At 40.5% G+C, this 71,641-nt stretch overlaps 4 protein-coding genes and 1 long non-coding RNA gene across 9 annotated transcripts; 2 read left to right on the forward strand and 3 right to left on the reverse strand.

Annotated features, from left to right (window-relative positions):
• Positions 1–1,229: 1,229 nt before the first annotated feature.
• On the reverse strand, positions 1,230–5,224 carry LOC119134644. Of its 3 annotated transcripts, none has more exons than XR_005100381.1 (5): positions 4,961–5,224; positions 3,764–3,930; positions 2,000–2,151; positions 1,605–1,663; positions 1,230–1,519 (listed from the first exon to the last, which is right to left on the reverse strand). It is a non-coding gene; the product is annotated as an uncharacterized LOC119134644 (long non-coding RNA). The 3 variants fall into 3 exon arrangements; XR_005100380.1 differs by having other exon boundaries at positions 5,060–5,210; XR_005100382.1 differs by having other exon boundaries at positions 2,000–2,125; positions 5,060–5,204.
• Positions 5,225–9,414: 4,190 nt separating this feature from the next.
• Positions 9,415–16,676, reverse strand: march5 (membrane-associated ring finger (C3HC4) 5). Its single transcript, XM_037270892.1, has 7 exons — positions 16,559–16,676; positions 16,215–16,309; positions 13,288–13,490; positions 11,120–11,250; positions 10,814–10,997; positions 10,571–10,737; positions 9,415–10,497 (listed from the first exon to the last, which is right to left on the reverse strand). Exons 1-7 carry the CDS (start codon positions 16,628–16,630, stop codon positions 10,381–10,383), a joined length of 969 nt encoding a protein of 322 aa, XP_037126787.1. The 5' UTR covers positions 16,631–16,676; the 3' UTR covers positions 9,415–10,380.
• A 230-nt stretch (positions 16,677–16,906) lies between these two features.
• Positions 16,907–36,066, forward strand: cpeb3 (cytoplasmic polyadenylation element binding protein 3). 2 transcript variants are annotated; one of them, XM_037270889.1, is made up of 11 exons: positions 16,907–17,145; positions 18,324–19,177; positions 21,747–21,813; positions 24,212–24,268; positions 26,659–26,682; positions 28,075–28,242; positions 28,365–28,454; positions 30,271–30,389; positions 30,672–30,786; positions 30,890–31,071; positions 32,224–36,066. In XM_037270889.1, the coding sequence occupies exons 1-11, from the start codon at positions 17,007–17,009 to the stop codon at positions 32,449–32,451; spliced, it is 2,043 nt and encodes a 680-aa protein (XP_037126784.1). In that variant the 5' UTR covers positions 16,907–17,006; the 3' UTR covers positions 32,452–36,066. The 2 variants fall into 2 exon arrangements, with proteins under 2 accessions (XP_037126784.1, XP_037126785.1); XM_037270890.1 differs by lacking the exon at positions 26,659–26,682.
• A 312-nt stretch (positions 36,067–36,378) lies between these two features.
• On the reverse strand, positions 36,379–37,963 carry LOC119134318. The gene is made up of 4 exons (XM_037270893.1): positions 37,781–37,963; positions 37,543–37,669; positions 37,126–37,291; positions 36,379–37,052 (listed from the first exon to the last, which is right to left on the reverse strand). Exons 1-4 carry the CDS (start codon positions 37,922–37,924, stop codon positions 36,881–36,883), a joined length of 609 nt encoding a protein of 202 aa, XP_037126788.1. The 5' UTR covers positions 37,925–37,963; the 3' UTR covers positions 36,379–36,880.
• Positions 37,964–39,168: 1,205 nt separating this feature from the next.
• On the forward strand, positions 39,169–47,684 carry LOC119134316 (coiled-coil domain-containing protein 85A-like). 2 transcript variants are annotated; one of them, XR_005100301.1, is made up of 4 exons: positions 39,169–39,594; positions 40,315–41,358; positions 45,810–45,867; positions 46,291–46,311. XR_005100301.1 is itself a non-coding variant. In XM_037270891.1 (4 exons), exons 1-4 carry the CDS (start codon positions 39,361–39,363, stop codon positions 46,304–46,306), a joined length of 1,341 nt encoding a protein of 446 aa, XP_037126786.1. In that variant the 5' UTR covers positions 39,169–39,360; the 3' UTR covers positions 46,307–47,684. The 2 variants fall into 2 exon arrangements, 1 of the variants encoding a protein (XP_037126786.1); XM_037270891.1 differs by having other exon boundaries at positions 40,315–41,347; positions 46,291–47,684.
• Positions 47,685–71,641: the final 23,957 nt, after the last annotated feature.

Here is a 71,641-nt window from a genome sequence, read left to right on the forward strand (position 1 = left end):
GAGAGGGTGGTGTCACTGCTTAGCGTGCTGTCGCTGGACAGGGTGCTATCGCTAGAGAGGGTGCTAACGCTAGAGAGGGTGGTGTCACTGCTTAGCGTGCTGTCGCTGGACAGGGTGCTATCGCTAGAGAGGGTGGTGTCACTGCTTAGCGTGCTGTCGCTGGACAGGGTGCTAACGCTAGAGAGGGTGGTGTCGCTGCTTAGCGTGCTGTCGCTGGACAGGGTGCTATCGCTAGAGAGGGTGGTGTCACTGCTTAGCGTGCTGTCGCTAGAGAGGGTGCTAACGCTAGAGAGGGTGGTGTCACTACTTAGCGTGCTGTCGCTGGACAGGGTGCTATCGCTAGAGAGGGTGGTGTCACTGCTTAGCGTGCTGTCGCTGGACAGGGTGCTATCGCTAGAGAGGGTGCTATCGCTAGAGAGGGTTGTGTCACTGCTTAGCGTGCTATCACTGGACAGGGTGCTATCGCTAGAGAGGGTGCTAACGCTTGAGAGGGTGGTGTCACTGCTTAGCGTGCTGTCGCTGGACAGGGTGCTATCGCTAGAGAGGGTGCTAACGCTAGAGAGGGTGGTGTCACTGCTTAGCGTGCTGCCGCTGGACAGGGTGCTTTCGCTAGAGAGGGTGCTAACGCTAGAGAGGGTGGTGTCACTGCTTAGCGTGCTGTCGCTGGACAGGGTGCTATCGCAAGAGAGGGTGCTAACGCTAGAGAGGGTGCTGTCACTGCTTATCGTGCTATCGCTAGAGAGGGTGCTATCGCTAGAGAGGGTGGTGTCACTGCTTAGCGTGCTATCGCTGTACAGGGTGCTATCGCTCGAGAGTGTGGTGTCACTGCTTAGCGTGAGATCACTTGTTGTTTCACTTGAAGTTGTCTGCGTTGCTGGTGTTGTGAAGTTTCTCGGCGGGCAAGGGTGAAGTTCATAAAAGACAGAGTCATTGTCTTCTTTGCCGGAGTCATGGGTATGCTTGCAAGGTTTTTTTCCTTTATGGCCTGAGTCATGGGTATGCTGGCAAGGTTTTTTTCCTTTATGGCCTGAGTCATGGGTATGCTGGCAAGGTTTTTTTCCTTTATGGCCTGAGTCATGGGTATGCTGGCAAGGTTTTTTTCCTTTATGGCCTGAGTGATGGGCATGCCGGCAAGGGGGTTGTTTTTTATCAGGGTCGTCACTGGTATGCCGGCAAGGAGGTTTTTTATGAATGGAGCCATGGTTATGTCGGCAAGGCTTTTGTTTTTCATGATTGGAGTCACGGGTATGTCGACAAGACGGTTGGTTTTCATGGCTGGAGTCACCGGTATTCCGGCAAGGGATATTTTCTTCATGTGCGTTCAGTTTGTCATTTGCGACGTCATGGGAATTCCTTCTATTTGTGGTGTCATATTTGCGTGAGCTTTCTGAGGGAACATTAAGACTATGTTGGCTGGCCTCCGGTAAAAAAACTGTATTATCCTTGTGGTCGTCTTCTGGTCCTAAATTCTCCTCTATCATCCTTGACCATTTTCTCCTTGTTGGCAGACTGGTGATTCCTGTGTTAATGTGTTGACAACAATGTTTCATGATGACTTTTTTCTTACTGTTTGTTACATGTTAGTTGGGAGATTGAATACTTACTGACAAGGAGAAGGAGAACGGTGAATATTTTGAAAGTGATCATTGTGGCATATGATGTCCTGGAAACAGTAAATAAATGTGCGTCACATTAATAACTATTCATCATCCATTTAATTTCTGACAATTATTCAGGGTTGGGTCATGGAGACAGCTGCTTAAACAGGGAAGCCCAGACTTCCCTCGTTCCCTATCATCATCATCAATCAATGAAAATTAGGTGTCCATGCTAAAAGCTTTAATAAAAAGGTCCAAAATCATGTTGAATCACAGCTGCTCACTGAAAGCATGGCTGAACTACTGCATCAAATGTTTACGTTAAACCAAGCTTAGCGTGGCACCTAATGGAGGGAAGATGACGCCTTCCAAAGTCATCATGATCAGTTTCCACTACTTACTGAAATGAGATGGTGTCTTTTATACGCTGGCCCTCTCAGACTGCTTGGTGGCGGATGCGAAGAAGACAGAAGCTTTTACTAAACCTAAGCGTCTACTCTGGAGCTGCCACGATGTCAAGATAGGATCTTCGTGACGCTCCACGTCACTATGACTGGACAGGAGAGAGATGATTTGAATATGCAGCGGTAGATAGAAGTTGAAGCTCAAAGTCAAATGATTCAAGCAGTTGGGCAATGAAGACAAGAGGCTGTGAAAAACCGGTTAGCCCAAACATGTACACTTCGACGATCGAACCTTCAACCTTTGCGTTGAGGGACTACCACTGAGTCACGCCAACCTACACTTTTTATTTTTTTTTAACTGATCTGATAGCAAAGTTATCAGATCCATATGGACGCACCTCAGGGTAATGAATTCTGCACCATTTTTTTTTCTTTTTCAACGTCATGGGTTATCACGCACGTGCTGTGTACATCGTTCATCGACGTGATTAATTATTGCCTTTTCATAAGGTTGTGACAATTTACCAGCTGATCGTCTGTCACTGAGCCCTGTTTCATAATTGTCTTTGTGAATCTGAAAGAAAAGTCAACCTTTGTCTTTAGGAATTTTTATGTCACCCAATGACACAGAAGAGTGATTCATTTTAAGAGCAGATGAGAAACGTGACCATTCAAATGAGCATTCGCACGCTATCCTGCACCCCAAAATATATATGCATACATCGATAACAGACGTGACAAAACCGAGTGTCCTACAACTGATTGAAACTAAGGTGTGGAGGAATTTACATAAATGATGATACGTAGCCACCTATGGAGCTCTGCCACTTAGTATGATTTGCATGACTTGTTTCCGAGTATTGCTGCACTACTGGTACACACACCTTACACATTAACCTTTTAAACACAATATCTTAAATAGTTTTGCACATCTATGCAGTGCCATTACTAAATGTGCTTAACCTGTACCCCCCACACCCTAACCAAATTTCTCACAATCAAAGGTTATCTAACACCCAAACTGTAATTACCGTTTTTTTTCCATGTATAATGTGCAAAATTTAACTAATTTATTGTCCTAAAATCTGGGGTGTGCATTATACATGGGTACAAATTTTTATTTTTATTTTTTTTATCCGGATATCATACGGAGGCCGCCATTACAGATGCGCTTTCTTCTCTGCTGTTCACTTCAAACACGCTCCATACGAACACAATGCTCTCGTATCAGACGCTTGCTCGATCACCTGCTCGTTTGCTGTCACAATGTACCCTACACAAATCCGAAACATTTCTTCGCTATTGAGTTTGCTAGCGCATGCGCAGTGATACTGACCGGCAGAATAACATCCGGTTGTTCCCAAAGATGATCTTTTTTCTGAAATAATTTTACGTTTACGGACTTAAGTAGGAGTCAAAATTTGGGTGCGTATTATACATGGGTACAGGCTTTTTTCCAGCATCAACATGCCATTTTTAGGGTGCGTATTATACATGGGGGCGCATTATACATGGAAAAAAACGGTTACTTCTGTAATCGGCCCTGAGACGCAACATGAGGCCAAAATGAATGTTCAGTCGGTTGATAACACCGATCAACATTTGCTAATGATGTGTGAGCTACAATGAGAAATGTAGTCATAAAAAAAAAAGGCCAAATGGCTGACTTTGAAATTACAAGACAACTCTATAAGAAGTTAATATCCCCCCAAAAAATGGTATTTTGATATCTGTTGGTATGCATAATTAGGTAACACCTACCAGTGGAAAGGAGCTAGAAAAGGTTCCTTCTGGGATGTAGTGAGTCCAAGAGAATTTTGTCAGCCCAAACGTCTGGCAATCCTTAAGAGTACCAATGATCCTCTCGGCAGTCCCAAGTATCCGTTGTCAACTGACTTTGTCCTTCTTTGTTGCGACGCCAAACCAGACTGCAATGGATGGACAAGAATTGAATGATTGCGATAGAGAACAAAAATGTTTTTTTCCTATTTGAAATAGACTTCCAAATGAGGTGATTGGGAATTTGGAGAAAAACAAAACGGGAGTTAACAACCCTAAAATATATAAAAAAAAAAAAATTAAGAATACACTGTATGAGTAGTCAACAGTAAAAACCTGGGATTTCGCTTAACATTACATTTCTGGAATAATAGTTCAACATAATAAATCATCGCCTGTCTGCTTGTGTGCAGACTCAGACTTTTTAATTGGCAATATAATTTAAACCCGATATACCGGCATTGGTTAAGCGATGTTATTTCTCTTATGTCCTTGAGATATGTTAAGTCTAGAAAAAAATAATTCCTATAAGCCGGAGCCCCTGTAAAATGTTTCGGTTTTACCTTTCAATGACACATCTTAATATAAGTCACGTTTGATAGTTACAACTCATTTCCAATAAGCTCGAATCATCGAGGTTCCCGTCAAAGTTTATTGATTTATTTATTAGTTCTCGTATTTTTCTATTTCCATAATTTCTTTTTTTGTTTGCGAGCCTTTGGAGGTGAGTACATTTTTCGCTGTTTATGTCACAGGTAACAAACTCAAGGCCTGGGGGCCAGATACGGCCCGCCACATCATTTTATGTGGCCCGCGAAGACAAATTGTGGATCAAATCCGTGTGTCATAACTAGAATTGCAAATTGTCTTCACTTTAATATCTTTTTTTTTTAATATTTGACCAGCTTTTACTTGTCTGATTTGAAAATGAGTTATTTGTAAGTTTGTTTTGTAGCTTTTACTCCATATAATTTGAGGAGCTCATACATTTATTTGGGTTGACAGTCATAATGGCCCTCCGAAAGAAGCTATGACTACAATGTGGCCCGCGAAAAAAACGAGTTTGACACCCCTGGTTTATATGTTTGAAAGTTGCATGTTCTTAAAAACTGCTAAATAAAGTTAAAAAAAAAAATGGACTCGCCCTAGTCAGTCTGCAGCAAAAATTAAGGAGTTTACCCGGCTGTTGATCAAAGTTCCACGGACGGTCCTAGATGCTATAGCCACCTCAGGAACCTGAGCGTGATGTTTGCAAGTGAAGTAGGAGAAAGAACTTACCGTGCCAAATGAAGGTAAGTAAATTGCAGAATGAAACTCCTGCCTTGGTTTCAGTCCTGTACTTTGTATCACCTCCCAACTGTGTTGTGATAGTTAAGTATAATGATTGGATGTTCCTCCCTTGCAAAGGCGTAGTCATTAGGGTGTGCCATTTAATTAATTGTTCTTTCTTCCCTCCCAGCTTAGCCACTCTTGATTGTTCAAAATTGACGCTATGAATCAACAAAACACGTCATCAAGTGGCATTGTCCATGTCATGTGAACTAGAAGGGCTATGCAGAAAAATGTGGAATGGTTCTCAATGGTCATTCTGATAGTGAAAGAGTTGAACTGGCAGCCAGTTTTCCCAAGCACTTGCATACGGGAGCGCTATATTACAAAACACTTAAGGTGTGTTCTAACCTCCAAGTACACTTTGTGTGCCTAATGACAGTAAGGTGGAGTTGCATCTTTTCAGGGTCACTATTGTGTAAGCCTAAAATGCAATATTGCACTTTGGAACAAGAGTGGTAAATAAGCAATGTGGGGTTTCATTGATTTTTGGACTACAATTCATCTGTCTGATCACATAAAGCACTGCATGAACACCACCAACAAATGCATCCGGTATAACAACCAAATAAAATATCTTGGGGGATTTGCCAGGACTCTGCTTAGGAACAGAGAGATTAACATGAGGATGTGTGCCGTGGAACTTTACAGCACTGCAGTGGCTAACTTTAAGAGGGGCATCAAACTGTGGATTATAAAAGAAAAACCAATAATAACTCCAGATAGGTGTGGATGGGAGTTCAGAAAGGAATTGAATTGCTTCAGGAAATTGCTTTTAGACTGACTGACATGATGACATGTGTGTCTTGGCATGTGAAGAAATTGACAATAAAGCAGACTTTGACTTGCTGCACGTGCAGTGACACACACAGGTTTAAAAAAAAAAAAAAAAAAAAAACATGTTTCCCATACACAGAAAACCTCAGGAGTTTAGGGAGAAAAAAACGATTTGAAAAGAAAATAAAGCTAAATCTACAAGCTGGAGCGAAAATTCCTAAATTGTTCTTCAATTTTTTTATTTATTTTTTTGGTAATTAGTCATTGCTGTAAACAAACACGATGTTCAAGCTCGGATGACTCAGTTACGTGTAGCAGTACTTAAGTAATTATGTAAATTTTGGTTTTGGTTTGTAATTTTCCATTGAAAAGTACCCTAATGACCACTGTCTGATTTGGATCGGCCACCAAACAAGACAAGCACAGACTGCAACGGACAATCGGCACTGCGGAAAAGATAATCGGGACCAACCTCCCATCTATCCACTGTTCTTGCCACTTAAATGTTGTTAGTAACCTGAATGGTGTTAGTCACTTAAATGTTGGACTGAGATTGAGATCAACCGGAGTCAAATTCCTTCTTTGGCATGCACAAAGTTGGCCAATAAAGCTGAGTTGGTTTCATTGACGATAATTTAGCAAAACAGGAAACAGGGGTTTGGGATCTGGCCCAACATGCTGAGGCAAGAACACAATTATAACCTTGAATAATGACAAGCTAATTTGTCAGCTTAATTTGAGTTTTTTATGAGGTCGAAAGTGTTTTGTGGGCTGTTTTGAAATCATAGGCCTACGAGTTTGGCCGTTTTCCAACACGTCCGCTGCTCATCAAACAACTGAATTCAATCAGCTTAAGTTACTTAGCAATTTCAAAGCGACAAATCATAGATTGTGTTTTGACGAATGAACGAGTTAACAATGAGAATAAATTTGCAGCTGAGAGACGTTTGTGATTTATGAGCCAATTTGGTATTTGGGAACATTGACACAATGTGGTTGTATGCACAAAGGCTTGCCCAAGCCCAAGGCTTGCTAACCAGCTGAATAAGTTCTACTGCAGGTTTGATCGGTCCTCCCACACAACGGGACTTCCTGCAGCACAATCTACATACTCACCTCTCCCCACAACTGCTCTGTCCACACCTCTATCATCGTTGTCACCCACTCTCTCTCTTGCAGAGGCCGCGCCCGCACTCCAGGTCCGCGAGGAGGAAGTGCGCCAGATGTTCCGGAGACAAAAGACCAGGAAGGCACCGGGCCCAGACGGCGTGTCACCTTCCTGCTTGAAAGTCTGCGCTGAACAGCTGGCGCCCACCTTTGCACGGATCTTCAACCGTTCTCTGGAGCTGTGTGAGGTGCCCTCGTGCTTCAAGAGCTCCACCATCGTTCCAGTGGCCAAGAAGCCCGCCATCACAGGTTTGAATGACTATAGACCCGTCGCACTGACATCTGTGGTCATGAAATCTTTCGAGAGGTTAGTGCTGAACCACCTGAAGGAGGTCACGGGCCCCCTGCTTGACCCCCTCCAGTTTGCCTACCGGGCAAACAGGTCAGTGGATGATGCGGTCAACATGGGACTGCACTACATACTGCACCACCTGGACACCCCAGGAACGTACGCCAGGATCCTGTTCGTGGACTTCAGCTCGGCGTTCAACACCATCGCTCCTGACATCCTCCAACAGAAGCTCATCCAGCTTGCGGTGCCTGCCCCCACCTGTCAGTGGATCACCAGCTTCCTGACCAACAGGAGACAGCGTGTGAGGCTGGGGGGCATCACATCTGACACCCGGACCACCAATACTGGAGCCCCTCAGGAGTGCGTCCTCTCCCCACTGCTCTTCTCTCTCTACACCAATGATTTCTCCTCAGATGACTCTCCTGTGAAGCTCCTGAAGTATGCAGATGACACCACTCTCATCGGACTGATCCAGGACGGTGATGAGACTGCGTACAGACAGGAGGTGGAGCGGCTGGTTCACTGGTGCAACCAAAACCATCTGGAGCTGAACCCGCTCAAGACCGTGGAGATGACAGTGGATTTCAGGCGAGACCCTTCACCACTTTCACCCCTCACTATCCGCAGTAATACTATTCTCTCCACAGACACCTTCAAGTTCCTGGGAACCACAATCTCTCGGGACCTGAAATGGACCGGCCACATAGACTCTGTCCGGAAGGAGGCCCAGCAGAGGCTGTACTTCCTGAGACAGCTCAAGAAGTTCAACCTGCCGCGAGAGCTTCTGAAGACCTTCTACACTGCCATCATCCAGTCTGTCCTCTGCACCTCCATCACTGTCTGGTTTGGAGCAGCCTCCAAACAAGACAAGCACAGACTGCAACGGACAATCAGGACTGCAGAAAAGATCATTGGACTCAACCTCCCATCTATCCAAGACTTGTACCTGTCCAGGACCAGGAAACGTGCAAGGAACATCTCTACAGACCCTTCTCACCCAGGCTGCAGTCTGTTTGAACTACTCCCCTCCGGACGGCGTTATAGAGCTCGGTACGCCAAAACCAGCAGACACCGAGACAGCTTCTTCCCCCAGGCTGTTGCTCTGATGAACTCACACCACTCATAGAGTCTCAGAGGCATTACTGTGCAATAACATCCTGCTCTTCACACCTTTTGAATTTGTCTACACTGTTTTTGCCATTATTCACATGTCCTGAGTGTTGTTAGTCACCTATATGTTGAACAGAGGGTGTGTTTTACCGAAGTCAAATTCCTTGTTTGGCACGCTCAAACATGGCGAATAAAAACTCTTGAATCTTGAAATACAAATGTAGAAAGAAAAAAGAAAAAGATTGGAGGTAGAATTAAGTCCTGTGAAGTCCTTGAAAGTAATTTCAACAGTGGGAAGGCATAACTGGACAATAAGTGATGCACATAAGCAGCGCATTGGTTTGTATTAGGACAACAAAATATTTGTATATGGCACTCCAGTCACTCACCACACTTTTGTGCACTAAGAATAGGTAAACCCTTAGATTAGGGGTGTCAAACTCATTTTTATAGCGGGCCGCATTGTAGTCATAGCTTCTTTCGGAGGGCCATTATGTCTCAAGTAAAAACTGGTCAAATATTTCAAAAAAAGATATTAAAAGTGAAGACAATTTGCAATTCTAGTAATGACACACGAATTTGATGCACAATTTGTCTTCGCGGGCCACATAAAATGATATGGCGGGCCGTATCTGGTCCCCGGGCCTTGAGTTTGACACCTGTCTAAGGCTTAGACGCATAAGTGGGTAAAAAAATGACCCGGTGAAGTTTTTTTTTTTCTTTCTTTTTAAATATCTTCATAATAAAAAAAATTTCTTTTCATATTCCAGGTATTCCTCAATAAAACATGTTTTTGACATAATAGCATTTAAATTCTGAACTTACCTTTTATACATTGTAAGAAATTGTATTACTACCCCAAGCTTCCATAAGTGGGACAAAAATGACCTGCATGCATTCTCTATGCATACCCTGCCGGGTAGGTGACGACGCCTACATTAGTAAACGTTACAAAGCATTAGCATTTGTATTTGGAAAAATACATTTATTCACAGAACAGATACCAAAGGATGGAACTGAGTGAGACACAGTGAGGGTGCAGGAAAAGCTCACCAAGTTTACACGTGCAGGTTAAATATTCCCAAATAGTGTCTTTCCACAATGGAGTCACATTTCTGGCAGTCTCCTCAAAAGGGAAAACAGCAACTTACAGCTTTAGTGATCACAGCTCCAGCGTCGTGGGCACATTTGGAAAAATCAAGCAGTTGAACCTACCCGTGATAAAATTCAGATTTATAGCTGACCCGATTCACATTCTTCATTGTTGCTGTTGGGATATTTGAGTCAGTGGCATTGGTTGGAGGGAAATAAGGGAGCCATTTTAATTTTTCAGGTCCTTGAGATGACAAAATTCACAGGTGAGGGAGTGATCTGATAAAACAAAACAAAAATGTTTTCCGTCGTATCGTGTGTTCCCATGAGACCAGCATGTCCATGTTGGCCTCTGTCCAAGTAAAAAAAACCTTAATTTTATAAGATGTGACTGTTAGACAATCAAAGTGAAGGCAACCAATGCCTTAAAACACTAAACGTTTGTTCACATTGTTCTTTTGGGAGCAGTTTGAGGAAGAAAAGCAGAAAGGAAGTTATTAACATTTTATCTTTCATATAATCCAATAACTTGCAACAGAAGCAACCAAAAACTGGCAAAGCGGACTTTTCCAGGAACTGTTATAAAACAACAATTTATTTATTATTTAAAAAAAAAAAAAAAAAAATCACTGCCATATGAGTGCGCACATTCTCTGGTGTGCATGTTTGTGAATATTGTCTATTTTCAGCAGGCAGAAGCATCAGAGGTTTAAAAATAAATGTTGGCAGGATTCTGGCGGTATCTTGTCATTGAGGTGTGAAGATCATATGTTGTGGGGTGAGACGGACTAATGTCCCACAAACCTCACCCGACCTTGATCTGCCCGGGTCCTCAAGCTTCCTCCTGCTCAGGGAAATTGAGGATCTTGCGATGTGCTTGCCGCATGTACTGCTGCTGTTTGAAGTACACTTTGAACGACCCCTTGATGGCAACAAAGGCGATTCCTCCCTGTGAAGCGAATGGGTGAAGCACATGGTTATAGAAACGGTATTTTGTGTTAGATATTTGTGGCTCCACCCACCAGGATGGTCCGCTGTAGGTTGGAGTTGACGCTGCTGAACATCAGCTTGCCCACAATGGTGGCAATGGTGGGGAACACCAGCGCGCCGCACAGGATGCGGGTGGCCGAGACGTGATCGGCCAAGGGACTCGCCTCGGCCGGGATCCGAGGGACCGGGCAGCCGATTCCTGTGGAGATAAAGCGCCGTATAAGTCTTCAACAATTTTTTTGGGTAGAGGCTAGTAGATAGCTGTGCACGCTGACCGGGAAAGATGCTGTTGAGGATCTGCAGTTTGTTGGAGTATTTCCTCCATAAACGCAGGACGTAATCCTCCCAGCGGATCATCTTGCCGAGGATCAACATGACAGGGATGGTGGGCAGGCCGATGAGAAGGAAGAGAGGATCGGCCCGCTCCATGACATCCAGACCCTCCTTGTGGCCCACCACCTGCGCATAAGACAGATTCCTATATTGACTGTTAAGTCTGGATTGTTTTAAGTGACGAATAAAAGCGATAAAATTTGTGCTGGAGAGCAGTAGTAACCAGAAGGTGCCCTCAGTGGTCAAACCTGCATGACGGTGACGGCGCCATACGTGACTGCGGTCCAGTATATGGATCCCACCATGATGCCGGCTGCAGCGAAGGGACCGGCCTTGGAGATGACTCGATCGGCCAGGTCCAGTACGTAGACCACGGGCCCTGATGGGAGAAAAGAAAATTCAATCAGGAGCACAGTAGAATTGGAACAAATGCAAAACCGACTGTCACCAGGGAAATGAATAAACGTATTGGCACCAAATGGCCCGTTTGAGGTGAACGTGACCCTTTTTTTAAAAATGTTTTTAACTGCACCTGTGGTAACATTTCATTCCAGACTGATTTCGCAATGCTTGAGTAGTTATTTTACAGTTACTATGATGACGGAGTATAAACTCCTTCCGTTTATGCCTGCCTGAGGTCTACGCTACCAGAACGAGATCTAATCGAGTCTGCCTTTAATGAGCCGCCCACAGGACAGGAGATTCCAAGCATTCCATTACACGAGTTTTTTGTTTGTCATACGAGACCATTAAAAAAAGGTGTGGTAAGTGCTTCAACGGTACATGCGTGTTTGGCAGACTATTACAGAATAGTAATGACGCCACGCTCAGAGTGACTGCAAAGGAGAAGCATCCGAGGACTCGTTGTCCTCTGAGCTGTGTTGACGGGCTTGTTTTTGGCGGAGTGCTGATGGGAGTGTTGCCGCGACTACTCATCGAGCCGTTTCCATCGTTGCGCCACGTTTCTCAGACAATAAACAAAAGCTGGGTAAAGAGAAAAGCTGATATGTTGCTGTGAGGTTTCACAGCGGGGGGACTTTGTGGAAACGAGACGAGCGAACCCCGAGAGGATGATCGCCCGAGCTTTTGTTAGCTCCATTCTGTGAAATTACTCTCAATATGACTTGACAGTAAACACTGCAGGAGTAAAATGAGCTTTGAAAAATATGAACCTCTCTGGGCCCATCTTCTGCTTCTAATGTGACTCAAGAAACCACCAAGCATTTAAAGGAAACAACCAATCCAAGAGAAAAGAGAGACAAATCGTTTGTCACGCACTTGCAGGCACACCCATAACTGGCACACCCTGGCGGCCTCGTGCTTTCTGTTTCTTTCAGGAGCTTTGCGGAAACTATGGCCGAAAAAACAGCCCTCGATGAGGAGGTCAACAACTTGGCATGAGACTCGCAAACAGTTAGGCCTCATTGAAATCTTGCACGTTGTTTCAACACTGCAAACTTCCCCTTTGTAAAGTTAAGCATTCTATTAACATGTTTGAAAAAGAATAATACACTTTGAAAATGGCAACATTTCCGGACTATAAGATGCTACTTTTAGCACAAGCTTTGAACCTTGCGATTTTGTTTCGGTAATACAGATGAGAACATTTCGTTCAAAACAGCTGTGAAATGGTGTGTCGGATCTGGTGAATTTCAAAATATTTCTTTTCTTCTTTGAAATCACAAAAACATCAAATGCTGGCTGAAAGAGGTCAAGTGAGGTGCAGTAATGTCTCAAGTAATATTGTCGCGCTGTTATGATGTACAAGATTTAGGTGTGACGGCTAAGGTATATTTGATGTAAACATTTTGGATAATAATAATAATAATAATACATTAAATTTGTATAGCGCTTTTCAAAAACCCAAATGACGCTTACAGGGGCTCTTCTTAGAAGTTGATGAACTTCTTAGAAGTTATAACGTGTTCAAGAGCTCATATAATATTGTCAGTTACATACAACTGACAGTTAATCAGTCTTGGAATTTGCGGAACTTAACATCTTGGAACAACCTTGGCAGTGTTAATAGCGGCAGAGTGGTAATCATGAGCTCCTCAGAGACTGCAGCAGCAATTAATTCTGACAATTGCAGAAACACTTTCATCTTAAAGTAGCTATAGCTTTCAGGCTTACCGCAAAAAAACATTGGTTTGACGCCAGGCGTCATTCTCACGTCGTGGCGTCTTTGAAGATACAATTCAAGTGGCTTATTGACGATTAGTCACGCACGATAGATGTCTTTTTAGGGGAAAACATGATCACAAATGCACCCTTGTAAATGTGATTACTGTATATTTCGGACCGGAAAAACAATTCTGACAAGTTTAGTTCGCTTATACAGGCTAAACATTAGGCCAACATCGCAAATGTTCATCTACTGTAGCTGTAGCTCCTTTCACTCCAAAATGCAACTTACCCACTTTGGGAAACACTATCAGGTACTCTGCGTTACACTGCGGACAGGCCACGCGTGCTGTGCTATTGCCGCGCTGCTTCTCATCCACCCATCGCTGTAAGCAGGCCTGGTGGACCCACTTGGTGGAACCCCGGCAACGGCACGGACGCACCCACTCGGCTGTGCGGTCATCTTCGTCTGTTGCGAAGCATACCCAGCAACTCCTGAAACGTATACGTGACGACAGGTCTGAGGATAACAAACAAAACAATCTGGAATGTAAGACAAGAGTGAAATGTTAATGGTGCATTTATAATCTTCCAGTCAGTGTATTTACAATGCGGATTCATGATATCGCATCGGGGTATGATAGGGAGAACTAAGGGGATAATCTGTCACCATCTAGTTTGGTGATGGCCACTTTGAAAAGAAAAGTGAAGCTCGAGCTGTAACACAGCAGCTGAAAAAGTTGTCAAGACAAAACACAGCACTCTCCCACAGACTCATTAGCTCCCATTCAAGGTAATCCAGCCTCGCAGTCGGACAGGATTTAATAAACTACAGCCGAAATGCAATCCTACATGCGGAACTTGAAACTGTAGCTCGCCCTTTTGCCTCTAACGGGCTAAGAGAACGCTAAGAAGAGTAAAAAGTGCTAAATAGTGTCAGTCTCCCTGCATTAAATCTAAACTATATTTACATGAAAAAGAGCTGACAATTCTATTCTTCACAGGACAGGGTAGGCAATTGTCGGCCCTCACCCACACTGGCAGTGGCTCTTGATTCAATTTTGACATTGCTGAGCCATTGAAAGCTGAAGTACCAGTGTTAACCACAGGATGGCAGACTCACTCACCAGCATCTTCAAGCCCGAGGCTGTAATTGTGAAGAAGAGGATGTCATGGCCTCTTTCAAAACATACACTAACACCTGGGGTTACCTGCATTGACAGTTTGAAGTGCATGACGATTTACTACATTTGTGTCCTCCAAAACCAAGGATTCGAATGACATCCTGGAAAAATCATGGATGTACAATATTAAAATGTTTACAGTTTTCTTTTTTTTTTTCTTTCTGAAAACATACACAAAAAACGTAACTTTGTTTTGCTGTTTCCTTGAATGGGAATTATTATGCAAAAGATGAGCAATGGATGTTTTCTATAAGCGTCTGAAAATTCAAATACATGAAGATACTCTTCTGTACATTGGTCAAATAAAAACAGTCATTTTGTCCCCATCAAAAATTTTTTTTTTTTTTTACCGTCACATGGCTATTAACTAGTCACACATGGCAAAAATGATGCAACCATCAGCAGGGTAGAGTCATGTTGCCCTTCATCTGGCCGAGCTCAGGAGAAATGAAACTAAAGACAAGCAACAGGAAGAGGGGTGATGACGCAGAAAGACACTGTGGCGAGAATGTCACATGCTGTTAATGTCAGCTGTGTCTCTCTCTTTTTTGGCCTCTGGTGTCTTTAACACAGCTAGCTGTCTGCATGGGATCAGCTAAGGTACCCCACCGAGCAGACATATGAAGGGGACAAGTGTTTTTTGTCACATGTCCTAAACAGCCAGTCCTTGCCTAATATAGTTCCTTCAATATTGCTGATAGCCTCTTAGCACATTCCCTGACCATTTTTCTTCTGGTCTTTTCATCAATCTTGAAACGATGTCACTGTGGTGCTATATATACTTGAGGATGACTGTCTTCACTGATTGGACCAACAATGTATTCCTCACCAACCAGTTGTGAAAAACTTACTCGCAGGAATGACCTGACTGCCCGAGGCCAGCCCCGGATAAGAGCTGGCGGCCTTATATTTGCAAGTGATAGGGGAAAGTTATACAACCGTGTGAAAGAAAGGGAACAATGTACAACTTCTTGCCATCACCTTTTCAAACATGACCAGGGTCATTGCGTGTACGCCTGCTACTGGTACGTTTAATAAGAATTTCCTTTGTGTGTGTGTTTGTAATGATTCACAAACAAATGACGTAACATGATGCCTATTCATTCGCGCTTTCTAGTTAATCATAGGCATATATAGGATTACACTGCATATTACCTTTGATTGATTGAATATTTATTGATCCCCAGGGGTGGGGAAATTCAGGCCCCAGCAGTATCCATATCACAGAGTGGGTATACAAAAGACACACAGATGGCATAAGCGCAACTCAACAGGCTCTCATAAGGCTGCCACACAACGGCGCCACAAAGAAAGTCAGAAAGTGCTCAAGATAAAAGCCATCAAAGCAAATCAAAGCTAAAAGGAAAAAATTGGATGGCAATTAAATTTTCTTATAAAATATGAGTTATTTTGGTGGCCATTTTTTCAACGCGAAAGTAAAACCCCACCTCTACATGTTCTCAGTAGATTAAAGGTGCGTTTAATCGACGCATTCAATGCAGCAAACAGTGACAATGAGCACACTGCAGGGGGTGCACACTGCAAGAGGGTGCGTGGCAACATTTTAGGATTTGTTCAACACACCAAAAGCAGAATAGTCGCTCAAATTGCAGGGACAGCTGTTTGGAAAAACTGGGCGTGTGTTTAGTCTGCATGGGTGGTAAGGGATTGTTTTTCACTTTGTGACATCACAATATGAGGTTATGATCATTTTCTCAGATCAGGCAGGAGTGGTGCTTGGAAGGGAGAAAAGAGCACAATGCTCCAACATAAATGAATGGAGGAAAACACTTTGGGGAGGGGTTGTTGAGGAATTAGGATTTTAATTTTAAAAATTGGTTTAGCACGATATACAGTAGCTCTTTTAAAATCCGTCGGGCCGTAGCTCCCAAACCCAATCTCTGATTGCCCTAAAATTCAAAATGTTCAAACTCATACGAATAATTACTTGATAACTGTCTAGAGTAAACTGTTGTGATTTTCTGCAACATAACATGGTACGTAACGTCCATTAGCATGCTAGCCATACACTCACCTGTCCAGATTCTGCTGCAGGACCACCGTATCTACGTCCGCCATTATCAAGAGGAGAAGTGTGTCGTCTAGACGCCGTGTTTGAACAACCGATGACTTGATTTAAAGATAGACATAAAAACAAAAAGGCCGTTAAATCACGTACACCAAGAACTAGCGCTAGCTAAACAAGCTAGTGGCTACGAAGGCCTTTGTGTTGACGCGAGTCGCCAACTACCAAGCTATTATTGTGCAAAAATCTATTCATTCGTGGTCATTGCGCGCTATCGATCTCTTTGCTGCACTCCGCACATTACCACAAATATCAGCATTTTGGCTAAGGTCTAGTAGTCTGTCACTCTTTACCACATCGTTGTAACCGCTTGACTCCGATCCGTTGGCAGGAGGTTGTGATGCAGCGCAGGGCAGCACGGCCATGCGTGATTACGTCATGAAAACAAGGTCGTGCTCTCGGGAAATGTAGTTTAATTACGCTTCTGTCAAACTACTCTTATTGTCGTTGAGCCATTTAGGAAGAAGGCTGAATTAGTTTGTCAGCTGATTTGTCGCATTTTTATAATCATAAATCATAATCACAAAATACCCATATATAAGATATACGTATTATATAATTACACAATAATTACGTTTTTTTAAGTTGTGTTGCTTTCCATATGTTTTGAAAACACACGAGAAATGTATTTTAATGTGTCAATCTCCATATTCAACAATGTTACTCACTCAATATGGGGACTAAAATTGTCGTTCATGTTTCCATAAACTCTAACTCCCATGATCCTCTGCGGCATCATCCATGCGCCGCAGTCAATCAGCTGTTGAGGCAACTGCTGACTACCTCGGAACAAGGGTTGCTCGTTTGTCATTTCTAAACCTTGACGAGGAAAAACAGAAATATATTCACTCTCCGAGTCCCCAAAGGGTGAACAATCAAGGTAACTTGGCGATAGACTGACAAACGGCCGTGGTGCATGCTGCTTGTGTCGTTTTGTGTGACACATATGGATGAAAGGGGGATTTCAAGGCAAGGCATGTCCATGAAATGTATCGCACGTCTGTGTGCGAAGTGCTGTTTGTAAAGTCATGTGGCAATGCGTCTTAAAAGGGTGAGGAGAGCTGTTCTGTTCTGATGACCTTGGAAGCGCACCTCTTGGGTGGAAATCGCGGATTAACTCCTGGGTTGTGTGCAATGCAGGTTGTTGCGATTGTTTTCAAATCTATAGCTGTCACACATCTAAAACCAAATGGATTTGATAGTTTTCAATGTCTCTGCGGTTGGATGTTTATGCAATAAGGTTGCCAAATGTGTAATGACTACAAACACCGCATGACTTAACATTTGCTGCTGCCTATTGGCGTTTGTCGAACCACAGTTGAATGTGTTTTCATGCGTTTGGATTTGTTTTGAACCCCAAAAAATGAATGCAAATTGGGATGGTGATAATTGCTGGCCCTGCCATTTGCGTTTCACGAATAGAAATTGTTTCACTGAAATGGGAAGTGGCGTACGTACTTGTCACAGGGCTAAACCGCACTCCAATATCAGGGTTGAACACAACATTTTATCTTTATCACTGCGGACCTCCACCAGTGCGCTATAGCTGAATAAAAAGCCTTTCGACGTATTCACACCGTGTCTACATATTCAGAGCACACAACCGGATATGCGCATTAATAAAGAATTCCAGGCGCGTCACGGTGCAGCATTTAGCATGGTCGGTTCATTGATAGCTTAATAACAGACCCTATAGGATCCTTTCTCCTTACGGGAGGACAGCTGTATTTACTGACGTATGCAAATGAGCACAGGGGCGGTCCTATATCCCCACACACAATTCCGTTTCACATTGCAGTTTAGAGTTTCCTGCGTGGAAGGGGAACCGCAACGTGGCGAAATCGGAGAACTATCTCCACGTATATGCTCTGTGCAATTCGTGGCATCTATGAATACATATGCTATTGTTGGGAAGTATTCGATGAAATGGGCTTTGCACTTGCATGGTCCTACTAGAGTCAGATCCACGCTGGGGTTGCGCTACTTGGACAGACCCGACAGTTGCTGTGTGCTTGGCTGAAATATAACAATTACACGTTCAATCCATCTGTTTTGCAGCTCTTCAAAACATGCAGGATGATTTACTGATGGACAAAAACGCAGCCCAGGCTCACCATCAGCAAGATCCGACACAAATAGACCCTCCTCCTTCCTCCAGTACCCCCCCGACCTTGTCATTGGAGCCCTCGTCCTCATTATCGGGGTCTGAGAGTCCGTCGACCGGGAACAGCAGCACGGCGGACAAAGTGTCGATGGAGTCCCCAATCCTGCCAGGGCTGAACTTCCACCAGCAGCCACAGGAGACCGATCCTATTTCCTCCCCGCCCTCCTCCTTCGGGAGCACTTGGTCCACTGGGAACACCAACGTCGTGGACGAAAGCTTTTTCCAGGGAATACCCTCCGCGAACGGGACGATGCTTTTCCAGAATTTCCCCCACCACGTCAACACGGTCTTCGGTGGTAATTTCTCCCCGCAGATGGGACTCGCCCCTCAGTCTCAACAGCATCAACAACCGGCGCAGCAGCAGCCTCAGCAGAGAAGATCACCCCTCAGCCCCAACCAAGGCCCCTTCCTCCAGAGAAACGCTTATCAGACCATCATGAACGCAGCTAAAGGGTCGTCTTCTTCTTCTTCAGTATCGTCACCCGTATGGAATAACCACCAAAACGTGGGGTGGAGCACCGGCTCCAACCACCCTTGGAGTGGTTTACAGGCAGGCAGGGACCCACGCAGAGCAGGGGGCGTCGGTGTTGGAGTCCCCTCTCCCGTGAGCCCAATTTCCCCCGTGAAAAAAAATTACGGCAGCAATGTTATTGCGCCGCCAAAATTTCCAAGATCTGGTCCCCTCGCTCCCAAGGCCTGGAATGAGGACGGTGCCTTCAGGACTGACAGCAATATTCTACCTATACAGGTAAACACACTCCCTTGCAAAGGAAATGGGTTATTTAGTCTCTGATTTATTTTTCTCCGTTGAAAATTTGTATCCTGCCTCAAAATCAAAGAAATGGAGCGATTTTGGAACTACACGTAGTATTGCGATATGCGTCTTGAATATTGCCGTATCGATATGATTGCAATATGTGCCTTAAGTAATGACATATTTACTATCTAATGAAAGGTAATAGATTTGTGTAGATACTGTACACACTTTCCACAGGCTTCATCTATGTTTACTTGTATGAACAGCCTCAAGACTGTTTCAGAGGGGCACCTTCCTCTGCTCGCCATATCCAATTGCAAGTAGACTAGTTGCTAATACTGACTTGCTTTTCACACATGGCTGCTCCCCCCCCACCACCACTTAGTTTATTTATGCTGACTGCAAAATATATCTCTTTGCTTAAATCTAAAGATAAACATGGATACATTTTTGGAAGAATACGTTGGCGTTGTAATGATTAATGATTACATATTGCGTGTGGATGAAACGCAACTCACGGATGGCAGTGCGGGATTAAACAAACTCCCTAAGAGATGCTTTCACTATCATTTAATCCTTCTCAGGCCCAACAACACAATTCGAAGTGATACTGTGGACCTGTCTAATAAGACTATTGTACATGTTTTATATAACCGATGAACTTTGGCGTCAGTCTTAAGTCAAACGAATTGAAAATGAGTCACAAACACTGGAGGGAAAATGCACTGTCATCCGCCATATTTGCCCTTGGTTTTCTCAGTAACATCGTCCTAGTTACATAATCAACATGTCACAGTTAGCCCCAAGCTACGCTGATGCTTGATGCCATTTGTTTTTGCCTGTGTTTATTTGTACTTTTCATTCCCTGCTCAACTGGCTTCTTTCTAAAATCCCGTCCGATATCAAGATATGATTTGTCTTGACGCAAGGCTTTGTGGCTGTGTCCGTATTGAGTGAATTACCTTTGTGTGTGAAGCAAGTCCAAATCTTAAGATATGTGGGCCGCATTATCAGTTGCACTCACCTACTCACACTAACCAACAGTATTTTCCTAGAAAGCCTTTGGGTGCCTCACTGATGTCATCCCAGCCACAGCTCACACTTAAGTGCTTAACAATTCCAACCATAATTGGAGGGGAGTTATCACCACGATGCAAGGTCAGGGTGCCACATGTCATCTGGTTTGTTGACTGAAGTGAAACTCGGGCAAATTGCTGAGCCAAGCAGCAGGCGCAATGTCACGTGCGGAGCTCATGACACGGCAGGTGCGCCCGTTGAGGTCGAAGATCTCACGAAGGGCCATCTTTTCCAGACTGCGTCTTTTTGAAGTGTCTGAACTTGTGAGTCGTATTTATGCCGATTTCCCCGGGTACGGATTTCTGACCACTGCACGTTTAGTTTTGAATGAACGCGGCCACCCTAAAGATAAAGGGAAATCATGGAACATGGAGTTTTCCCTCAAATGTGTAAGTGAAACGTGAAAATGATTAAGCACACTTTAAATTTGAAAAGGCATTGCACCAGCGGTCCCCAACCTTTGCACAAAAAAGCTTTTTTCAGGTAGACATATTTTGAAGGATAGCTATAGAAACAAACTAAATTCAATTAAAATTAATTAATAATTATTTATTTATTTATTTAAAACGTCTTGGTATTGAGGGAAGACCCAGCCCACAGTCCATTCTGACCTCTCGGGTCCTTACGTTACATTAAAAGTAAAATCTTTGGATCTATTTAGGTCACTGGACCAGATTGACCTCGCCCCCTACAGTGCGCATCCATACTGATCACCCAGGAAGGGGAGCTTACGGAAACTAAAAGCTCAGCATTTTACGTATTTCGCGTTTGTACCCAGTGGGCAGATTTTTATCTGCGTGGTGCTGTCGGGTCCACAGTGCGGGTGAATGACGCTTTTGAATGCTCAGCCTAAAGCGTAACAATAGTGTTGGTGTGCAAACAATGCTGCTTGGTTTTGGGCTGCCAAGCCTGGAGCGAGACACTCTCAGGCCTCACCTTTGGCACACATGTCACTCCAATGCATTCGGTCACCGGCGTTTGATCAGCTGGCAGTGATTGGATTGACCTTGAGCCATTCACCATAGTATTGATTGTTGTTCTGGTTTGCAAGGGGGAGGGGTCAATGTGCCTCACATGTCCAGAAAAAAAAAAAAAAAAAAACTATTTTTTTTTTCTTTCTCATCACAAGGACAGAATATGCAGCACATGATTAGTCATCTGTGCTAACTAAAGACCAGAATAAATCCCTGTGTGACCCATGACCACTAGACCAACTTTCCACTGAGGGCAGCTTCAGAGCCTTCTCTGTTATGTAGAACAAGTCAAATATTTCGATTGGTTTCATTCCGGTCAGAACACGTTGGTATTTGAACAAAAGATGTAAGGTATAATAAATAAATAAGATATGTCATTGCTGGTACTTTGATCTGTTCTGTATTCATTTTGTGTTTTGCAAAGTACCGCCGCAGATTATGACCCCTGTTCTCTCTCTCTCTCTCTCTCTCTTTTTTGGTTGTGGTTGTTTTTTGTTTTTATGTTGTAGGACGCATTTAACTTGCACTCTTTGGGGAATGCCTTTATGGATGCGATAAGGGCTGACCATGACAAAGGTAAAACTCACCCACTCGCCATTTAGGCCCACTGATGAATATTGATATTTTGTGAAGAAATCATTTTGCAGGGATAATATTCGTATGTTCCTGCTTTTACTCTATGTAAAAAAAATAAATGTAAAAAATACAAAAAAAATGTCAAAAATGTTTTTATCGCTCTTGAGATGCCAAACATTTCTCACTGATTCAATCGTATGCTATTTTTGGCCTTTAGCTGTAAAGTATTGATTCCAGGCTTTGTTTTTGTTATTGACTGGACATTGCTCGTAGCAAGTATAAAACATCAGAAGCAGAGGGAGAACAAATAATACTGCTGCTGTTTGACTTTCAACACTGTTGACAAAAGCATCGGTCTGTAGATATAAGCTAACACACGAGGACTTTATCGGGAGCAAAACAGGCCTCGCAGGCACAACACAAGTCAAAAGAGTCGTAGCCACCAGAAGCCTGTTTACAAACTGTCAAACCGGGAATGATGCACTACTCTTATGCCTCGTTGCTTCATTTGGCTCAAGTGTGAGCAGACTGTGCCAGATTAACTTTGCCACGTGGCCACTCTGTACATAAGGTAATCCAGAATGGTCCACACATGGGGGAAAGTAAGTCGACGGGATTGGAAGAGGGCTCGTGCTAAATTAAGGTGAGGTGAAAGGTCAATATTAGCTTTGCCTGACATGCCGGACTTGACCTCATAAACTTTTAGCACGTTACACTGAGATGATGGCAACAGTAGAGGATGGCCCTGTACTTTAAACACCATTTAATGACTACATATAAGATAAGATGATGGCTGTGTTAAAGGTGAGATTGCAACTAATGTCCAATAAATCCTGTCAGGGTGATTGGACGGCAAATTCACAGCTCGTGCAGTCATGACCGGGCTAATCCCTCCAAGGCAGCAAAACAAGTTTACTTGTCTTGTTTTGATCATGAATAAAGTGTTTGTTTGTCCGAATCGAATTGAAAGCGTTATATTCAGTAAAAAAAAATTGTTCTCCCAGACTAACGCCAGCTTTGAACGACATGCCGTAATTTTATTTTGGTTACTTTTGACCCAATGGTTATTTTGAGTTTTGTTTTCCATGGAAACAAACTTTCTGTTCTCTGTTGTGTAGCTGTAATAATTTTCATGATGTTGTTGGTGCAAGTGTGCATGGGGGGGGGGGGGGGGGGGGGGGGGGGGAGTAGGTCATGCTGACAAATGTGGAAGGAAAATAACTCTGTCTTTCCAACCATGTCAGGTGCTTCTCACTGGGTATTGTTTTTCTCTTTTTTTTTTCCACAGTACAGTATTCCATTGGGAATGAATTAACCTGGTCCAGCTCAACGCAATGCGGGTTAGGGGAGCAATGTGCATTTTTTTTTTTCCTTTCCATACTTAGACCTTTGCATCACTTTGGTAGACATTAATGTTTGATCTAAAAGGAAGTTCTTTTAAAAGCCAATCAAAGAAAGCGAGGTCTTGTATCCTAAATAGTAACACTTTACTGCTGCACTAGTTGAATTCTGTCTGTGAGGAAGCCTAACCAGAGCCGCAGTTCCAACTTGGGGGCCCGTCTGGGGTTCACACTCAACTTCTTGGGGGAAGCAGATGGCAGTCAGCCAGAGCTATTTTAACGTGTTAGGAAAGCAATGCCCTCAAAATTACTCATGGAAGATGGGCAAGCACATTCAAGGCCTTAATTGTCCAACATCTACATGCGTGAATCCTAGCACAAAATTGTTCACTTGTGTTGTACAGAAATAACTTTTAACATGCTGTTTTGTTTGCACGACACCAACCTGTAACAAGCAGCTGGTCCGGCTCTCAAGAGCCATGTCACGTGAGGGTTAAATCCACAACAGCATCTTATCAGCCCTCTTTACCAGTGAGCTGGACTTGTATATTAAAAATATTCTATTAGTAATATTTATGTTGAAGCTATATTCTAACCGTGTGTTGAGTTAAAAGGGTGTATTTCATTATAGTAGTAGGCAACCTTTGAAAGGGAAGGATAGATACCGTCACTCGAAATGAGGTTCATGCCACGAGGAAACGATATTTTCTTCAGATAGGATATCTTATTTGATGTTTCTCGTGGGTTCAGAGTGTATGCTTGGAATGACTAAGATAACCAGAATGAGAATGTCTCACATTAAAGTGTTGACAGATAGATTAAGAGACAAAAGCTCTGCTGAGTTCCCAGCATTACTTTGTGTGTGTGTGTGTGTGTGTTTCTTCATTTGTGTGCAATAAATTTGTATTTTCTTACATTCACAAAATTTGTATTTGTTTTATCCAATCTTTATGTGTAGTGTTGCTTTTCAACTACGGTCAATTGTAACAGAAACGATTCAAGCAAATGGCGATCAAGCTGCTTTCGATTTTTGGTTCACGCCTATTTTTCTTTCCTAGGACGTATAGGCCTTAACTTCCATCGTCCTGGAGCCGAACACATAATGCCACTGAACAGTAAGTAACATTTCCTTGCGATGTCATTCTATTTGAGTTTTTTTTTTTTTTTTTCTCAGAGGGTTTTAAGCCTTAGCTAATGTGTGAAGTATTTTATGCCATGTTTGTACAGCACAAATACTGCATTTCTTCAGACAGGTGTGGGTTTATTTACTTAGTTGCAATGAAGACCTGCATCTCTTTCAGGGAAGGCATCTATTTGCGGTAGGAAGGTGTAATTAGTGCAAATGCTTGTGTATGGGTGGAGCAAAAACACTGATGATCATTGTTTGGTCAATAGAATTCCTCCGTTGGTGTTACAGTGGGAATGGAATGTGTAATTGGTTCACATTAGTAGAACTTTTTTATTCCTGTTTTAGGTAAATAATACGATGCGGTTACGATTGTTTCCTGATTAGGTTTCGGCATGGCGAATCATGCTTTGCTTTAAAACTCCCTATGTTGTTTATTTTATGATTACATATGTGTTATTATTAAATATCTAATATGAATAAGTACAAATAAATTAATCAAATCCAAAATGTAAGTTTTCCTTTTCAAAATAGTTCCCGTGGAGTCTCTTTCCCAGCTTTTTCTCTCATACCTTCATGAATTCCTGGAAAGATTTTTTCAGGATCCTCCACAGCCACAACTCGCCTCCTCTTCCTCTCGCAGTGAACTAACCACAGGACTTCTTTGTAGACTTGCTGGTTGGTTGTCGAGATTTTGTTGCGGTTTGCAATCTATCTGTCGTGACGCCAGTCTTGGAACATTTCTGACACACTTCGTGTGGAGTAGACCATGCCACTAAACATTTGGTGCACCTGCTTAGCCTTTATTTGGGGCTGGGTTTCTTGACACCATAAACCAAGGATGAACCTTCTAGCACAGTTGACCTGTGAATAGCATGACTATAAATAGCCCCACATGTAAGACTAGAATCTGTTGGTGCCTGGTCTACTAGCATGCTGATGACCAGCCAGGTGAAGAAATCAGCATCCATATTTTTTATCCATTCAACCCGTTACATTTTTCCACACAGGAGAAGCCTTACTATTAAGAGCATTTATTAATTTTCAAGTACTACAATGCACTACAATTCTTTTCATGATCGAGTGCGTCCTGGATTGATGTTAAACTCCTGTTTCATGGGGGTACGCTGAAGGAAGCACAGATCTGTCAGATCTTCCAAAGATGTCGCAACAAAAAGGAGCTAGCTTTCTTCTATTCTTATAGTATCACTCATTTGCTTTGAGGAGTGCGGAATAAAGTGGCAGCGTCAGACTTAATAAAGGTGTCTGTAGCCAACTTATCACTTGTGGAAATCAGGACATAACAAACACATCACGTCCAAAGAAATTTCATTTTGCCTCATGGCCCGAACTCACAAATGGAGCTTCAACCCATTATTTATCTCCGTGCTGTAGTTTCTGTCTGTTTCCCTGGTTGCTAGGTGACTTTGTTACAGCCGAGGCTCGGGGAGAAAGGGCAATACTACAGACAGCCATTCCAAGTTTGGGGGGGGATTGGAGAGTCCGAGTTTTTTTTTTTTTAATGAAAACGTTGTGAAGGAAACGAGCCTCAGAGACAACATATTCTCTGAGAATAATCCTCACGCTTGTCCACGTTTGTAATGTAAAAAGCCAACTCTGTCCTCTCCTGCTGTTAGTATTTAATGAGACATATTGAATTTTGGAGTGGAGACAAGATAAACAGAATTTTATTCATCCTATGAGGGAAATTTTAAAAGCAGGGCATTAAAGTGAGGTTCATATTCTGTAGTGAAATGAAGCACAACACTTTTGTAACAACCCTGCAAGGACCGATTAGACAGGCCAGATGTTATGCCCAGGTCTGCTCCACATGATAAAAGTAAAAGTTGGAGCTTTAACTATTGATTCAAGTGAAGGCTTGAGGCCGCCACCTGTCCCATCCACTCAATACCCCGTGGGAACTTTCCACTCATCCACAGGTTTCCATTCCTAACCAGGGAGTAAATTATAATACTTCACTGAGGTCATGATAATGACTAACCTGCGCCACCTGTTCGTAAATAAACACAAAAGATTAGCATCAACGTCAACCGTTGCTGGTTCATTAAACTTCGATGACAATGTCCACTTTTGCGTTATGCTCGGAAATATGTCAGCTATTTGCATGACTAAACCAGATTAAATGTCTGTTGTCGCTAAAGTCAATGGCGCAATTTGCAACGTGCAGTTAAAAAATTCCTCCTTTAGTTGAACAAGCTTAGGTGTGGCCGTCCGTGTTTTTCCTGTTACCTTAGCGATGATTCTGGACTGGTGTTATTTCCACAAAATGTCTCGTATCTCTCCCCTACCTGTGTTAATGTCCACCCCTCCCCACTGTGTCTCCTCTGTTTTTCTTTCCTTCACTTTCCTGACAAGCAGCTCGGAGCTTTGGCCGCAGAAGAGGTAATATGTAGATCTTACTCAAGGTTCCTGCTTGCTTTGCCCACTATTGTCTCTTGAAAGACGCCTCATCTGTGTTGTCATTGATGAAATCACCCAAATGAATGCATTTTCATGAAATCAAAATGGGGTAAGGAAAAAACAAATGTTCATCAAAATCACAAGGGTTGACTCACCTTAGTAATTGGGATCAAGCTTTTGTAATACTATGTGATTTGAGTTAGGGTTAGCGAATTTTCGAGAATTTCAAGAGTTGGAGATGATTCATTTGATTGGCAAATGAGTGATTCTAATATTGTTGAGTTTTTCAATAGTTTTTATGATTGTTATTTGTGAGCCAATAGCTTCTGCACTGTTACTTTGTTAACCAAATAAAGGCTGAATATAGTTGATTCCTCTAAACACACATCACATCCACACAAACATAGTAATTCAATATAAATGTGTTGTTTTTCCAATGCATAGTGACAGAGTTTGTGTCACCAACTCCTCAGTAAGCAAATTTTATTTTTTGGCTGTGTTCAATGAACCATTCTACGTAGCGAGCAATTGTCATAATAGGAAATGAGTCATAATAGTAAATGACTGTCATCCGGATAGGACTAATTCGCTAAATATGTTTTACCCGGCATCGGGTTGGCTGGTTGTACCCTGCCGCTTGCCAAAAATCAGCTGGGAGAAAATGGAAGGATGATTTAACCTGCCAGGCAGTGATTTTCTTTTTTTTTAGAAGCAATTCCATTTTCATCCCGCTCTGATGCTGGTCTTGACACCCAAAAATCTGAATCGATTTTAGGGTCAATTATTTTCAAAACACAAAAGTTTCCATAGTCGGAGTCATTCTATTACTTTCACAATGAGGAGCTCATAGTTGTGGAGATTAGATGTGTGGTGAGGATTTCAAACAGAAATCTTCTCAACCAATAAGAGACCAGCAGGTTTACATTACCCGTTTTGGTATTGTTTCCGTACATTGAATTGAGCCAAGTAGGTACCAGGCTCAGCAGCTCAGCAGGCAATTAAATTCGTGGAAAGCAGCCAATAGATTCCCTTAAGCTAGTGGATTCCCTTAAGCTTTTTTTTTTTTTTGCTCATAATGGCCATCCATACATTACATAAAGCTGTTTCCACTTGGAAAAGGAAGTATGCGGTGTAAAAACTAGTCCTGCCCCTTCAGTAGACATATGGTAAGTTTAGAAACAGTACATTGTTATTGTGGATTGGGCTTAGTGTTAAATATTAAATACATTTAGATATATTTACACTGGCCTTTGCATTTCAATATTTACGTGCAGAAGTTGTGGACCATGTGGAATATTTATTTGTACTGTCCCTGCATTGTCTGACCTGCTTTGCACAATCTTTGCCCTTCTCCTTGCCTTTCCTCTTCTGCAGGTCGTTCCTACCTTTTTCCCTTCGAAGATGCTTTCCTTGACAATGGCCACGGTGAGCTCTCTTTGACCCCAGGCCTCAACTCTCCAACCCGTTGTCAGAACGGAGAGAGGATGGAGCGCTACTCCCGCAAGGTTTTTGTCGGAGGCTTGCCCCCAGACATAGACGAAGGTAAATTGTTCACCTGTTTTATTTTCATTATTACCACTCTCCCACCGCAGAACACGTATCATAATATAACTTTCATATGTATATAATGAGCCAAAACATTCATGACTTCATTATTTTACCAGATGAGATCACCAATAGTTTCCGTCGCTACGGACACCTGGTGGTGGACTGGCCCCACAAAGCCGAGAGCAAATCCTACTTCCCGCCGAAAGGTAACATTAGTTTGTCCAAACAAACGCTGGATTTTCCCATCGCACATCAAAAGACTACACCAATAAATATCACCTTGGGTGATTCTCACCATCTAAAATGTTCATGTTACCCAGAAATCATAGTTCATACTGAGAGAGCATCACATTGTTAATCTGTGTAGCCCAGCGGCAGTAATCATACACCATGAGATTTCACACTAAGGGCTGTTTATTGGAATGGTTACCTCAGGCAGGACAATGTTTTCCTCCACAATTTCATGAGCCGATGAGCAAGCCATGAGCTTCTGTCATTTTAGAGAAGCTGTTAAGATGTTCTGGAAATAACTGGCATTCCACATACACGTGGTAATACGCTACATCTGGAGGACCTCGTTTCTCAATATTATTGTTTTCCTGAATTGGGAGGATTCCTTGGGCGTAGTCTTGACTCTACTTACGCCACACCCAGCAGCAAAACTATGACAACCTTTTCGGGGAATGAGCTGAGGAAGCTGTCATTTTAAAGGGGTGCGGTCAAGTGTCTTAAAAAGAAAAAATACATTCATTTTTTAATATTGCTCCAGAAAGCATAAAAATATATAAAATAAAAATATACATATTTCTACCTTTATTGTATTTTTGCAAAATAACACACAAAATGGTGATCTGCTTTTTGACTAAATGTGAAACACTCAAATCACTTACTAATTAGCACTTGTCAGTTTCACTCATTGCTCATCAGTGTTTTCACAATTCTTTTGTTTTATTTAATCCGTTTGTTGTGTTTTTCTCGTCAACTGTTATCCACTTGTCGCAGCAACCTGTTATCAGCCAGACAGGCTAATATAAGTATTTTTAGCTGAGCACCAATGTGCCTGTTGATTGTGTCGACAGATATTTTATCCTCAAACAATGAAGTGGCATTAAATGGATTTATTCCGTGAATGCTTCTGATGTGCTCTGAATAATTTCTCGGGATGAAAAATGACACAAATGGAGGCCAGTCTTTGGTACTTAGAAGTCTGTGATGTCGTGGCAACCACAATGAAGTCTGGTCACTATGGTGATTGGAGGTACTTCTGCCCTATATCACCCAGCACCGTCATCACGGTTGATGCTGCAAATGTTAAGGAGCTATTTAGGGCTGAGTGAACGAGGTGGCAAAATTGCCCGAGTGCTACAAAGCGCTACCGGCGTGCAAGATGACATCATACTTCTCTAAAGCTGCAACACTCTAAGACGATATATAGTCGTATCGAAATGCTTTTATAAAAATGACCTTTTCAACATATTCGACTTAAGTAATGGAATTGATTGTCTTTTTTTTTTCTTGCTATATAGCAAAAGGGAAAAAACTGGAGGCTACTGTGAATTAGTGCAAGTCTTGGAAATGACTGCTCACATTAGAAAAAGAAAATGCTTGCAAACCACCATGACTCATTCCAGACTGTTTAGGCACCAATAATTTTGAAACTGACCATTTATTTTATGTTTAAAAAAAAAAAAAAAGGTTATACACCATCATGTAGCACTGTAGAAGTGCTTAAGGTTATCCGCTTACTTTCCATTCATGAATATGTATTCCATTGTTCATTGTGTGACTGGGTGACCGTGTAAAGCATTTAAGTAACTTGGGCTGAACATTTTGAGTCCATTTACTTTTCATTCTGGAGCATTTCCATTTTTTTTTCCACTTTGTATTTAATTTAATTGTAGTATTTTTTTCTCTATGAGTTCATCAGGCTTCTCTGAGTTAAAACCTTTCTTGTTTTGTTAAGGTGACGCACACTATCACTTGATTTTGACTTTCTTTTCAAATCTGTTTCCTCTTTTCCAGGTTACGCCTTCCTGCTGTTCCAAGAGGAGACCTCTGTTCAGGCATTGATTGATGCCTGTATTGAGGAGGACGGCAAACTCTACCTGTGTGTGTCCAGTCCCACTATCAAAGACAAACCGGTGAGCAGATATTACGCACATAACAGTAACATCCACATATTTTCTTTATCCTCTGTGCAAAAACAACTATTAGCTTTAATGTGATTGGTTAGAATTCTTAAATTTGTAAATACAATTTTAACCAAATTCTTTCATTGAGCAAAAAGACAATTTATTTTTGGGGAAAAAAAATCCCTGCAATATTTTGATTTTATATTTTAACCATGTGAAGCACTTTGAGAATCCTCTTTGTGCTGTATAAAGAAAAATGTATTTACTATAGTACCCTCCCCCCCCCAACAGGTCCAGATCCGTCCATGGAACCTGAGTGACAGCGACTTCGTCATGGATGGCTCCCAACCTTTGGACCCCCGCAAGACCATCTTTGTAGGGGGAGTGCCCCGTCCTCTACGTGCAGGTAGCTGATATAACGATTGGCACTAATATTACTTGCCTCTTCTAATACATACATGTACTATGTACATGGACCTTAATAATCAACCCTCTCTTTCTCTCTCCAGTGGAGCTTGCTATGATCATGGATCGGCTGTACGGAGGCGTTTGCTACGCTGGCATCGACACCGACCCGGAGCTCAAGTATCCAAAAGGGGCCGGCCGCGTGGCCTTCTCCAATCAGCAGAGCTACATCGCCGCCATCAGCGCTCGCTTCGTTCAGCTGCAGCACAATGACATTGACAAAAGGGTACGTTCACCATGCCCGTTTCCGTCCGTCCTCACGAAGGACCACCGCTGAGGTTTTTGCTCTTATTGAACTTTGTCTCATCCTCTCTGCCACACGTCCCATTGTTATTATGGTGCACGTTTCAGCTTGCTAAAATGAAAAGGCTCGCTTAGGCCGTCTCATCACTGCGGGCCAACACGTGTTTCCAGTTGCAGACACACACGATTGATTTAATTATAGTTCTCTATACATGTTGAGCCTCACGTGCTGCATATTTGGGCCACGCCAGCCAATAGCAGACGCATACATTGTGGCCGAACAAGACTGGTTGTCAGCCAGAATACTGGGCCTCTCTTTCGGGCCTGGCCCCACCTATTTTGTGTGGACAACAGTAGCCCTACTGAGACACACCTCTGAAAGATGTGACTAACCCTTAAATCCACCTTAATTCTTCGGCAAACTATATCATTTTGAGTAATTCTATGCTTCACATTTTTCTCGCCTGACTTTGCGCCAGTACACTAAAATAAAGTCGATGAACTACTTACTGAGTAAGTATTGAGAGCAATAAAAGAAAGTGGGAAATATGACTGTATAGAGCAGGGGTGTCAAACTTATTTTTTTTCGCAGGCCGCATTGTAGTCATAGCTTCTTTCGGAGGGCCATTATGACTGTCAACCCAAATAAATGTATGAGCACCTCTTATTATATACAGTAAAAGCTACAAAACAAACTGGCAAATAACTCGTTTTCAAATCAGACGAGTAAAAACTGGTCAAATATCTCAAAGAAAAGATAATATTAAAAGTGAAGACAATTTGCAATTCTAGTAATGACATAAATTTGTCTTCGCGGGCCACATAAAATGATGTGGCAGGCCATATCTGGCCCCCGGGCCTTGAGTTTCTGTCCAAGGACTTTGTCTGTGTGGGAGTCATTTAAATGGTTTTGAAAGAGGCTGACACACAAGCTTTAAATTAAATGAGAAGGATTTTGTGGCCACACTCCCACAAGGGTTGCATCGTCATTCCCACCTTGAGCGTCACCATGACGACCGAGCCCTCATTTCTTTCTCCCGGTCAAGCTCTTTGTAAAAAAAATCGAAATAAACAAATGGGAGCTGTACTGTATCAATGTGAAATTGAGGAGAATGTCTTCTGCTCTTCCTCTCAGGTGGAGGTGAAGCCGTATGTGCTTGACGATCAGATGTGTGATGAATGTCAGGGGGCGCGCTGCGGGGGCAAGTTCGCCCCCTTCTTCTGTGCCAACGTCACATGTTTGCAGTACTACTGCGAGTACTGCTGGGCCAGCATTCACTCGCGTGCCGGCCGAGAATTCCACAAGCCGCTCGTGAAGGAAGGAGGCGACCGTCCTCGACACGTGTCCTTCCGCTGGAGCTGAGTAGTGTGTCTGCCTGACCATCCCCAGATACATAAAAAAAATATATAGTCCTTCTATCCGTGAGCAGAGCATGACAAATAACACAAAGCATCCCATCTTCACACCCTCAGGCCCAACTCTTTGTATTGCCCTCTGATGAAGCATTGTGAAACGTGAAAGCTTTGAATTTGCACTTTGGCATACCACCTCAACACACACATGCACGCACACAGACACACAGGATGTAACTTCACACACTTGACTACTTTCAGCTCACTCTCTTCTTTGACGAGGTGACGAGGTCCCGCTGACCCCCCCAACCCCCCACCCCACCCTCCATCGCCACGTGGAAGTGGGACCATATGAATATTTAAAAAAAACAAAGCCTATTTTTAGTTTTGTACCTATCTATACATGTGGATTATTTTAATTTAATGTCAAAAGAACATGCACTTATTTTCAAACACACACACAGCCATACATTACACACATGTATACATGGATGTGCTATAAATATACACAGTAGGTCCTAAGAGAAAACGAGTCACCAAAGTGTACAACAAGTGTCGTCAAACTGGGCAAAATAAGAAACATTGCAAAATGAGGGCCCTGTAATGCCTTGAAAAGATGAAAATAACATTAGAATCAATCAATCCATAATCGTAATTATTAATATCTCATACACACAACCAGATCAGTTCACTGTTGATTTCTAACGTTATTTTTCGAAATGTATTGCTGCAATGGCTTTGCTGCTGAATTTTATGGTCAGATACCAGAAGTACAAAGTGCAAAGAGAACACATCCACGGTGCATTCTTGACATAAAAAGATGGCTGCCATTGAAGCGCATGTTTATTTCAGGTAGCTGCATGCTATTGACTTTTTAATACGGCCCATGTTTGCACAGCACACGACAGATTCATCAAGAGGCAGTGAAGATTCAAAGCAGCTCGATGCAACCTTAGTATCACAAATCCAATTCAGTGTAAAATAATATGACAAACCATCTCTGATAGGTGAAGTATTTTTTTTTTTTTTGCAGTGATTGTTGTTATGATTGTGCAATTTTTCTACCGTATCTAGTTAGGTCAGAGTATGCCTAGAACTGTGATTCGCTTTAGCTGTTGTTCATGTCCAACATAGTGAGTGAACTTTGGATAAAAAGGACAGCAACAATGTTGGATCCTATTGAGACGTCCCATAAGTCAACCAAAGAGTTTCTGACTCGATGACAGTCAGCCTAGCAGCTGTTGTCCTCCCTCCCACAAGGGGGCGCTGCTGTGTGTAGTGGATTCAGTGATAAGGAAGAACAGAAATGAAGCTACTGGATGGCACATGTTCTCTACATATTGGTAGAAGTAATACAGATGTGCAAATTAGGGGTACGACACTATTTACCCCCCCATTTATTTTGTCCTGCAAAGCTTGAAGTAACCAACCTGCTAACAGTCTATTTGTGTTTTGTATGAAAACTTTATGGAGTGCAGTGATGGCAAATTACCTGTAGTTTTTGTTTTAAGCAGTTTTGTGGACAATCCATAGCCTGTAAGGTTCTTGCAAGGTCACGCGTGTTCACTTTTGATTTTTCGTTGGGGTCGTTGATTGCGCCATGCCCCGAAGCTCATCATCATCTCTTTTAGTCACAATCTGTTGGTTTTCGTATGTTTTGTGCTGTCCACAAAAGAAAAAGCAGAAGATATATTTTTACTGATGAAAAGAAGACGAAAAGAAACTAGAGGCTAACCATCAGTTGTGTATTCCTACGAAAGTGAATTTAATGACAATTTCTTCCCTGCGAAAGTGATTTTTGTGATAATTTCTTCCCACCCAGGCAGGTTTTTTGAGTTTGTTTCTCCTCTGCAGAATAGAATTTTGTTATGCACTACTCTTTGTTTTGTTTTTGTTAAACAACAAAAAAAGACGATAAAAGTTTTCTTTCTGACTGACAAGATCTTTTGCAATACCTCACTTTTGAAATGTAATAGGAGACAAACTGATATTTTCTAAGTTCAGATGAAAAATGATATATATATTAATTTAATTCTTAAAGAGAAATTATTTAACAGATGGTTGCTTTTTTTTATTTGCTCATTTGCTTTTATTTAAAAATATATATTTTTGGGAGAAGATGACGGTTGAAGGAGTTAAAACTACAACCAATATAAGATTGCGTCTGTGTGAGAGAGTACAGCCTAGTTTTGTGGTCACGTCTGAAATATTAAGAAAAAAAAAACGTGTCCCCACTTTTTGTATCTTTATAATCACTTATTTAGTACTCTGTTGTCCACAGTTGTAAAAGAGTTTTTTTTTTTTAAGACGTTTATTTTTAAAGTTTTTCTAAAATACATGTTCCAATTGTTTTTGTATTTCAAATTTAAAAAAATCCTGATATGTTAGCTTGGCCTCATTGAAAACGTGATGGGAGGTTGTAAGAAAAAGAATGCTATGTTAACATCAAGCAGACAACTCGTCTGAAAGCCCCCAAGGTGCATCAAGACTGGTGGCCTTTTGCTCATGCAACACTTGAATTTGTCCCAATTTTTTTTTTCCACCCTTCCAAAGCTAAGAACCTCTTTGTTGTTACGTGCAATACTGTTTGTACTATTTGTAAAAAAAAAAAAAAAAGAAAAAAATGTGGCATAAATCTTTACTGCAGAATTATTTTAATTGTGATTCACAAGAATAATTTTCTACTGTGTATTTACCTACTACCTGCTAGTACCTTTCAGTAGTATGTAGCCTTTGTACTGAGAACATTATTGCTATTTTCAGTTTTCATTTCATATTTTTGCCTTCACTGGTTTATTTTTCAACCCATAAGATTTCTTGGGTGAGACGTTCATATCTGGTCAATGCCATTTATGTTATATTCATTTGTATTTTTACTTAATAAATTAATTTTGCGATGGTAATTATTTCAAATTCATTTGAATTATTTTCACTTTTTTTATTTTTGAAGCTGGATTAAAAAAATAAATTATAATGTCACGTGTGTCTGGATGCTAAAATGCTTAGCTCTGTGTGTTAATGTGAACATTATTTTGATAGAAGTGGGCCTACAAATTGGCAAATAAAATCTAAAAAAAAAAGCTGAATTTACCATACACACTACTTGTATATCCTGTAGCAGCATGGCACACTTAACACAAGCACTCAAGCTGACTTGGTGTAGTAAAATGCACATCGCTTCCCAATCACCAATTAGATCACGTCTCCTTTGTCTAGTGTGACTGTGTGTGCATAAATATAGCGCTTAAGTGCATATTATACAGTATTTGTATTTTATCTCGATTTGGCAGTGATTCACAACCAGGGTGCTGCAACACACTGTAGCGTGTCATGAAAGATCACAAGGGGTGCTGTAGGTGATAATCTCATTTGGCCCAAAATTATCAATGACAAATTATCTGCAAAAGCTACTATGAACCTGTGTATCTATCTACATGCTGCCATTAAGAATAATGACTTTCTGCGAGTGCATATTAAACAAGGCCAGATTTCTCACTAAATAAATTAGTCAACTAAAATGAAATAATTTCAAGCTATATTTCATACTTTGTAATATTTTTGTTTGGTTTGTGATTTTTCTATGTAAAATGGGTGCCTTGACTCAATAAAGGTTGGGAGACACTGATCTAATGGTTGTGTTATCTCATTCATAATGAAATAAAATTATTTGGAAAAAAAACATTTTCATTGCATCTCAGTGATCAACCCAAAATAAATGTAAAACTATCTACAAGTATCTTCATATGACTAGTTTGTTTTGGATGTTTTTAATGTTTTCTGTACTAATGGGCAAATGCTATTAAATGTATCGTGGAGCTGCAGAAACATATTTTGTGGCATTCAATTCTGTATCCAAGCTAACCATTATTAAGTTTTCGAATGTCTGCTTGGACTACAAAGTTTATTTCATCTTATTTATTTTAGGATGTACATGGTGTAGCTTATAGGGTTTGTAGAATTTATTTCATTTCCATTTTCATAACCAGAAAGCAGCTATTACAGAAATGCGTACATATCAATTTCTTTAAAATACATTTCAGAAACAATTTTCAGCTTAGCCCCTGAAAAACATTTAGTCTCCGTGACGCAGCATCAAGTGCACAGCTTTTCCTCTGGTCATTTTATACTCATTGGGGAGGCTCAGGCAATTGTCTGCATCAGTTTTGCATAACTAAAGAACTTGCGCCATCTAGTGGATAATAGATGGAACTTCCGTGTTGATTGTGGCTACTACAGTCGATTCGATAAAGCAGCCTAAATGAAACTTCCACATCTGTTCTTTGCTATGTGCACTTGATTTTAAAGCATGACACGTAACATAAATGTTGATTTCATTAAAAAAAAAAAAAAAATCATTCAAATCAATCAAAGTTATTGTAATTTGTAGAAGTTGGCTGACAATTTTGATTTAGGATAGGCAGCAATTGAGATGGGGATTTTTATGATGCAGGAATCCAAATTTCCTTGTACTGCCTCAGCTCCAAGGAAGAATTATAAACAGCCCCAAAGAAGTGGTTGGCAACAAATGATTTCCCAGCTTGAGTCACGAGTTCTTGCAACTGCTCTCCTTTTTCAATGCTTGTTTCCCAGCTTGGCACTCCTCCAAATGATCTGAACAAGATATAATGAAGGAAACACGTCAATCTATATTACCCTGTAAAGAAAGCATAACTTTGCTTCTTACCTGACGTGAACATAACCCATCGGTCTTGTTTGTATCCACACATTTGTGTCACTGGTTATAGCTATTTTTGTGTTATTTGGAACAAACCAGGACATGTTTGCATACAGCTTATCTGCAACTTTAATGACTGAGATGAGGACAGGGTAGCCGTCAGGGATGGGATGACCTGTATGAATGCAACTCTGTATTATTAGAGGGAGATAATTACACAGCAACCAGCAAAAGACAAAATACATTTGACTGAGAGGCAATGATCAAGGTTTTAAAATAGAGACCTGATCATATGTGAGTATTTGGCATTTGTTTACCATGTAATTCTCACAAAATCTAAATGCGTTGAAATTAATCAAATAAAATAACGTCATATTTTGGCTATTTATAACATTTGAAGAACAATTCAATCCCTCATAGTCATACCATTTGCCTTATGTCTGTCGTAAAAACCTTGCAATCTGTAATGCGCAGCCATCACATCAGACAATTGTTGGCTTTTTACTTGAGTGGTAATCCAACGCGTTTCATCATACAGACGTGTTTCAAAATCCTGTAGACAAATTCATAAAACATTTTACGTCCAACCATACCATTCAGTTGAAATTCAGTTTTCTTAAGAACAAAAATATCATTTGAGAGTGGTTAAATATCAACAACTTACCTCGTTTGGCATAACAACAGAATCGTAGTCAGGGCATATTTTTTTCGCTCCGCAAATACCTTCATTGCACAGTGCTTTGCACAGCAAAATAAAGATAAGTGCTAACAATGGAAAAAGAAACTGTGCCATCCTCTGTGAAGCCATCACAACTGAATGACCAAAGTTGTGCAGTACTGCTACTTACATGGTGAGTAGGTGTGGCAAGCCCAATGCAAAAATGTCATGAATAGAACTGCATCTTCTGCATGCCTGCATACTTATTATGCATTGGAATTAGTAAACAACATTTAGTTATTTATAATTTGTAATTCTTTTTATTGTTGTCTATTATCACTTATGTGCAACTCTTATACAGTTGAGATACTGTGCAGTGCATATTGCAAAAGTTGAGTTTTGACAAATCATTATGAGATATTCATTTTAAGAATTGCGGTTCAAAAAATGTTTTACATAAAAAATAAACACAAAGACAGTCACGGCTCGCCCTTTTTCTTTTGATATTAATCACAACCTGCTTGGAACTAATGGGGGTTGCAGAGAACATGTTATTGCAAAGTACATTTTTGACTCCACGTCCACTTTACAACAATATTTAACTATATTTAAAATCTCATAGTATATGCCATTGGATGAAAATAGACATTTTTTAAATGTCAGTGCAAAACTGGAGCATCAACAAACAACATTTGAACAAGCCAACTGACAAACTAATACAAGAAGTTGAAACAGTTTTGGAATTTGGCTTATTTCATGCTACGATGACGGCGTGAACCAGTCGGAACAGATCGACTGGTCTTTTATCATGTCCCGCATCTAAAAACCTTTTGGAAATCCTGCCACCTGGTTTTGGAGTGAATCACTGAAACTTCATTACTAAATTACACTGAAGTTTACATGTTGCTTAATTATTTACATTTTTTTTTACACGAAGTCAAATGACATCATTAATGGAGACTCTCCAATATGACCAGCAATTTGGCCATTATTTTTTTCATAATGCTACTTAATATTTTCCTGCACAATATACAGTGCCAGTGGAATGCATTCTAACACAGCTGTCGTAAAATGTAGATGTGGAAAAAGTTATTTTAGTGCACCCTAACTTGTTCTACTCGTGCGCTAAATTGTTTTAATGCGCGCACCTCGAACTTAATTTCGGTATAAACGCTCCACGGTTGGGATTAATTTACATTAGTTGTACTGTTACATAAATACCAGCAGGTGGCGCGCAAGAAGAGGCAGCCAATCCCAGGAACGCAGGCAGACTTTCCAGCATGAACACACCGGTTCATCCTCGCTCTCTTTGCACCTGCAGCCTCCCCGCGGGTGCTCGCTCTCCTTCTCTGCGCAACGGAGCAGCGGTTGGTGGGTGCATGGCGGCCTTCAGCACCCTGGACAGAGACAAGGTGTCAGGCAGACGGCGCTATGCTGATACTATCAGAAGAGCACGGTGTGATTGACGGAGCAACCTAAATGACAGCTGTTCAGATAAATAAAGAAGGGCAGGCTGGTAAGAGTGTAGCCTTTTTCCCTGGAATTCTTTGGACAATACTTTTGGGTCCTCGTTGGAGTTGTAAAGGATGGAAAAAAGCACAGCGCACAAAACGCAGACGTCCAAAAGGGCAGACGGTCACGCGGACGACATCGCCAAGGTACCCGACGAGGAGCTGCTCCTGTGGGGCAAAGACGAGCTGGTGAGATGGTTGCGGAAGACCGAGGCTGAGAGGAGAGGCGTCATCGTGGAACACGGGAACCTGATGCGGGAAGTGAACAGAAGGCTCCAGCAACACCTTAATGAGATACGGAGTTTGAAGGTGAGATGGGATGAGCAAGCTAAAAAAAAAATATATATACTTTAAAGAGCCCAAGTACATACATTTCAAGTAAAATAATGACAGTTGATTGTGGAGGGACAGAGGCTATACTTTGGAATATGTTATTTGTCAGGTAAGCCCCCCCCTCCTCCCACCATGGACTACTATTTTCCATGTACACCTACTATATCTACCCGGAATGAAATTATAAAGTATATACAGTATGTTTTCAGAAATATATTCCTAACCTGTCTGATATTAATAAATAGATTATGATTCCAGGGGCGTCACTATGTGTAATGGATGGGTGGTAAGGGGGCTAAGCCCCCATGAGATGCAAAGCCATTTCAGTCATGTTGAATATCTTTCACTAGCGCAGAGATGTCAACATACAATCGTATTGTTAACAACAGTGTATACTAAACAAATAGTGGATGTTGTCATCTGAGCAAAGGATTTCCTTTGTTGCCAGTAATGATTGACAGCTGCTTGTGACCTGTGACCTCAGACTATGCTTTTGGTGACAGCACGCGCCGATCAGGCAGTGTCTGGTGACTGCCGTTCTCGAAGTGTGGCCACTCATCCTGTCCAACACACAGAACGAATTGATGACAGCACGTGTCTATTAATCTGGTTACCCTGACATGTGCATGTCATCCCTCACTGGTTCTGATCTCTGTGTGTGAGCTTCCCTCTCTTGTATCTGTGTCTCAAAACCAGGATGTGAACCAGAAATTGCAGGAAGATAACCAAGAGCTTCGAGACTTGTGCTGCTTTCTGGACGATGACCGTCAGAAAGGGAAACGAGTGACACGAGAGTGGCAGCGCCTGGGTCGCTACAGCAGCGGTCTGATGAGAAAGGAAGTGGCCATCTACCTGCAGAAGCTGAAGGAGTTGGAGCAGCGGCAGAATGACGTGATGCGAGATAATTTGGAGCTGAAGGAGGTGTGCCTCATGCTGGAGGAGGAGAGGGCTGCTGCTGTCGGGCAAGAGGGGCCCGGTTGCAGGACGTCCATTGACAGTCAGAGCAGCCTTTCACAGCTGGGGGGCGGGCTACCTGCATCGGGTCTACTACGTGATGTTGGTGATGGAAGCAGCACTTCCAGCACAGGAAGCACAGACAACCCCGATAACTTCCAGCATAAACCCTCACCATCGGGTCCCAGTGCTAGCCCCAGATCCCTGGAACCCCCTGACAGACTGGGGGTCATGTGCGATTCCACAGGCAGGAGGCATAGCTCCACTCCAGATTACCACACATTTCCCCAGCCATGCCGCCCACGAGGGGGATCCCTCACCAACCTGGACCCTCAAGACTTTGGAGGACGCAGCCCGGAAAAGCACAGGTCCCCCAAAAGGCAACCATGCGACTCCCACCGCAAGGCCTGTAGCTCTGACCTACTTGCCCAGAAGCAGTTATTAATTTTAGGGCACGTATTACCAGGGTGCGAAAAGGGCATGGCCAAATCCAGTCCAGAGTTGAGTCAAAGACACCGCTCAGATAGCACTATGGGGGCAAGCTGTGGGAGTCCTGAGGCAAAAAAAGCAATACTTGGAACACCTGAGCATCTAAGAAAAGGTAAAGTGATCGTGGGCAGTCCAGAATCTATACGACACCATCATCACTATAAAATTAGTCCTGGGCTGGAATACAGCAAGGGAGGGAATAGCGGAGGCTCCCCGAAACGAGACATGGTTCACAGGAGGGCTGCTGGAGAGGAGATGTCCCCCCAACACCAGAGTCTGTACAACGGTAGGCACAGGGTAATATTCATTTGTATTCAAATTCATATTGTATTTTTGAACTGTCCCTTATTTCCTGGTGCTGTGGGGGCAATCGACAGGCAGAGACTGCTACATTGTTTATAAATATAACTACAAAATTTAGGGACGATCTATTTGTCTCTCTGCTTCACACAACCTGCAAATGAAGCTTGAATGCTGCCACTTCAAATTTTTATTTGAATTTTATTTATGTATTATTTTGATTAGGGCCCAGTAGAAAATAGACCCTCATAAAAATTTAGATGTTCTTGAGGTTTCTTCAATAGCCTGAGTTTACCCTTGCATCCGTTGCCTAGAGCTTACTTGTGATGTTCAATTGGGTTCTATTGATGAAGGAGGAATGCCGTTCTGGACCTGCTCCATGTGTAAAGTACTTTGAGACAACTTCTGTGTTGTGATTTGGCGCTATATCAATAAGAGGAAATGGAAATTTTATTTGGTCTCATCAATTCACAGGTTTCACACACGGTGGCACGGGCCAGGGCTCCATTACTGAGGTGCAGTTTCTCATTTACTTTTCTGTCAGACTGTTCTGGTTGCCAGATCACAGCTTGTCTTTTTAAAGGTGACTTAAAAGCTTCACACACAACTTGTGATCCACTTTGGTCTGGCGGCCACACTACTTAATTCATTTTCTTGTACCGCTCCATGAACTTTCTTGTATTTGTAGTTTCTTGTGAGACTTTCTCACAAGTTATGTTTTCCTAGGGTTGTGTGGGCATACTCCCCCCCCTCCTCTTTTGATCACTTCCTCATCTTGAGTCCACTGGCGTAACATATTTCAGGGGGCATTTAAGTACCGTATTTTACGCACTATAAGGCGCACCGGACTATCAGGCGCACCATTGATGCATCATGTCAGACTTTTAATCCAAATCAAATCATTCTCCATTTTATCTTTTTTAGTTCAACTTCAGACGCAACAAATTACTTTATAATCACAAAATAATGATCCATAGTCTTTTTGATTCATAGTCTTCAGCGGGCCACTTATGATTGATTTCATGACACAATGCTTCGGGCCAGTTTAAATTTAGGAATTTGGTCCATATATAAGGCGCACCGGACTATAAGGCGCACTGTCGGCTTTTTGAGAAAATTCTAGGTTTTTAAGTGCGCCGTATGGTCCGGAAAATACGGTAATTCACTGCCAACCCAGTTAATATCTTTGACATTTATAATGGCACTGAATGAGTTAAACATGCTTGGAGTATTTTGTTTCAATCTCTTGGAAAACACGGCCTATACCATTACATCATTGCGGTTCTAAAAATCCAGAACATGAATAAGAGGATTTGTAGCGCTTACCTTTCCCAATTTGTCAGATGATTTAGGAAATGAAAAAGGGCCTTTTTGTTGTCATCCATCTGCTTAATGGCGCCAGGTTGGATTCTCTAAACTGAGCTACTGTACACTATCTGGTTTTCTTTAACAGGAGATGTGTTTCATTTAACATTCACACATTGCAAAGATGTGTGAGGTGTTTGGCATCTGTGAGGAGAATGTGTGCGGTGGTAAATTTAGCATTAGGCAATGTTTGAAGTTGTCTTTATTTTGGACTATAATAGCCGTGTGTTGTACATTGCACATAAATTCAGTTTCTTGTTTTAAACGGTGAGCTCAGACTCATTACACTTTGTCCTCCATACTGTAATCTAATCACCAACAGCAGTTTATGCAGAAGGCACAGACACGAGCAGACGTGACCGTCGCAAGTTTAGCATTGTTAGCACTTTTGAAACAATGGATGATTTCCATAATTATGAGGTCATTGCACAGGACCAGCATACACAAGGCCATGCAGTATGATTTTCATAAATCTACTCTTGCTCTACTTTTCTTCTTGGAGAAACATTCTAAATTGGGAGATGTTGCACGTAAATTGCAAAGGACTGTTCAAGAAACTTCAAGAAAGGAGACTCGGGAAAGATTGACCAAATAGCAGAACAAGCAGGCAGAGAAACAGGAAGATGACAGCATCTTTATTTTTCATTAGAGACGATACATGAAGAGTGAAGGCCAGAGAGAAAGACGAGAGGTGCACAAATGGACAAAATGTTGTCGCTGAAATTGCTGGAGTGCGTTCAGGTCTCAAATTTTGCAGTAGCAGGCAGCCTTAGTTATAGCCCAGTGTTGTCAGCAGCAGCAGCAGCAGCAGTCAGTTTGCAAGTACATTCAACATCACCTCCATAATAAATCTTGTTACGAAGCAAATAAAGAAGAATAAAAATATGTTGTTTAAGGAGCTTTGGGAACACATGTTCACTTCATTTATTATGAATTGACACACACACGCACGCACGCACACGCACACATGGTTCTAGGAGAAGTGTGTCATTTCCCAACCACTACTGGAGTGCCCTTGAGCAAGGGCAAGCCCAAATGCTGGTGGCAGATGTTTGTGTGCATATTCATAGGCTCTTTAGTGTGCAGCATGATCACTTTACATAAAATATCAGTTGGGCAAACAACCATTCACGATCAGATTCACACCTATGGAGAGAATCAATTGTTCACTTCAACCTAACAACAAATGTATTTCCTATCTGGGAGGAATAGGGCATGCAAATTTATTAGTGAAATATAAAACCTAGTTTTTGAGATGTAATCCATTTCTGAAAAAAAAAGTTTTGTTTTACATTGTTTCTCATTTGCTCATCATGTCATTTGTAGAATTTATGTACTTGACACCAGCTTTAATTAGGCCACCCATAATCAAAATACAGCATTTAAAGTGCTTATGTGACTTGCAAGTGAGGCATCTTTTTTTTTTTTTTTGTTAACCACTGAGCCAAGTTTGCGAATATTTTGCAGTAGTTATTCATCATTGACCTGAGGGCTTGCTGGATAATAAAATGGTAGATTACAGTGAGATGAGAGGTATATAAAAATAAAGGTAAAACTCATATGAATATCAACATGCAGTCCATTATTACATTGCCCATATGTCCTAGTTGAACTGGCCGTTTGTGCGAACTTGTTACATTCGGCTTTGTCAGCGAGGATTCTGTTCGTCATATAATTCTGTGTGTGTGTGTGAGCGTTGGTGTGTATAATCAGATGTCCTGTGTTAAGTAGTGCCCTGCTAACTAGGCCAACAGCTGCTTCCCTGGTCATTTATCTCCACTCAGCTTTGATGCCCTTTTTTGTCCTTCTATTTCAACAAAGGGACACCTTGCAAAAGAAATATGTTAATACACCAAGACCATTATAAATCAACATTCTCTGTCTGTTCTCTTCCAGTAAATAAAAAATGCAGGATGCTCAAAAAAACAAGCACACAATCTGTACACTTGCAAACACGCTCTCTTCTTTCATCCATCCACCCTTGTCCATCATTCTTGCTGACATGCACAGTGAGTGAAGTGAACCAGAGGACACAGCTGTGAATCGGCCCAGAGGCTTGTCTTTCAGTGTGTGTGTGTGTGTGTGTGTGTGTGTGTGTGTGTGTGTGTGTATGTGTGTGAAGCTCTCTCTCTGATAGCCTGGGCCACTGGGATGCTGCTAGAGGTACAAGCAGGTCACGGTGCGAATGAGGCCATATTGAGTTTAGGAGGAGCAGAGGAGGGATGTTTGAAGCTGCAAGTTCATAGTATGAATTTTGTTGTTTCTCTCACACACACACACACAAGGCGAGGAACACTGAGCTGACAAAATGCACAAAGGTGGCCCGTGATGCCCACGAAGCTCATCACATGGTGGAGTTGAACAGACAGTCTAAAAATACCTTCCGTTTTCCATCACATTCTGAAATTAGCAATCGAAAACCTTTTGAAGTCTTATTCTCTGAGATTGCCACGTGAAATTTAGCATTGGAAAGAAAGGTGTTGGATTTCCAAATACATTAAAAACTGCCATAATTAACATAACCAGTGATTATTTTTTTTTAACATTTCCCTCTGGAAAGACAAATAGTAATTTAATAATACAGTATGTTATCAAATTATTGAATACTGTATGATAAAGCAGTCAGTGAGTGTTTTGTTTCATTCCGCTACGTTGCTAGATGGAAAAACCTGACAACACAGCTGCAATTGTTTCTAATGAATAACATCCGAGTTAGTTTTAAAAATAAGATGTTTACAGATAGACACATAGACTGACACATCTGTGAGCCTGTCTGTCACCAAAGGAAAAGACAGGAAAGGAAGACCGGGAGGGGAAATTATTGCTGCCAGTGCCTGTCCAAATGTGACAGGAATCAAGAGCGATCAACAGAAGAAAAAAAAAGTGTTTCATCTCAACAACTGGAGCTCCATATTTCACTCTGTTTGTGTGGCAAGGTTGAATTTGCAGCCATTTTTTTCAATACTTAGTCTAATGATTGACATTTAGGAGACTACTTCTGCAGTCTGTAATTGACTCATGAATAATAGTGTCATCAATACTGTTATTGATCATTTCCAATTTTTTTTCTTCCCCCTAAACAGTTCTGATATCTGCTGGCTGCTGCACCAACTCCTGCAGGAGTGTAAAGCTTTGGGACAGGTGAGCCTCTTGCATATTGTTTTTGCATCAAACAATATTAGCAATTAGTCTAGAATTGGACTTTCATTCCATTTACATTCCAATTGCAATTACACAGCATTCTGATACTAATATAAAATGTCAAGCTTTGTAATTTTAAGGCCACTAAAATGTATTTATGCCACTGCCTACTTTGAACCATCATGTGTTCATTCGAGGTCACCCTGTGATTTTAATGCACTGACCGCCGGTGAGTGATGGTAGGAGGTTAATATTTAATGGTGAAGCATCTCCTAATGGCCGAATAAATCAGGCTCTATCTTTACGTCGGGAATGAGAATCTTGGCATTCTGCTGACCACACACACATGAAAAGCTCATGACCCACACATTACATGCATACATGTATATGCAGTAATTGCAGTGTTTCCCTTGTGTCTTCCAGCTTTGATGGCTCCTGACCATATCAGATGCTGCTTGACAACACACTCCAGAGAGAGAGAAAGATAAAGTTATCATGCACATGTATGGATGGAAAGACATGGATCAATGCACAACTGAATGGTCACAAAGTTCCGAATCAATCGGTGGAGGTTGAAAGGATTGTTGCCCTACTGGCTGCTGCTGTGCATTTCTTTTCTGTTTCTTCACTTTGTTTTGTATATTGTGACAGATCAACATTTGATTTTCCAAATTAAAGAAACAGCAGTGAAAATGCTCATTGCAAAACAGTCCTACATCTGTGTGAAGAAAAACAACAACAGAGAGCTGGCTAGGGGAGCTCAGTGCCGTACAAATGATAAAATAAACTGCTTCCAGTGTGAATACTGCTGATACAGCCCGTATTAAAGCAGAGTGTTACAAAGTCGGTATAATCCATTGTTAGGGCTCACAAAGCTGACTCGTACTCTGCTGGCCTCGACTCAATGCCCCGTTCAGAATTGTTCCTGTGATTGAATGATTAAAAGAGGTTTCGGCAACACAGATTTAAGTATTATAGATGCATGAATGGGAAGAGATATCAGTTTGAGGCGGTTTTACAAACTTAAAGGAGTCACTGGCGCCAAGCTGGACAAACATGACCTTATTTAATGCTCGTTGGAGAAATCCAAAATAGAACAGTCTTGAATTTAAATATATTTTCTATATGATGGATTTAGATTAATTCCAAGATTCTGCTTGGCTTGATATATATAGGACAGATATGCCGCCTAACATCCAAAGTCAGATGGAAGTCAAGTGAGGATAAACGAGAGAGAAATTGTTTGGCTCTACACAAAAGAGTTCAACTTTATTCATAGCACGCCAGTTATCACCACTAAAAATTATTTGAAACTGCTGTAAATAACATGTTCAAAAATGATGCACCGTGCATGTCATGGATCCACAAGAAAATCAAAAGAGTTCTTTGTTGGATCCTTCCTCACTCCTTAATAACATTTAGCATATCCCAAAATGATCAATCCATCAAATCTGTGATCATTTTTCTTTACGCAGTATTTCAAAATGCTTGTTTTGCGTAAAGCGGCACAACTTAAATTTGGATGTAAATTGAATCCTTTATTGGCTGCAGAAATTAGATGAATAGATTGTTTGCAATTAACTATTCTTGATCATTTGGGGATGAACATCAATATTTTACTAAAATATGATCTGCTGTAATGTACCATAAAAGAAATACATACGAAATATATCTTCATTTTTAACCACAAAGTGGTAGCACAAAAGTGTACATCCAGAAACATCTTTTTAGTTTATGCAGAACATGCATTCATAAGTGTTTAGAAATACCTTTCTGATAAAAAAAAAAATCTTACAAAAACAAACATTGGTGGAAAATGTTAATGGTGCTATATTAGTCACAAGGACAATGTACGGTAGTCACTGTATTGAAGATGACCATCTGGCTAAATTCAGATGTTTTGCTGATGCAACAGAGCTGGAAATATAAATGATGTGATTTAAGTTGCGCAAGGAGAGGAACAAACTCCACTCAGCAAAAGTGCCAAAATTGTTCAAGAGCAGTGTGAGATGGAATCAAACCTTCTTATATAAAAACTGAACTACACAAAAAGAACCTTGTAACAAAAAGTATTTGCTGTATTGTGTGAGGTTTGTGAAAGACACCTCACGTTCTGCAAAAGATTTTCTTCTGCTGGTGGTTTATTTCAATGCCTGACAACAAATAAGCAAGTAACGACACGTTGTATGAATATGTCCATTCTGTATAACCGCTTAACCTTGTGTGATTTTCAACGATGAGTAAAATGAAGACAAATATGATATGCTAGTCATAATATTATCATAATAAAACAACAATACTGTAAATCTGTGTAATTTTATAAATATATATCATAAATTATTATTTTTGACTCCTCACAACATGATATTGCTATTATATCCAAAATTGTATGTAGAAACCAATAAAGTGACTTTAGATAAAACATTTTTTTTATCTGTTTAGTGTGTTTGTATTAATCAATTTCACTGTATTCTTCAGAGAATATTCCATGAAGCTCATATTTCTTTTGAAAGTAATATATCACAATTGTTCTTGTTACCATAATGGAACAGTTAATGGGATGGAAAAAAGTACAGGTAAAATGCCAGTCGACTATGTTACTACAGGAACAAGCAAGATGAAGCCTCCAAAATACTGGAAGAGAGTCATGTTGGCCTGCAGCTGCTGTGTGGGTGGAATATGTTTTTTTATTTTTTTACATATCCGCAGCCTTATGACCAGAGGATGTTATGCTCCACATGACTGTTTTGCATGAACGGATGCAATCTTTGTAACTACCATTAGAAAATTACAAAGGTCTGCCAAAACATTGTGGTACATAATTCAATATAAAGAACTAATACAAGAAACTTTGATCACAATCTTACATGGATTAAAAATGTAATTGTGATAATTAGGAAGCATCATTTAAAGATGTCCTGCCCAAATCTCAGCGGGAACGGACAAATAAAATTTGTTTTATATTCGAAAAAATGTCTGCTATGAAACGTTTCGGGAAATTGAGCTGGCAAATAGCCCAATCCAATGAAAAAAAAAAAGGATATGTAAAGAGAAATGATTCATGCATCTGTACAGCAAAAAGGTTGAATTTGGCTAGAGAGCTATCAGACAAAATCATACCACAAATATTTATTAGCTGGAAAGACGCCTCAAATTTGAATACGGACCAACCAGTGCATACCAATGCATCAACCTTTTCATCTGCTACACACACACATGCATATTTTTGTTCAATAACTGTCATGTTTTCAGTAAAACACCCAAGTTTGAATTCATATGAGGCTGAGGTGTTTTTAAATGTCACTTTTCACAGGTCAATGCAAGTTATGTGGTGTGTGTGTGTGGGGGGGGGGGGGGGGGGGGACAACAGAAATAGCATAAACGCTGAGACTTTCAGTCACTGCACCAAGATGTCAAGATGAAGATGTATAACCCTGGTGACACATTCCTGTATATGGCAGCACTTCTATTCATTGATCCATCCATTTTCAACACAGCTCATCCTGTTCAGGGACATGGGGAGAAGGAGGACACCCCCCCCCCCCCCCCCCAGCTGACACCAAGCAAAAACCAAACTGCATCCTGAACCGTTTGCCGCTCAGTCGCCATTTACCATCACTGAGAGGTAACGGAAACCACCAAAGTCAGGTGAATGTACCACGACAAGAGGAAAATTCATATACTTTGCAAAAATAACCTAAAAAAAAAAGACATTTAGAAATTGAAATATTACCAATCAACATTTCAAAAATAGTCTCTTTCAACCTTTACAGCCAAAAAATTCAACTCCACTTTTTTATCAGTAGCGAACAACAACAGCTAATCAACCAAATAGCCAACACATAAGCAAATGTTCCAAGTGGCGTGTAAGTGAAGAAAGCCCCTCGGAACATGTGCTCGGTTTATTTAGCACCGACACAGACGAGATCACATTGTTCTTGTCTCACTGCCACTATTGACAAAAACAAAAGCCATTTGATTGCAATCCCTGTTCATTTGCATTGGACATGTGGAAATGAGATTCCAAGGTGATGGATGGGCCTGAGCTCCCAGCTATTTAAAGTGGCTGATTGAAGACGTGTAGGTTCACATTCCCACCATCCCACTATCACTATTGCAATGTAATTGGCTTGGAAAGGGAATTGCCATTCCAGCAATGTAATGCTGAAGCCCAGTTACAACATTTGCTGCCAACTTATTTAAGGGCAGCACCGTGTCACTTTGGTTTGATTCATAGTTAAATGATTCTGAATTTGAAATGTGTGACCCTAAAGCGGACAAGCTGTATAGAAAAACTTCAATGCATGGAAATGAATGGGGGAAAAAAAAGGCTTCTAATATTCACAAAAGTCAATTGCAAATGTCATTTCATGCTACAGATTAGAAGAGGAAATTTCTTAGTGAGAAGAATTAGGGAGAGTGAGGACATGAGTCAGCACTTTCTCTTCTCATTAGAAGTCATGGTGTGTATGCATTGCAGTGATTTTTTTTTTTTCCGGAAACTTTTCCACTCACCTTGGCCAAGTTGATTCTCCAGACACAGAATTATGTACCCAAGGAAGCTCTGGACTTTTCTTAATCACAGCACAAATATTTTGGAATCTAATTAATGTAAAGTGAATTGAGTGTATAGAAAGGAGGCACTCCACAGACAGTTGGGCTTTCGCGTAGAAACAAAGGCACTGATATTAAATACTGCCTTGGTGACTTTAGATAAAACATTTAGTAGTAACATGAAAATGTTGATAACTTTTAAATTCTGAATAACTTAAGCGTCAACACCAAGTCATGACAATACTACATTCATAAATAAATTTTGCTGATTGACTTACCAACATAACTCTAATGTCACATATTAAAACCACTAGTGTTTTTTTTCTTTTTTTTCCTAGCACAACATGCTTGATTAAGTGAGAAAATATTGGCTGTACTGTACAGTGGAAATTGATTTCCACCTTGTGAGTCTGTTGCTGTCAAACAATGTTATCTAAGACAGTAGATGGCATATGGATCAAAGTCATATTGAAATGATTTTTGCCAAGGTCATATTACATTGATAAATTACCATCTGGGTCATGCATTCCCAATAGTTTGTTCACAGTAATGTCTGCTTCAGACGTGTGTGATGTCCTAATGTAGCAATATGAGTAGGAGTGCTCCAAGATGAATTTATAACAAAACATTAGAAGGCTGAATAATTGGTAAGAATTTGATACCAATTCCAGTGCTGAGATTTGAAGTTTTGCTGCTTTGTTGATGTCAAATTGTTTCCGCAGATTACTTATTGAGTGGCCCCTGATTAATCTACAAGTTATATATATTTACTGATTTATATACTTATATTTATTTATTTAAAGAATAAAGATACAGGAACTAATCATGTACCAGTATATAAAATTGTGTTTCGTGTCAACAGACTACACTGCACATTTACTGCCTCTGCTTTGACTCTCAGGGGATTCCACCTATGCATCTTCTCCGGCTAAAGTTCACCTGAAGGCTTGGTGCAGCAGTTTTCCAGCTAAAGATTGCCATGGCAACCTCATCCACCTTCCCTTCCTTAGAAGTAAAATGATTTTCATTTTGTGACAATATTTTCTGGAAAACACATTTTTCTTTAGCAAACTATATAGGGATCCAGTTTTTTTGTAACGCAAGCTAAATAAAACAGTTTGATGAATTACATAAATCACATTTTCTTGTGACAAGAAAAACCAGCCTCATAAGTAAAAAAATAAACAAAAAAACAAAGCGTGTCCAAGAATGTGCCAATCTTTGCATTTTTGCGATAGTTCTTTTGGTTTATGGTGCAGAAGCACATGAATCCTGAGGCATAAATATGAAATTAGATCTATACAGCCAGCATGACCTTTTGTCTGCTCAGTTTTACTTGCACACTGTCTGCCAGAATGGGCGGCGGCAGTTGCAGCTACTGCAGTACACCATTTTGCTGCAAGACCAAAACGTAGCAAACGTGCATTGGAACGATTTGATTCCACATAATCTAATTCCTGGTATCTTTCTAAAATATTAATTTCTGCAAAGTGATTTTGTACAGACGCTTGTTCTTTTGGTAATCTGGTGGATTACAGCAAGGGCAGTGATTTGGCAGTGACTCAGAACGTAACATAGCAACAAGCAGTTTCAAGCGGGTGACAATTTGAAAAGTCCTGATGCCTCTGTTGTTTCACAATTGGAGGAAAATATGCATCTTTATTTTCAAATATGAAAATAACAAATTCTGATCAAGGAAATGGACCTTCCAATGCACACATATAAGCACTGCTTTCAATAAGCAAACACACGACTTCACCTTTTTCTAAACCAGAAATGTTTTCAGAGTGGAACGTGTGTCACCGGTGAAGACAGGGCGACCATGTGCAGCATGGACTTTATCGAATTGGGGGAAAGGGCAAAGCTGGACAATAGGGACCAACACGAGTAGCATACAGGATGGCAACGTGAGGCAAAAGACAAGGTAGCATAACGGCTAGCAACATGGAAAGACAACAGGTAGAGCAACAGAAGGAAGTGAAACAGAGGGCCGGGTGTGCAGGGTTTATATAGGGCGGCTAACAAGCTGGGAACAGGTGTGGAAATGAGCTATAGGTGCGGCCAATCAGTGTAAATGCTGCCGACGGAACGGGAGGGGCAGGAAAGATGAGCTGTCCATGGTGCTGATCATGCCGACACATGCTACATATAAAACAGCTATAGCAATTGCTTTCACCTTGCTTTTGAATGACATTTTCTGTTTGGAGGGGTTTTCTGTTACCCTAACAACCCCTTTTTTTTTTTTTTTCTTTGAACCACAAAGAAAGCCCTAACTTTTTCAATCAAAGCAGTTCCCCTTTTCATTTTTCCTGCAATAAATATGTGTTTATAGGCATTACTGGAGATTTATAAAAGTGGTAATAGGAAATTCAAGCAGGGAAAGATATAAGCCAAAGGTGAGAAGTGAAGCAGCTTGTGAGAACGCAGTATTCCATTCTTGAAAGGAGATTGGAGCTCAAGTCGTTCTGCAGACTGTGAAATAGGGAACACTCTCACAGAGAGGTGAGAAAGAGGGAGTGAAGATGAGAAGCTGATGTGAAAAAGTGTAACAGAAATAATTGCCAAGTTTAAGCTTGGAGTCCAAAAAAAGATGTGAAAATGAGCCTTCAATAATGCATAACAGATCTATAAATACATATAGTTGGAAATGAAACCACATTACCATTTGGACACTTAATATATTGCCAAAAGGTTACAAAAAAATAAAGCACTGCAGCAGTTTAAATGTAGTATTTAAATCCTTGATGTTTGCAGGTTTGGGGCATGATGAACTCTTTAAGAAAGACTTTTTTTTAGTAACTATGATTAACGAGGAAGATGAAATGATTGTGATTTAATGCACACTAACCCATGCCATGTGTTTCCCTACATGGTGACCCTTCAATCAATCCCGTTGGACTTCCAATAATCCTCGACCCAGGGTTCATTTTAAAGGATAGCTATAAAAGGAGTAGGATTGTTTAATTTCTATGTATTTATTGTGTGCCTGCTGTTTGATGAGATTAAACAAAATGCAGAGGAAAGACACTTCTACGGTGCTATTTTTGGAACAATATTATTATAAATGGGGGCAACTGTAAAGGTTTATTTGTGCATTAGTGATCTGGGACCGTGTTCCAAAACTACACACTGTCACACTCCCTAATCTGATTAACAATTTTGAACAGGCATTGTGTTCAAAACGGTGGTTATGGAAGTTCTTAAATAAATCTAAAGAAGAAAACTAAGTGTTGTTATCATGCCAAAGAAAGCATCACTTAAGCGTTCACAATTCACACATAAGGCAAATCAAAGTGTTACGCTGTCGCTTCATAAATTACATATTAAACAATCAAATGAATGTATTCCATAAATTATAAAAGTCATTAATAATTGGTTCAATTAAATTGACTTCCATTGATAGTTATACAACATAAAAATAAAGTGCACATGAAATACTTCAGTTGTTTTGTACACAGCTAAACAGATTTTTTTTTAATCTGGATTTGAAGATTGGCAGTACGTCCCTCCATCCATCCCTCCCTCGCTCGCTCTAATTAAAACCGACTTTAGACATAAAGTTTGACATTTCCATAGTTAATGACTTGCTGGCAGCAGTAAGGAGTATGTATTTCCTCTCTCTGTCTCTCTCTCAGCCATTTAATGCTTGGAGTGCAACCAGGCTATGACAATATTTTACATATATTACGTATTGAATGCTAGCATTGGATTTGATTTATTTTCCCCCCATTGCAAAGCCTCTTCAACCGACATTCAATTGCATATAATACACTTCTGCCACACAGGTAGATTTATTTTTTTTTGCCTCAATCAGGGCTGGCATTTTGTGGGTGGACTTAATAAAGTGAATGATTTGATGATAAATTGTAGACTACTTGAGCGTACTCCAGCTCAGACCCAGAAGACAATGCCAACAAGTCACCTCTGATCACATCCGTGTCAGAATAGGAAGATATAGGACCCTCCTCATCTCCCCCCTGGGTACTGTTAATACATTAATGTCGACTTTTCCGTTGGCTCCAACCAATTAGTCTCGATTGATAAGACTGGGATTCTCAACTGCACAATCAAAGAGGGTAATGAGAAAAAGAAGCATGCCACCATGTCCCAATGTTGTCTACGAAGATGAAAGTTAAATGACAGGACGTAAACAAACGTTAATAGGTGTGATGCTAATAACCGAAGCTTGAAATTTCCCCGTCTCATTTTCCCTTTTTTCTCTGTATTGTAAATTAGATGAAATCTGAGGCTGCTGTTTTGAGAATGAGCTACCAAAGCCTTTTATGAATAAATCAATAAAGATCAATTTATGGGAACGTGGGATGAATGCGGTGTTGTCTTTAATCATATTCAATAATATACCATTATTTGACCACTTTTCAAACTCTATATACCTAATTTCTCGTAATTATCTTTACGTATGTGGGCCTCATTGACAAAACTTTGGAGACCCCCTGCTCGAGCACTTAAATCTCAAACACAGCCGGCAAGACGAGACAACTTTGCAATGTTATAATTCAACGAGTGCCACAGGAAGTAATTAGCTGTAATTGACTGCGTATGTATCTCTCTAAGTAGCTTCTGCTTCCTTCCTTACCAAACGTCACATCACAGAGATCTATTTTTAACTGAGATGTTGTTGCTCAGTATTGATGAATGCATTTACATTTGGCACCTCACACCTTTGTTTGGAAATTTTCTGTTAAGCCAACATCGGAGCATCAGACTTGACGGAAAAAAATCAATATCCGATCTTTTTATGCATAAATGCAATGGACTTCAAAGAGTTGTAAATGAACTGATTCAATGTTATGCCTACATCTGAAAGCTGCTGCATCACACAATTTGTTCCTCCGTACCTTAATGGTAATTTTCAACGGGACTTTGCTTCCATCTAGTGCCACCTACTGAGTATTACAAGATTGCTTTCTTTTCTTTGTTCTTTCCACAACTCTCTTTTGCACTACTACCCCCATTCTCATCTTTAATGAATGCTGTGAATCCTAAATTATTATTGCCTGAATTTACAGAAATCGTATTTACGTAGGCAATCTAGTGTTCATTTGTCAAGCATCACTCTTCATTTCCGAAGCCTGTAGGACACGCTGCTGCCAGTCTCCGGGGGGCTGACATACGTTGTTTTGTTGTTTTGATTGCAATTACAGGATGTGTCTGCATATTAAAGAAGGAGAACATGGCTACTGCAATACAGCCACAGCTTTTGTTACTGGGGGTGGAAAAGGAGACAGGGGATGCGCAAGTATTTTGGTAATTACAGGGGACATTTTCACATCACTCAGTATGTTTTACCCTTAATTTCCCACCGCTCAAAGCCAACACTATCATCATTATTATTATTATTATATGAACAAAATCCAAATGTAGTTTAATTGTATAATTAGAGTGTTGTGGTTGCAAGCTTTTTTCTTTTTCAAAAATCCAGGAACTCATAACCCTTTCACTTGCTAATAACCATGCATCCTAACTATAGAGTGATTCAAATAAATAATCCTAACATAAGTAATCTCAGCATTTGTTTCAATGGTATTCGATGAAACATATATATATATATGTACACGTATATACATATATGTATATTTACATGGATATACGTGTGTGTATATATATATATATATATATATATATATATATATATATATATATATATATATATATATATATATATGTTGGTGGTGATGTCTATGTGTTGTCAGAGCATCCTTATGAAATTATAGATGTAAATTCACTAAGGTATACTGACTTCTGTGTATACAAATACACTCACTAATCTATTGTGATTGCCTGCCTCGGCAGTTGGTGTGATGTCCTGCTTTTTTTTCTTTCAGACGTAAACTCTGTCAAGTCTCAGTGGTCCACCGGAGCAGCTGCCACCACCAACAATGAAATGAGTAAAGTATGTGCGTGCACACATGCATGCACGCACACACACGTCTGCAAACTTGCCTTATTAGTTGCTCCAGATTGGCTATCGAGAGGCCCAGATGCCTGTGACCTCCCAGCGCCCCCTAAATGTGGACTTATTGTGATTTAAGCATGATTGGCAGTGCTGGTTATTAATTCTAATCTTGGGCACATATGCAGTGTGGTGGGCAGAGGGCAGGCTGCGGTGTGTGCCAGCCAGATGCCACGTAGAGGCTAATTCTCTATGACATGCTATCAAAGCATAGTCACACACATTCCACTTTCCCCTGATACTCGATATACTGCATAGTGTCCACACACGAGAAAGAAGGCGGGAGAGAAGGTTATACAGGATATTGTACACACACTCAAACCAAAATCCACTTCTTCTGAGCTTAAGCACACACTTGAAGGTAAATCCATCATTTAAAAGCAGGCACGGCATGTGTTTAGATAATCATTTTTATTTCAAGAAGACTCTTTTGAAGGTTTTAAATATACCCCTTTGACGAAGACAAATGCATGTAGGTTTATTTTGAAAAGATGCTTCTTGGGAGGGTAAAAGCACGGAGATAAATTAGGTCTAATCTCGCCTCATAAATTCCGTCTTGTGTTAAAACGCCCTCAATTACTGCAGCAATTTCACAGGTGAGTCACAGTGTACGAGTATATCAAATGTATTCTTGAAGGATTGATTACTGAGGTGCAATTATATATTATATTATATTATATTATATTATATTATATTATATTATATTATATTATATTATATTATATTATATTATATTATATTATTTTATATTATATACCTAATTTTTGTCATGAAAGATCATGTGATAGACCTATAACAGAGCATTTTTGATGGGCCGTAAAAACACCTATACCGTTGTGGCGCAGTCGACATTTGAAATTGCAGCCAAACTATGGAGCTGCAAACGGTCTGCAACAAAATAAAAACTAGTTGCTAGTTATAACCTGGCTCGCATCATTTTCAGGAAATCTTTGCTTAGAAAACATCTCCATTTCAAGGTTAAGCATCATCACGTTGTAATACAACACATGAACAAATTCATACATAAAGCAGTGAAAATGAGATTGCTCTTCTTTCTCCTGTAGGGGGCATTGCAATGCTATGGAAATGCATTCAAACACAAGAAGTAAAGTGCAAGTTTGAGGGAGGCTACAAATAATGTGGCAATATCACTTCTGCCACTATTTTAGGACAACTTTTATAACACATCGAAAACTGGCACTTGGGTGAAGGTGGAACCTGAGAATTGTCCAGAAGGATTTAACAAGCTTAAGTATTCAGCTTTCAGCACCGAAATCTGAACGTGGTGGCATTTTGTCTATTGTGGAAACTCATGAGTATTATTTGCTTGTTGTTTTGCCTGTGCCTGAGTATGAGAGTGATACAGAACAAAAAGGATAAAAATGGTGGAAGTGGACAAAACATCAAATAAAGTTAAATCATAATTATGAAAGTTGGCAAGGAGCAGCAAGGGAAAGGAAGCAAAATACAGTAACATTCGATCTCTCTTTAACTTTGAATTCCACACTCCTGGTCCTCTCCTCCTCCTCACGTATCATTTGGAGCATTCCATCCCACTCTCTCACACACACCTACACACACACACCCTCGCACGCGCGCACTCACACAGAGCATAGATCAGCAAGGACAGACATTATTTTAGTATCATTACAGTAATGTTATTTTTATGCGAGCCTGACATATAAAAGAGGCCATGGAAGCCAGAGAGAGCATAGTGAGAAATAAAATGGAAGCCAAAGGGACACACAATGCCCGAGGAGCAGAGAACAATCTTTCATTTATTCAATTAGCTAACGAGGCGAGGGAGCCAGACACAGACAGAGGATTGATGGTGGGGTAAAGCTTTTCTCAGCAGGCAAAGCTTACTAAGGACTTTTTCCTAGTCCCTACCTTCTCTGTCTTTTCATTCCTCCAAAAGGATGATCTCGAAAGAAAGACAACTTCAAGGTGACCTTTGGCAACGGTTTTCATTTTTATCGAGAGGCACTTAAACTCAGTTAGCGCTTGTCAACTATCGACGTGGGGACGGCACGGTTAGCACTGGTTAGAATGTCCGCGCAATGGTTAACACGTCCGCGCACTGGTTAGCATGTCCGCCTCACAGTTCAGAGATTGCGGAGGTTGTATCACCTAGGAATGTGAAATGTTAGCAACAATGCATCAATTAATTGCAATAATTGTCATCCAAATACATTTTAAATAAACTCAGCTTGTTGCCCCACACATCACTGTTGTTGTTTTATTACACATATTAAACATTACTGTTTGAATATCCAACACCTGATGCACTGGGGTTTTCCTAATGGGACGTCAGTTTTGATCACTTCTAATAAAATATTATTGTCCTATACAACACGCAGTCATCGTATTACCATGATATTGTAACAAATGAATGCAAATATGAAGTGAGGTTGTCATTATTGAAGCTAAAGCAAAAAAAAAATTAACCGCCGTAGTGGAATAGATTTCCTTGATGAGGACAAGTGATGGCCTAAGTTTGCCTGAATCATCTAAAATGGTCAACATTGTTGTCCTGTTCGGTCATGCAGTGTGATCTAATTGAGACCCAAGCAACAAAGATGTCGAGTGGGCACGGCGCTGCTGAAAAATGGTTTGGGGGCATCTATGGTGATTGTGTTCTCTGTCAAATGATGGTCTGTTTTATGTAGATGTAATTTATTCCTCCTTTGCTTCCAGTTAGAATACACCAACTGTTTCTTCTATTTCTTTCTGCGCATATCCCCTCTCTCTTTTTTTTTAGCACTATTATTCATCACCGTCATCATCCTACTTTGTTTTTTACCCTTTGTTTCTTGCCTTGGCCACCTATTTGCATCTCCTCTTACTGAGGGATCCTACTGTTTCCTCTTTATTTACCACATGCAGGACCCAGTGGCTTCAGACAGTAAGGCTTTGATGGATTAGTTTGCCAGCAATGCAGAGTGTGATAAATGGTAAGGTGATGGATAGATCTGCCACATTGGAGACATCCCAAATGGTGCCACAGTTTAGCAACAACTTGCCAGAAGTGCCTGAGGGCAGCCATTTTTTGCCAAGCCACAGACCCCTGATGGAGAAACTGAGACCTGATTAAAACAGATGGTTAGCGCTAAGGTTTACGCTCTGTACGGTCTTTGAGGTCCATGACCAAACCGCGTTAAAGACAAAGTTGTGGAGAATCAAAATTGAAGTATCATGCACTGTTGTCAGTGTAATTAAAGCACGATAATCTAATATTTATGATTAATATTTATTATATTTTGATTATATATATATATTAGAAATATTAAAACATATTGTTATGACCTTACTGTCAAGGTTGTTATATCACAAAATATTATGATTCATGTATTCTCCATCAAACGTATGTATCCCTAATTCAAAAATATGTAGCTCTGTTATTTGGAGCGCCATCATGTTGAATTGTTTACATTACAACACGATATTGACAGAGACAGAGAGGAACGACAGCGAGGAAAGGGTTTGTGTTCTTCAGAAGGTCACAATGCCGCCTTAAATCACTTTGCGACACTTACCAAAGTGGGAATGATAATCCAGCAGTATTTCGAAGAGCCAAGATATCATCACTTTATGTGTCAAGTGACTGACATGTTTATGACTGTACATGTAAGGGAAGCTATTAGATCAGCGACACTCACTTCCATAAGTGACCCACACTGTTTGGAAAAGTGACTTTTTATAAGACGACTTGGTGGTGAATAAAATATGTGAAGTGAGGCCACAAAGTAACGCTGGTTCAAATTGTGATCGCTAGTCTAGACAAGCTACTGCTCGAGTTACTAAGGATACAGTTATTCAAATGTTTATAGCAACGGGACATTTATGGAGCTTTTGTGACAGACAAAATTATATACAGTACGTCATTTTATAGCCTCTGGATGAACATTTTATTGGGGGGAATAATTTACAAAATAGCTCTACTAGCTACTCATCAATTAAAAGGCTTTAATTATTTGTCGGATATTATAATAAGTGAGTTATTATTCTATCGCTGAGGATGAATATATCTCTTTTTACCAGTTTCCATTTGAAAAAATACAGAAGTGTTTTTTTTCTTTCTTTTTTTTTTTTTAGTTTGGCAATGAAATGCCACTTAATCAACATTTAAAAATGTACTTGGAACATAGTTTGCAAGAGACTCCGCAAGACTCACATTTCGTTATTTGTACCGTAATTTGCTGACTTACTTTGGAAAAATCTCCTTATCCTCACTTGCTCTGAGCTACTTCAGAAAACTGCTTAACTATGCTTCACACATGTCTCTTTGTTAGAAAAAGTCAAGATTTCTTTTTTTTTGTGCCTTTTTCTTGTGTGCAGCGTAACAGATGGATGGACAGGCTGAGACGGATAGATGGGTTGACGGACAGAGAAATAGATCTAGCAAGCAAGCGCACACATGCATACACACAAACACTGACAGACACATCTGTGCGTGATGAGGTGGTAACTTTTTGAGGTGGCTTGCCTGCAAAAAGCCGCCTAATTAAAAAGATCATGAATATTCATGATGCACTTGCAGCTAATAACATATTCAGAGAGAATTGTGGTCATTGTGCAAAAGGTGAGTGCTACAGTTCTTTTTGGACACAATGACAACTCAGTACAGCAGGAAGCAGCAGTGTTTCAACCTTGTTCAGATTTGTCCCCCCCCCTTTGATATGGTTTTATTTGTAATGATTACAGTCCAACACCAAACTATGTATCTTATTCATGTCACATGCCTAAAAACATAAGGGAATGCGGAAATATAAAATTTGACACTGAAATGTGTGTGTGCCTGTGTGTGTGTGTGTGTGGGGGGGTTACTTCTGCACACCAAAATTAATGGTAAAACTTTTTAAATCAGCTATTGAAATGGAGTGCTATTTTTTTAAAATTAAAAATAGATTCCATCAGTTTTTGTTGTTTTGGGGACAAATATGTATTCTATTAATCTATTATTTTTGTTTCCAGAGATGATCTAACCTGTGTTTTGAATTATGAGAGTGGTCATGCAATGAATTAAGCTCGTATCTCAAAGCACCACTGAAGATTCCATTTCTTTTCTTTCCTCTCAACATGTCTTAAAAGAGATCTATTGGAATTAGTGCAGCAAGAGAAAAAAAGCATCTGGAGAATAAATTATATGATGCCAGCCCCACCGTGTAAAAAAAAAAAAGTGTGAAAAAGAAAAAAAAAGATGGAGGACGCATTCATGGGAATTACAATGCACAATCTGATGGTTCAGCTAATCACCACTTTGCCCTGCCTAATGCAGAGCCCCTGTGGCAACAGAACATGTTTTATTCACCAGCTTATCACAGACATAATAATGATAATTTTGTGAGTGATGAAATGAGAACCATGTTTTATGCTATGTGATCAACTTTAGAAGCGATACATTCATAAATAATGCCCATCCGTGCGTGAAATTTGAGTTAAACTGGAAATCAACGCAAATACTATTCAACAACAATTCAGTTTTATTTTCATGATGAATATAAAGAAAACAGACATGAAGGTAATGTTGTTTCAGTTCTCATCCCAGTAAAATATTCTATTCATGTAGAATAAAAGAAAATCAGACATACCACTTAAAAAAAAGTGTGTGAAATCTTATTTTAGTGGTGTCTCGATACAGCAGTTATGACTATGCGTGTGCATGTGTGTGTGTGTGTGTGTGTGTGTGTATTTGTCACAGCCCGCCTGTCTGTGTGCTCACTGGGCATTTCGAGGGGACATGATGGCCATATGGAAAAGACAATGAAGCAGAGTAATTAAAACAGAACAAAGAAGAGACTCGCTGGCACCATAATTAGAACACTGATTAATCAGCTGATAATTTTATCTTGATTAATGTGCCTGATTTTCTCTTCATTTTGACCCCAGCCAGTCAGGCCTGGTCCAATTAAATTTAAATTATGCGTTGGAATCTGTCCGGTCTACCTCCCCTCCTCCATCTCCAAATTTACAGACACCTCAACATAAAAAAGAAAAAAATGTGTGCAGAGCTACATGCACGCAGTCGTGAACACGCAAGCGTCTTCTTTTCACTCGACTTGCATCTCTATTTTTGGAGGTGATACATTTCAAATGAACCATGTCGTGATTTGTTTACAAATGAGACATTCCGGATTTTAGCATTGCTTTTTGTCAATGTCCAAGTCAGTACTTTAAGATGAGCTGCGTACTAGTTGCAAGGTAAATTATTCTTTTTAAATATAACATGGATGAGGTTTTGTGTATATATATGTCGATTTTATTGTGTGTATTCTGAGAAGAAGAGACAGCATGGACAGTACAGCAGAAGTATCAACACTTTCTGGGAGCAAACCCAGGAGACTGACGATCCAGCAGATGGAGATGATGCAACAGAAATAGAAGCAGTCATTGTACGGTAGGCAAAAGAAAGAAATCTAAAATATATTTTTAGGAACTTCTGAACGCCAAAATTTTGACACTGCTTGGCTTCATCAGCCCTAACTAAAACCCAATTCCAGGACACAGAGTGCATATTGTCAAGTCTTCTTTTAATCTACGTTTTTGAAGGTGGGAAGAAGTCAGTGTGGCCATAGAAAGAAAAAAAACCAATAACAAAATACATTCATTTAATAACCCTATGTCTCTGCTTATATACACTACCCAGTCCAACGAAGATGCCCCCACCTTGCCTGTGGCCCCGTCAAGGTAACTAATCTCCAACTTCCACTGCCCGAGTCATTATATTAGAATTCAACTAATACATGACGAAGGTCAATCTTTTTTTCATTACGTTTTCTTATCAATGTAATTAAAATGACAAAGATAGCCTTCAGCGTGAGTAATAAAATTCTACCGCTGACCACAATATAGATACGGCACGGTTTATCTGTTATGAATAGCCCTGATGGTGCCATTAGGCCTAAGTGCCACCACTTGTATATCACTCCATGTTTATACATGGGGAATTTTCCATCTGTTGCTTTTGTAATTTAAGTCCTGAGGTGAAATTCTTATTTTTTTTCTTCTATATTTATGCTGAAAAGAAACAATGTACCCACATAGAAAAGAGAGATGTCAGAGTGAAGCTGAGAATTTGTTTACTTTTTTGTTAATATGTTTGTTTGTCAAATACCACGTACAGTTCCTAAATCTGTTTTTATGGTCTGCTTGGCACACATTCAAACACATCCCCAGTATTTATTTATCAAAGCAGTACGGCATCGCTGTACACATTAAAATATTACATAAATATAAATTCCTTTTTTTTAATGCCGTGCTTTTGAAAGTTGCAGAAATGGCAGCACACGTGATAATTTGAACATACAACTAATTGGAGTCATTATGTGAATTTGGATGTTTTAAAAGAAGGGGGGGGAAAAAATCCCATCCATCAATAATACTAATTTCTGAATCAAGGTCCCAATATTAACTTACATAAAGCACTGCAATTAATTTGTGGAACTGTATAAAAACACTTGAATGAAGAATAAATAATAAATGTTGAATAGTTGAACCTTGATATTTTTCCTCATCCAGTCAATGTTTCCTCTCGGGTGGCCCTTTGCAATACACCACAACTCATTTGGGTGATGCACCATAATGACAGATGCATTTACTCTGTCAATTAGAAGAAGAGACGAAAACAGTTGGTCGGCTAAATGAAAGCGGAAATGTGCTTCTCCTTCTCCCTTCTTCTCTCTGTTCATCTGTCTCGTGTCCCTCCCTGTCTTTTTATCTCTGGCCTGGTCTCAACTGACTGGCGTTCTGCCAGAGCCCGCAGAGTGACTTTGGCTTTGTGTGCCAAGGTGCGCAAGCCCGTCCTGCCGAGCCCATCGTAATGTGCCAGCACTGGCGAGGGCAGTGTGGATGCAGGGCCGGCTAACCCCATGGGAGAGTGCACACTGGGTGAAGGTGTTAATGCCTTCAGATTTGGTTAAGAGCAGAGTGACAGCTCTGTTTCCTGGGTGGAGAAAGGAGGGGGGGGGGGGGGATTTTCCAACCCACAGGCATCCGAAACAATGCCATAAATAAACAAGATCAGTTAATGTGATGCATACTTTGGCGTAGGTTGACACACCATTACAACTCATACAGTTATTTTTGACACTGAGAGCTACTTTGCAGGATTTGATTAATGGGGAGGACTACCAGTTTGGTACACACTACTAAGAATAATCAAATCGTTCAAATGACGGTTAATCATATTTGATTATGAACATATAATTACATTCACCTACATGTAGACATTGATCGCATTGCTTATTTCCCACAATAATTGTTAGGGTTTACAGATTATCTTGATCGTATGATTATGTTGGAATGTAGACTAGAATTATTAACTTTGTTTAAACCTTTTACCTTTCCTTGACTCTGAAAGGTTTAACCATTCAGTTGTTGAAACTTTCCAAATGGTGTGGAAACATTCTTGCTTAGTTAGTCATCTAAAATGCTCCACTAGTTTCTGTTTCCACGACCTTGTAAAACAATGAGCTGGGACCCTCCGCACTGATTAACCAGTTGCTGAGGTGACCACCAAACATGTCCAATGTCACTCCCACCCTGCTTTCTCTCAATAAATACTCTCTTGCAAGAATCCAAAGTCAGACCTCATTCGATCATCGCTGTACGCACAGCGACGAATGACTCTCCACTTGCAAGTGCTTAAAAAGGGCATACTGTCTCCCATGTGGTTCTTGCAAAAATGAGTTAGAGTGAGCACCACTCTAACAATAATGATCAACAATGATTTAAAAAGTAGTATCCAGCTAAATATCAATATGAAATACTTTATTGTACGATATATTGTCTCACAACAAATAAATAAATAAATAAATAAATAAAGTGACTTCATGGCTGAGACTAAAATGGTAGTATAATAGGGACGATGCCTAGATATGTAAAAACTTCAGTGGAAGTGGTCACTGTTTACAGAGATGTATCAATATATATACGTTTATACGTTTCTAGTTTTGGCACCTGCCTGGCTGGTTGATAAATAAATAACGAAATGTGAAATGAATAAAAACATGAAGGACTGCGGCAATGACGCTATGTGACAGCTCAGACGTGGGAATTAGAAGCCAAAGCGGTGCTAAAGCTCAGTTATTGGCCAGAGGTCCCGCTAACAAGCCGTGAGATTGAGTTTGACACGTCAAAGAACAGGTGCTTGTTTATTTTCCTGGATAAAAAGGACTTCGCCCACACATTGTCCAACAATGCACCTGTCCCAATAACAATGTGATGTCTCTGTCCATGGGTACGTTTTGCAGGGATTGCAAAGCATTCATTTTCGGAGCTGTTTGTTGAGTCTTAGTGCAAATTCATCTTAACGCCATCTTCAACATTTGCAAGTTGTTGTTGTCGACACTATATTGTCCTTTGCCGGGAGCAGGTGTGGGCAATAACAAGCACTGAGTAATTACCACAGCCATATCCATAACAGCCCCAAACCCCCCAAAGTGTGCTCAGGGTAGCCCTCTACCCCCCCCCCCCCCCTCATCTTCTTTACCATCTCCTGCACCCCCCACTACCACTCTAATGCCTTTTCTCCAGCTAAATCATAGAACTGGGCTCTGGTCCAGGGGCCTTGCTGCCGATCCCAGTGGCTGCCAGGGAAGGAATAAAGCTGGACGGGCCTCTCGGGATACACTAATGTCTGTGTTAATTGTGAGTTATGGGGAAACATGGCGAGAGCTCAGGGGTCAGTCCTGTCAACAATCACACTTTTCAAATGGAATTTACCACAACGCGTCCTGTTTATCCACCCATCAACGGAAAAGAATGCTAGGAAATTAACATTGGCATGCCAAGCTGTTACCATCCCACCCTCAAATGGCCCCTTTCTTTACATTTCTTGTTCTCATCGCAATGACTCAATGTCATCCTCTTGGTTGCTATATAGTGTAAGGGGACCCTAAATTTGAAACGGAGTTCTTCTATATCAGCACCTTTGGGAAATAGAAGCTATTGTAATATCGATGTACATGGCAATACAATGTTTTATTCATTTAATGAGGAAAAAAAACTTTCTGGCTCATAGGAGGAATTATTGCCCTTATGATGGCCCATTTTTCTCAATAAGTCAATGAACACCCCGATCCCAGTGTCAGTTTCCCATCTTGTCATTAGAGTCAGATTAGCAGTGTCAGATTGTGTCGACAGCCAAATTCTGTGACACACACTTCAGAATGAAAATGATAATAATAAAAAAAATAATCCTGTTTAGAATAATATCGACAAAGAATGATAGAGAAGATAGCGCAGACTAAGGCTGGTTTGTCCCAGAACATAATATTGCTGTAATCATTTCCACTACAATTTAGATTTCCAATATCAGTAATCCTATTATGGTTAGCCTAATGTTTCTGGTTTATAGGCACTACTACAAGTGTAATCTGAAATGGGGAAAAAAAAAAAATTCCACTTTGTCCAAATCACATAACTAACCACATTACATACAGCCTAATGAATTGATATCCCATATAGGAGATGCAGCTTTGCATATGAAGATATATTGAACGACAAAAGCAAAACATACCTATCCTTAATAAGTTGAAAAAGAGAAAGAATGATTTGAATAATAATGTATCTATTTAAACCAAGCAACGGGTTTTTACTGTTTGATAGAAAAACAAGATGGAGAATATTATCACTTAGAAAGGACCCACTGCGTAGTTCATGACAACATGACTTCTGAGTTTAATAATGTTTCATGTGGTGTCCCGCAGGGATCGATACTTGGACCTATACTGTTTAGTATTTACATGCTTCCGCTTGATGACATCATGCTGCTTCCATTCCCAATTTAGAATACTGCTCATTACGGAGCCCCTGTGACTAAAGCGATAATCCTGGAGAAGCAATCTAATATGAACTGCAAAAAAAAAAAAATCCCTTTCAGATTCTACCTACCAGGTAAAACATTGCGTTGTGTAATTTGCAGTAAAACGTCTTTAACGGGAGACCTTGTATGGCAATCGAACATTAGATGCAGAATCAAAATGCTGCTATAATATTAGCTCTAAAACCCTAACCACTGAGCTCATGTTGCACCTTAAGAACATTTTACTTTCTAACGAGTTAAGTTCGGAATTTTAATGAAGTAAAGGTTGTGCTGTGGCATTTAGAACACTGGAAAGTATGAGATGAAAATGTTTCAATTATCAAGTAGGTGTGAACTTGCTGACTTTTTGTCATGGAGACCCCTAACCTCTGTTTCTTCCATCTCTTCTTGCAAATCTCACCTCTTTACATTTTGCAACAGGTGAATAAATGTGACCCTGTTGTGTTTTTTCACTTGATTAATTGCAATTGAGTTCTAGAAATTCTAATAAAAAAATCCAAGTTGCTGAAAGCATTTTTCCAGTTTTTCTACAGGATTTTTTTTTTTACTTGGAACATTCCATAGCTTCTACCACTCGTAGAATAACACATAAATATAATTACACTTGCTTGTGTTTTTACTGTATTTAATTCCTGCTCATTGTTTATTTAGTTACAGCTAATTAGAAGTAGCATTTTTTTTTGTAGTGAGGAAACGTTTGAAGTTGTCAGAAACAGCAAAGCATAGAACAATTAAAAACAGACTCTACACTAAATGAAATGGGAGTCTAATGAAGTGGCTCAAACTGTGCATCGCTGACCTTCTCTGACCCAAACATGAAAGAAGAAGCGCTCTGCAGAGTGTCTACAAAGCCATGTCCCCGCCTTTTTGAAGTGATTTGGAACACTCACCATCTGGCACTATCATCATATTTTCTATTTGACATTCCTGGAATTCTCACATTTAAAACCAATCAGCTGAAACAGCTCACATACCCCCACCCCGCCCTCCTTCGACATAGCATTTGAACCATAACTCTCCTTGTGCATCTTAGGATCCTTCTGGATAAATATAAAATATATTTTTATTGTTACACAAACTATTTTGCGTATGTTTTCAAATAAATCCAATATGCACTACCTATATTACCGTATTTTACCGTATATTACCGTATTACCTATATTACCGTATTCTCACATCTATATTACCGTTACAGATGCATAAACATTGTCTTTCATCACCATCTGCACAGAGGGAAATTGCAGCACATGTCTTTGTAAGTGCACAGAGAAAATATTCATCTGACCTTTAGATGCATTTAGAGCACTTCATATCATATGAGCAACACTTTACTTCACAGCTCATAGTTCAAATGGTTAAAAAATGCGAGTTTCCAAGGTGTCTTCACCTTTGGACATCAAGTCTTGGATCGAAAATGTTCCCGTTGAGCCAGTGAGGTCAGCATATTCAGCTGACTGCTTTTCTAATCACACCTTGAATATACTTTGCTGATTAGCTCCGAAGCGGATGTTGTTTATGATCTTCACGACAGGCGTCATCACGTGGCCAAAACCAATCACTGTTGCACATCTTACCTCCTGCTGAGTGATGCACTAGTAATTCCGAAACTTGTCACCTTCACAGTGTCAATCTTGTATGTCCGCGTCTGTTATCACCGATACGAGTTTTTCCAATGGTCGCTTTTTCTCCCCTAAAAAAAACTCCCCTCGTAGTGGTTTTTAAGGGAAATAGTGTCCAAAACATTTTTCATTTGTGGAGAAATCATCTAACACCATCTGGATAAACACTATTAGTCGTGCTGTGCTGTCCCGCTGCCGTCCACAGACTCATCACACTGCATTTCCCTAGATCCTGATACTATCTGACAAGTTCCCAGATATGGGCGACACTCTTCTCAGTGACCCCAGTCGAACATCGGATTGAGTGGAGATTACAGAGGTCCCATGTTTCGATACCTTTCCTGTCCTAAAATGCTTTCTTTTAGTTCATCAAGAAATATTTTGCTCTAAATGAGGCTTTTGAGCGCAAACCTTTTCTGCACAAAAGTTTTTCTTATACTTCATATCTGTTTGTGTCCTAATTATAATCACTACATTTCATTTGACGCATCCACACACAATTTCCAGTGCATGAGAGAGAGATTGCACCACATATTTTAATTTCCTTTGCCTACTGGGTGTCATCCAAATATGTGTCTGTAGCCATTTTCCATTGCATATTACCGTAAGGAATTTGGATATTAGTTCAAAAGTGTTACTTGTTTGCATTTGATTGCCTACTTGCATGTGGATTGTTGACTCTTAAAGCTTTAATAGCAACGCTGGGTGTACGTACATGTTTTAACATCAGCACGTTGATGAAAACGTGGCTGTCTGTAAGCGTGTTGGTGTGTGTGTCACGTACGCCGCCGGTCACAGGTGAGTGTCATGTGTGATGATCATTATTGCCATACACCTGCTCCGCTCCCGCAATTAACTTTGCCAATGCAAATGAGCTTTATTGCATCACCGAGGCCGAGCATCCTCCCCAACAGACAAGACGATGGATCTAATTAAGGTAATGAGAGAGGGAGGTGGGATTGAGGTTGCACAAGAGAAAGAGATGGGGGGATGGATGGATGGATGGATGGATGGATGGATGGATGGATGGATGGATGGATGGATGGATGGATGGATGGATGGATGGATGGATGGACGGATGGATGGATGGATGGATGGACGGATGGATGGACGGATGGATGTGTTAGTTGTAAAAGTAGAGAAAAATGATGATCTATACATATGTTCATGTGTGTACAGTAAACATGAAATGAATATGTACGAGTATGGATCCCTCCGCTCCAGTATATTATATTATATTATATGATATTTATAATAATTATTTAAACTATTCAAATCGCTTCTTGATCTTGCGCTTTCCAGTTAAGTACTAACTAACTAATTTATACAAATGTGTCACTAAATACAAAAAAAAGACTGACATTTTGTTCCCTTACTGCACCCAATGTGAAAAGTACTGAACCAAAACATTTTACCGCAGTGTAATCTTTTTTTTCCCTGTCATTTATTCCATAGCGTCTCAGCTGTCCTGTCCATGTTCCTTCCCTAAATATGTCCCCCCCCCCTGCCCACAAGTTATGTTTTCGTTTTTCAACCTCCACTGGGTTTAATCGCACTAGGCACCGTAGTGACTGATTGTCCAGTGAATGAGCTGTTTATTGGATGCAAGGCAAACAAATTGCAGTTTGACATGTTTCCCGACTTGTCTAATGAGAGCCAGGGTGAAGTATATAACTCTCTGCATCTACTCTCCTCTCCCAGCATGGGCTAAACCCAAAACAAGCTTTGGCGTTCTGCCAGGGCAATCTCAGTAATTCAGATGCACTAACAAGGAGCCAAAATGTGTCCGTGCAAAAGATGAAAAAGCCGTATGATAGAAATACTGCATCCAATGCGTCTACTGCATCACATGACAGTAAAAATAGTTGACAATAGACATTCCACTGTTTTCGTGCCTTTTTTTTTTCCTTTTAATATTCACCTATACAACACATGGAGCGCAAAATTGTTCCACTGCTGTCACAGTGTCAAGGAGACAACCAGAACTGATTACAAAATAACTGTGAGGTGCGGCATAAGAGCACATCTTGATTCACTGTCAAGAATAAAGACACGTTTGAGGTCAATGATCAGGATTTGTATCCAAGTTCATTTGAATCAGGGGTGTTGCAACAAGGAGACATAGAAAACAATTAGGTGTCAAACTCAAGGCCTGGGGGTCAGATACGACCCGCCACATCATTTTATGTGGCCCGCATAGACAATTGTGTCAATACTAAAATTACAAATTGTCTTCACTTTTAAAAACTACATCTATTGCTCTGAATGTTTCTACTGTTCATCTTTTTTAAATATTTGAACAGTTTTTACTAGTCTCTGATTTCAAAGCCTTCTGACACTGAGGAACAGTTACATGCAAAGGACAGATTTCAAAGAACACCGAACCCAAATATAGTAGCACACGATTTTTAACTACCCGTAACCCTTGTGAGGAGAAACAGTTCAGAAAATGAATGGATGGATTTTTAACATTTTTTAAAATGAGGAGAAGCGGTTCAGAAAGTGGATGGGTGGATTTGTAACTTTTTCTTAAAATGTTTTTAAAAAATATGATTGCGAACCTGATCAAATAAAATGAAGCTAAAGTATTTACAACGGAAATGGTAATAGAAAGAAAACCCTGATGTTTTTTTTTTTCCACAATCCACAACAGGCTAGTTTTTCCAAATGTGCTCTAACCGTGTTCCGTGTTGACTATTTAAGAGTAGAGATTTAGTATTCGAGTCGTGTTCTGCAGGAGGGTCGCATACTCATAAAAGCTCAGCCTGAGTCCATCACCAAACAAACGGGAGTTGCGTGTTT

The sequence above is a fragment of the Syngnathus acus genome, chromosome 15, assembly GCF_901709675.1.
Source record: "Syngnathus acus chromosome 15, fSynAcu1.2, whole genome shotgun sequence".
Taxonomy (NCBI): domain Eukaryota; kingdom Metazoa; phylum Chordata; class Actinopteri; order Syngnathiformes; family Syngnathidae; genus Syngnathus; species Syngnathus acus.

Bases quoted from the DNA above. Each gene is read 5' to 3' on its own strand.
- march5 (XM_037270892.1), bottom strand. From the start codon at position 16,630: ATGGCCGTGCTGCCCTGCGCTGCATCACAACCTCCTGCCAACGGATCG. The intron at 13,491-16,214 runs GTGAGTGTATGG...TATACGTTTCAG, and splicing joins CTGCAGCAGAATCTGGACAG to GAGTTGCTGGGTATGCTTCG. The intron at 10,498-10,570 runs GTGGGTGGAGCC...TTCGCTTCACAG, and splicing joins ACCTACAGCGGACCATCCTG to GGAGGAATCGCCTTTGTTGC.
- cpeb3 (XM_037270889.1), top strand. From the start codon at position 17,007: ATGCGCCGCAGTCAATCAGCTGTTGAGGCAACTGCTGACTACCTCGGA. The intron at 26,683-28,074 runs GTAATATGTAGA...CCTCTTCTGCAG, and splicing joins GAGCTTTGGCCGCAGAAGAG to GTCGTTCCTACCTTTTTCCC. The intron at 28,243-28,364 runs GTAAATTGTTCA...TTATTTTACCAG, and splicing joins GCCCCCAGACATAGACGAAG to ATGAGATCACCAATAGTTTC.
- LOC119134318 (XM_037270893.1), bottom strand. From the start codon at position 37,924: ATGGCTTCACAGAGGATGGCACAGTTTCTTTTTCCATTGTTAGCACTT. The intron at 37,292-37,542 runs GTATGACTATGA...GCATTCATACAG, and splicing joins CGACAGACATAAGGCAAATG to GTCATCCCATCCCTGACGGC. The intron at 37,053-37,125 runs GTAAGAAGCAAA...TATCTTGTTCAG, and splicing joins ATGGGTTATGTTCACGTCAG to ATCATTTGGAGGAGTGCCAA.
- LOC119134316 (XM_037270891.1), top strand. From the start codon at position 39,361: ATGGAAAAAAGCACAGCGCACAAAACGCAGACGTCCAAAAGGGCAGAC. The intron at 39,595-40,314 runs GTGAGATGGGAT...TCTCAAAACCAG, and splicing joins ATGAGATACGGAGTTTGAAG to GATGTGAACCAGAAATTGCA. The intron at 41,348-45,809 runs GTAGGCACAGGG...CCCCCTAAACAG, and splicing joins ACACCAGAGTCTGTACAACG to TTCTGATATCTGCTGGCTGC.